This window comes from Quercus robur, chromosome 2 (genome assembly GCF_932294415.1).
Source record: "Quercus robur chromosome 2, dhQueRobu3.1, whole genome shotgun sequence".
NCBI classification, from domain to species: domain Eukaryota; kingdom Viridiplantae; phylum Streptophyta; class Magnoliopsida; order Fagales; family Fagaceae; genus Quercus; species Quercus robur.
In genome coordinates this window covers 16,431,665-16,503,753 of record NC_065535.1, presented here as the reverse complement: position 1 = coordinate 16,503,753, position 72,089 = coordinate 16,431,665, and the positions used below count along the sequence as shown (strand labels likewise).

At 35.9% G+C, this 72,089-nt stretch overlaps 3 protein-coding genes across 3 annotated transcripts; 2 read left to right on the top strand and 1 right to left on the bottom strand.

The window, feature by feature from the left end:
- Positions 1 to 14,551: 14,551 nt before the first annotated feature.
- LOC126712644 (AT-rich interactive domain-containing protein 5-like) lies at positions 14,552 to 29,340 on the top strand. The gene is made up of 14 exons (XM_050412051.1): positions 14,552 to 15,006; positions 15,463 to 16,023; positions 16,144 to 16,277; positions 16,375 to 16,414; positions 21,644 to 21,696; positions 21,873 to 21,918; positions 24,310 to 24,399; positions 25,022 to 25,144; positions 25,276 to 25,327; positions 25,423 to 25,495; positions 26,219 to 26,285; positions 26,394 to 26,444; positions 27,562 to 27,654; positions 29,007 to 29,340. The coding sequence occupies exons 2-14, from the start codon at positions 15,493 to 15,495 to the stop codon at positions 29,109 to 29,111; spliced, it is 1,458 nt and encodes a 485-aa protein (XP_050268008.1). The 5' UTR covers positions 14,552 to 15,006; positions 15,463 to 15,492; the 3' UTR covers positions 29,112 to 29,340.
- A 6,872-nt stretch (positions 29,341 to 36,212) lies between these two features.
- On the top strand, positions 36,213 to 38,324 carry LOC126695539 (uncharacterized). Its single transcript, XM_050392345.1, has 2 exons — positions 36,213 to 36,897; positions 37,474 to 38,324. Exons 1-2 carry the CDS (start codon positions 36,213 to 36,215, stop codon positions 38,322 to 38,324), a joined length of 1,536 nt encoding a protein of 511 aa, XP_050248302.1.
- A 27,877-nt stretch (positions 38,325 to 66,201) lies between these two features.
- Positions 66,202 to 68,372, bottom strand: LOC126712643 (AT-hook motif nuclear-localized protein 27-like). The gene has a single exon (XM_050412050.1). It carries the CDS (start codon positions 67,326 to 67,328, stop codon positions 66,417 to 66,419), a length of 912 nt encoding a protein of 303 aa, XP_050268007.1. The 5' UTR covers positions 67,329 to 68,372; the 3' UTR covers positions 66,202 to 66,416.
- Positions 68,373 to 72,089: the final 3,717 nt, after the last annotated feature.

Sequence of the window (72,089 nt, the reverse complement as noted above, 5' to 3'; positions counted from 1 at the left end):
TTTAAAAAACAAGAATCAAAGGAATGTATAATGAGAATGTCACCAAAGTTGTGGACACTTATTGTTTTTTTTTTATATTAAAAAAAATCCTTTTTTATTTTTTTCAAACTGTCTCAACCCAACTCAGCCAGGAATGATAATTTATGAAAAACCAAAATTACGTCTTTTTTGGCACTTAACAGCAAACCACCTATATTTTTATGGTGACGTTTGTAAACTTTAAATTGTGGATAAAAAAATGTGTAGAAATACGTGTAATATTATTTAAAAACTAAAAACATGTGTTTAAACACATGTACCAAACAGGCCTGCTATTGCTCCATTCACGATCTCTATCCTTGTAACCATCATCGTATCTCCTGCGTCACTTCCTGTCATGCTCCCTATGATTATCATCACCATCATCACTATTGGCTTCTCGATGCTTCTCCCTATCCTGTATCCTCCTTTCTCTTTCTCTTTCCTTCTCTCTCTCCCTTTCACGCTCCCTCCTCTCCCTTTCCCTTTCTCTCTCCCTCTCTTGCTCTTCTCTCTCACGTTCCCTCTTCTACCTTTCCCTTTCTCTTTCCCTCTCTCTTTCTTTCTCTCTTGCCCTCTCCCTCTTCTCTTTCTCCCCCTCCCTTTCTTCCCTATCTCTTTCCCTCCTCTTTTCTCTAGCTCTCTCTCTTTCTTTGTCGTCATCACGACTTCATGTCCTATCCTTATCCTTGTCCTTGTCTCTATGCTTCTCCCTAATTCTATCATGCTTGCCATCAGAATCATTACACTTCTCTCTCTTAGAATGCCGACTATCTCAGTCCTTCTTCTCCCTCTCCTGGACCCTATGCCTCTCCCCATTTCTCTCCTTCTCATCAGATTTACTACTCTTCTCTTTCTCAGAATGCTGGCTATCGCAGTCCTTCTTCTCCCTATCTCACTCCCTATGTCTCTCCCCATTTCTCTCCTTGTCATCAAATTCACTACTCTTCTCTCTCTCTCTGAACGCCGGCTATCACGGTCTTTCTTCACCCTATCTTGGTCCTCGTCCCTGTGTCTCTCCCCATTTCTCTCCTTATCTCTTTCTCTATCACGATCACGGTGGCTCCACTTCAACTCCTTTAAGTCCTCCACCTCACCCCTCTCCGAATCCTTCTTCCTAGATTTATGCTTCCCTTCATCCATCGCTTTCTCCTATGAATTCACAAACCAAACAATACATAACAAATCAATTAAAAAAAAAAAAAAAGATTCGAAACCCTAGTAGATAAGAATTCGTGCAATTCTACAATTCCTCAACTATATGATATGATTGACTAACTTCAAGTTCTTTATTATGTGATGAAAGTACAAGTGATTGAGATTATATGAGACCTGAATTAACAAAGAAAAATAATAGCACGCAAACAATGAAGAAAACGAAAATTGGAAACTGAAAAATTGTATGCTAATCTTTCAAAAGTGGAAAATATAATTACCAGAAAAATTAAGCAGTTCCTAAATTTTGCAAAATATCGCGGAAAACAAATTCGTGGCGAAGATGAATGTTGAATCCAGAGAGAAAAAGGAAGTTTCGAGAGTTGAAACCCTAACCTTTTGTTCTGGTCAAATATATAAAAATTAGCGGCTAGTGTAAGGAGACGCTAACTTCACTATGGGTGTGTTTTAAACTTTTAAGGGCCGAAAATTTTGTAGTTGGAACCGCCTTAGAGTTCTAATCTACTTCCATCGGGTCGGCCTTATATAGTAGGTGGGGGTGTCCATTGATGGGTCATGAATACAGTTTAGGCCTTGGCTTGGACTTTCTTATAGCGGATAATTTATCTTTATTGGGCAGGCCATGAATTTACTAATGAAAAGTAGGAAATCTATTGGAGAGCAAGGGAGTATTGCTCTCTCCTTTTACATGACTAATGAGACCTATTTTTCATGTGAGAGGGGGGAGTAATGCTATCGAACTACCTAATATCTATTCTAAAAATAAATAACTGGTAAAATTTGATCCAATTTGTTAACTCAACTCAAACCTAAAGGAATATATCTTATCTAAATCTGATAATTTTTTACTTGCAGCAAAGATGGCTTGATTCAAACCCAACTTGTTTTTTAACCAAAAAAAAAAAAAAGGATAGGCAAAATAAACTAGCAAATCACTCTAAAATGTTAAACCATGTGAAAGTAACATGATTTCAACCATCTAAAGGTAATGGCTACACTATATCAAATATAAGTCACCAAATTTTTTTTTTCCCCTAGTTTGACCATAAGGCAACAAGATTTAGAAAAATTAAGGTTATGTTTGGTAACAGTTTTTGTTTTCTAATTTCAAAAACTTGTTTTTGGGAATATAAAGAAAAAACAATTTTCTTGTATTTTTGAAATCAAAAACATGTTTGGTTAGTTGAAATTAAAAATAAAAAATAGTTTTTTGAAAAAAAATAGAAAATACTAAAATATGTTGTTACTAGGATTTGAACTCTAATGCTAACTCATTAAATGAGACAAATTCATTAAATTAAATGCGTATTTTCATTAACTTTTGAAAATTAGAAACTGAAAACATCCATTTGCATGTTTTCAATTTCCTTTACAAATTGAGTTTTGAGAACAGTTTTTGTTTTCTGTTCATTTTGAGTTGCTAAACAAGTTTTTTAGTTTCAAAAATAGAAATTTAAAAAAAAAAACAGAAAATAAGAGGAAAAAACAATTACCAAACATACCCTAAGTTTATAATATAAATTTTGAGAGCAACGAGTAGCTTAGATTTAAATAAAATCCCTACATTCTTTGGTGTGATAAAAGACTTAGAGTTCATAATAATCATAGAAATAATCGGCAAGACAATTCAAAAGATAAGAACGACCATTACATTAATCTTTTGTATATTTATCTATTCTTTCTTGATGGAGACTATATTCTTCCTCACTCATCTCATCGGTAGAAACTTTTGATGGATGCTTGTCAATGAGGATGTAGGTGACTTTGAGAAGAATCAAGTAAAAGAGGACCTTTCCTTTCCACCTCTTGAAGTGGGCTCCCTTAAAGCGAAAAGGCTTGTTGAGATCTCCAACAGGTTCATTTGATTTCTCTTGTGTAGGCTCCATGTGTTGAATCTCCTTAAATTTGTTAGTGCAAACACAATAATAATGGAAATAACACAAAGAGAAACTAAATAGTACTTCTGAATATTGTTAATTCAATGAGAAAAATTACACAGCATTATTTCGACTGAGGCGCGACACTCGCTCTCTTTAAGGAGATTCAAGCCTTTGGTTGGCTAAACTTTGTAACCGGTGCAAACCTTCTCTGAGTTGTCTCCCCCAGGATACAACAACCCAACAAGTGTCGTATGACTAGAACAACATCTACACAAAGTATTCAAACCCAAAACTCCACCAGAAAGAACACCATTCCTTGCTAAGAACCTCTTTATTTTTTTAGTGTATTTTTTTCAGTTACTTGGATTAGGTCTGACTGAGTCTATTTATAGACTTAATGGGCCTCACGAAATTACTACCCAAATTAATCTAATTAATTAGGTCCATTATTTTGATGTAGTGGGTGTTACAAGATTAATTGTTGGATATTAATCTGATGGGCTAGAGTTACACAATTAATAGTGAGATAAGAAGTTTCTGAAGAATGAAAAGGCCCAAACGAATAGTCGAAATGTTGAAAAAGCAATATTTGTAAAAGAGACAGGCGGAATCACCATTTGATTGGTAACAAATGTTGAAAAAACAATATTTGTAAAAGAGATAGGCAGAATCACCATTTGATTATCAAGTGGTGGTAATAGCTCACAAGTTTTTATTAAAAGTTTCTTCTACTTTGGCGTCTGGTAGGGAAGAATTCGTCACATGTGTTAACTAATTTAGAGGATCTTCGATATCCCTTAGACCTTACTATTTAGGACCTTGTTACTGGCGCGAATGGCTTAATGGGTGAATGGTCGATAGTTCAACTCGGTGATTAAATGATCCAGACAACTTAGTGTTGCCGGGTTAGGAATGAAGGGCGACTGGGAAGGCGAAGCGAAATCTAAAGTTACATGAAACTCGACGCCTAGCTCTTTTTTATTGAAGTTAGGGGCAAGGGTAAGGGTGAAGGTTTGAAAAGTAATATTAAAAACCAACATATCTTTCATCGTTTTCAGGTGGAACAAAGTTTGTATTTTAAAAAACAAGTATCAAAGGAATGTATAACGAGAATGTCACCAAAGTTGTAGACACTTATTGTTATTTTTTTATATTAAAAAAATCCTTCTTTTTCTTTCTTCTTTTTTTTTTTTTTTTTTTTGGTACTGTCTCAACCCAGCTCAGCCAAGAATGATAATTTATGAAAACCAAAATTACGTTTTTTTGGCACTTAACAGCAAACCACCTATATTTGTATGGTGACGTTTGTAAACTTTAAATTGTGTAAATTTATGATTCAGATCCTCTAGATTTCATAGAGTACTTTACCAAATAGATTTCCTATAGTATTTTACCAAATAGATTTTCTTAATGATTTAATGGTCTAGATTTTGTCATGTCAACATTCTTTAATGATTTAATGGTCTAGATTCTGTCATGTCAGCATTCTCTAATGATTTAATGGTCTAGATTCTGTTATGTCAGCATTCTACTAACAATAATCTTAATTGTTTTGTTTTCAACATTATTTTATTATCTTAAGAATATTATTAATGGAATGCTGACATAGCAAAATTTAGACCATTAAATCATTAAAAAGTGGTTAGGATTTAAGAAAATCTATTGGTAGAGTACCCTAAGAAATCTAGAGGATCTGAATCCGTAAATTTAAGATTATAATTCTTATTTTTATATATTTAATTTCAGTAATAGATAATATGTATAAAAATAAGTCTTTCACTTTTTAATGACTTTTTTATATTGTTTCCATCTAAATAAAGGGTGAGTTTGGTTCAACTTTTTGAAAAAGTGAAGTTTTCAAAAAGTGCAGTATAAAAAAGTGTTTTTTCAAAAAACTGAGTATTTGGTAAAAACTGTTTAAAAGTGCTTTTTGAAAAAGTTGAGTGTTTGGCTAGAACTTATAAAAGTAGCGGTTTGAGTTATAAATTACCAAAAATGACAATGTATATATAAGGGGGTTTATTTCATACTTAAATCAACTATTTAATAATACTTACTCAAAAAAAAAAAAAAACTACTTATTAATAATAATAATAATAACAACAAAAATAATAATTTATTGTTAACTAAAATTTGTTGTAAAAATATTGTTAACTAAAATTTGTTGTAAAAATATTTTTACAATATTTTCACAACAAATTATACATGGTAAGTTGTTACTGATTTTAATTTGAACACACCACTTAAATTATTTTTTTCACTAGTATTAGCTAGTAACAACCCACTACTTAAGATTTATTGTGAAAATATTATAGTAGCATTACTTAGTTTTAATTGTTTATTCTTTCTTTTATTTTTCTCTTTATCTCTTTTTCTTTCATTCACATGTTTATTTATATTTTTTTTCATCTTTTTTTCTCCTCCACACACCGACACACGTATTCTTTACTTCTCCCTATCTTCACTTTTGACTTTTCTTTATACTTTTCTTCTTCACCAGAACACACCAAAAGATCAAAGCTTTCAACATTCGTCCACTCTCATTCCAAAACATACCATTTCTTTTTTCACTTTCTCTACTTTCCTCCACACATTCAGCCACACAGCCCACACCCACGCACTTCTTCATCTTGATCTTCACAAGTAATTTCTCTTAATTTCACCAAAAATCTTCAATACCTCTCTCAAACCACACCCACGCAAAGTGATCAGTGACTACATGATTCTCATCAAGAATCAAGACGCAATTCATTTTGGCAGTACCCACTGTAGCAGAGAGATGAGATCTAGTTCTAAAACTGAGGACTGCAGATAGCATGATCTACCTTTTGAAACACAGTGGGCAATTTGGGAAGAAGACAAAGAAGATTGGTCTGGATTGGTCAAGAGAGGATGGCGTGAGTGAGCTTCAAGGCAAGGGCAATTTGGTAATTGCCCAAGATCGTCCAACGGATATATGACAATGCGCACAAACTTTTTCCAAAATGCACCTCAGAGCTCCTTTTTCACTTTGCGCGTTCTCTTCACAAACTCAAAACGCAACTTTTTCCAAAAAGTTGCGTTTTATACCTAACCAAACGGGCTTTGTGGTTTAGCTTTCTTTAAAATGGGCTTTTTGGGTTGGGAAAGCTGAAACAAACAGGCACAAAATTTGATAAAAGTAGTTATTGAAACAAAACCAAAAAAAAAATGATAGAAGTAGGTTTGAATATCTAACTAAATTAGGTAAGTTTTTTTTCCAAAAAAATACAGTATATAATTTGACTTCTTATTCATTACTACTCATTGTTTTAAATATATATTGTCAAACTTGTCATGTTTTGCATGGGTTACAATTGACACTTACTAACAAAGGTTTGAAAGGCCAAATTTTGTACTATCATTGTGTCTATATATATTTTGCATGGGTTACAATTGACACTTACTAACAAAGGTTTGAAAGGCCAAATTTTGTACTATCATTGTGTCTATATATAGGTGGAAATATTATTTTCGTCCCTACATTTTCAACTCATTCTTACTTTGGTCCTTACTTTTTTATTTTACCATTTTTAGTTCTTAAAATGAAAAACGCGTTCTAATTTAGTCCCTACTATCATCTCACTAACGGAAATTGACTACATGCCAAACGGAGTGTACTGTTGGCACACTAAATGCTAACGTGGCCATTTAAATAATAATAAAAAAATTATTTTGCATTAAAAAAATGCCACATCAGCATTCAAATTAAAAAAATTAATTTATTAATTTTAACTAAATAAAAAAATAGAATTAAAACCCAAAAATAAATATAAACACTAACCCAAATTCAAGAACACAAAATTAAAAACCAAAAATCACAAACCCATAAAATAATAACACAAAATTAAACTTCAGATCCACATTAGATTAAACATGAACACAAAATTTAAAATCCAAAATTTGGATTTCTGGGTTTTGTAAACCCTCTTTCTCCCTCTCTCGAATTTGAGGCTCAGATTTTTATATTTATTTTAATTTCCATTCAATGAGATTCTTGGGTTTTGGCTCTGCGCGTGTGTTTGAGTTTAAGATTGTAAGTTGAGATGTTTTGTTTTTAGGTGCAAAGCTTTTTGGCTATGCGTTTCATTTCTGGGTTTTATTTTGGTTTTTGGCTTTACATGTGTGTGTGTGTATGTGTGTGTTTCTCTTTTAGTTCAGGTCTTAAATCATTTGGCAAAATTTGGGAAGGAGAAAGACATGAAACATGAGCTGGTTGATAATTTGTTGGCCTAAACACAAATGCATTAGAATTCACGCCAACATTCTTGACAAACCCAGATAATATTGATAAATTAAACACGAACACATTAAACATTTGAATAAGAACACAAACCTAGAAAATTTAAAACTCAAAAAATTAACACCAGATCCACATCAACACAAAATTAAACATGAACAAATTAAAAAATCAAACCCCCACACCAGTACACCACCAAAGCATCAAACACAAAAATCAAACCCAGATTTTTGGCCCCCAAACATAAAACTCAAAACCCAAATTTTCTTATACTTTTTGAGAAACCAAACACAAACCTCAAATCCAAACCTCAAAGTTGAAACCAAACCACCTCCAACCTCAGATTCGAAACTATCAAACCCAAACGAAATCAACGTCAGACTTGAAATCGGCTCAATGAGAGTAGCAAACTCCACAAAACCGTTGGATAGATAACGCCCAGCTAAGCAAGAAGTTACCAGAGCTTTTTTTTGGGTTATGGCTACTCTACAGTCTGCATTCCATGGAGGGAAAAAGTTTTTTTTCTTATTTGGAAAAAGGTTTGTTAAATCATTCGAAAGATTTCAAATTTCACCTTCTAGCTAGGTTAGATAGATGATTTTGACTTTCGGCATGGTTCTAGGTCTGAAAGGCACCCAAGCTAACTAGGGTTTAAATGGTATAGGTTGGTTTAGCCGGCTGAAGGGCACCCAAGCTAAGAATAAGTAATGTGCTTCATTAATGAATTGGCTTGTAATCCCAAAAAAAAAAAAAAAAAAAAAAGAAAAAAAAGAAAAAAGAAGGAAATAAGAAAGAAGAATTGGCTTTTAATTTTGTGTTCTTAAATTTGGGTTGGCGTTCTTGTTGTTTTTGTTCAAGATAAACTTAGATCTTAATTCATGTGATTTTTGGTTTTTAATTTTTCTATTTAGTTAAACTTAATAAATAATTTTTTAAAATTTGAATGCTAATGTGGCATTTTTTTAATGCCAAATATTTTTTTTTTATTTTAATAGGCACGTCAGCATTTAGTGTGCCAACAGTACACTCCGTTTGCCATGTAGACAATTTCCGTTAGTGAAATGATTGTAGGAACTAAAATAGAACGTCTTTTTTATTTTAGGGACTAAAAAAGGTAAAATAAAAAAGTAAGGACCAAAGTGGGAATCGGGTGAAAATATAGGGACGAAAATAGTATCTCCGCCCTATATATATATATATATATATATATTGTGGGGAGTGGAACAGTCACCTCTCGGGCCTAAAGCCTAAGAAGCAGTTGGGCCACGAGAAAGAATTGGGTCTGGTCTGTGTATCATGGAAAGAATTAGACCACAAAAAGAGAATAGCTGGATCATCCCAAGTATCAAGAAAAAAATGAGTGACGCAAAAGATTAGTTCCTGTGGAGATGATAAGGTGCCACTTTACCTGTGGTACGGGGCGTGGGTGGTCCACGTGTGATTGCTAGAAGAATCTTGGAACCACGGGAAGGTTTAGGAATATGCAAGAAGGTTGAAGATCTTTACCTTCGCGTCAGTGATGAGGTTCTTACCTCACCTCCGCCGCATCAAATGCAAGTGAGATAGCCTGAACAATAGTAGCAACCCCCAAAAGTCAGAATTCCAGCATAATGGAGAGGAGGAATCTGATAAAGTGGAGAAAAATATCCCTGAGGCTCTGGTAGGCAATAGGACAGCTGTGGTGATAAGAGTAAGGATTGAAGCTATCAAAGGGGGAGGGGAGGTAAAGTAAAGGGGAATCTAAAAAAATCTACCTAGGGAGTGAAATAGAAAGAGAGAGAGAGAGTATCACTAATGGTGTCACCACGGGAACAGGAAAGTCTCTTATATTAACATTTGTAATTATAATTGTTACATGAATGGTCAAAGAAATCCACTGCTTTTGTTTTTCATTGTGAAGTGTTTATTCCTTATTGTTTATCTATATTTAAGTTGTAAGAATTATTATAGTAGGATTCCAAGGTGGGTTCCTTGGGGGCCAAATTTTGTGTCCCTACATATACATATATACATATATATATATATATATATTAAATTATAAAGATGGGTTCAAGTTACGCCTTGTGTAACTCTAAAGAGTTACACATTTTTTAAATCATTGGATTTAAGTAGATCCAACAGTCAAAAAAAGACCCTCATTAATGCTACTATTTTGATTAGGATCTCATTAATTATCCCTCATTTATTATATTTTATATCTATCTCTAAACCCAAAAAAGTGTTATATTTGACTCTCTCTCTCTCTCTCTCTCTCTACATTTCTCTCACTGTCTATCATAGCAAACCTTGAAGCCTGTTCATCCACAGATTCTTCAATACCCTATGAAATTTCAAATAGAGATGTAGAGTTCTTGTCACTCACAGGACCATTAACATAGATTGTAGTCACTCCAAAATTAGCACCAATACTTCCAAAACTCAACTTGGTGCTTTTAGACTTTCCATGGATGCTAAAGTTGATTGTTGCTGCCTGTATTCCTTAAATTGTTAAGTCAATCTGTATGTAATCCAAGGAAGATGTTTTTTATTCTTATTTGGGGCATGTGTACTTTTAAATAAGAGTTTGTTGATTTGGTTATCCAATCAATTAAAAAAAAAAAAAAACAAAAACAAAGAGTTTGTTGATTTTTAAGCTAAGTTATGGTTGTAATAATTATCTGATGTTTTCTGAATATATATATATATATATATATATTTTTTTTTTTGATAATCTGCAATTCATTCACTAAGAAAAGGAAAGAACATTGAGGGCATCCTCCTTACAAACATCAGCAATCAAAGGGGGAAGGTTGCCCGAAGTAAAAAAAAAAGGAAAAACGAGAATTTAAAGCAAACTTAGTTGCAGTATGAGCAGCGATATTACAACTTCTACGAACCCAGCAGAATGAACAAGACAGGAAGGACGAGGATAAATCAAGTATATCAGAGACGATGTGGGAAGTAAACCCAGCTTGATCCTTATCACACAAAATTATGGTATTGATGTATACTTTAGAGTCAGCTTCGAAAATAACGTGGTTCCATCTTTCCCTCTTAGCAAGTTGAACGGTCCACAACAAGGCCAAAGCTTCGGCTTAGAGAGGAGGATGGACAAGGGTTGTTCTAGCCCATACTTTGAGAATAGCTCCATGATTGTCCCTAGCAACGACATCTAAGGTTAATCTTGAGTTGGTGATTGCTGCATCAGTATTGATTTTGACAAAGCCTTGGAGGGGGGGGGGGGGGGGGCAGCCCACCTAGGAGTGGGTGATTCAAGGTTGGGGGATTCGAGTTTTGAGAGGAAGAGAGAGCATTCACTGAACTTGGATATTATGCGTTGCTTGGAGGCCAGAATGTTAATAGGGGCCTTGAGATGAAGTGTTGTATTACGAATTTGCCAAATTTCATCAAGGGTAAGGGCCATGGTGAGGGAGACTAGCCAAGATCATAAGTTGGACAAAGAGATGGAGGTGGGTTGAGAATTATCTGGACAATGTCTGTGTGGAACCTTAATGAGTGCTCATCTGTTTTGAACCCCCAACAGGTTGAAAACCATAATGCTCTTGCAACAGGACACGTAAGGAAAAGGTGGCAGATGGTCTTGGGCGCTTGGTTACAAAGCAGGCAAGTTGGATCATCCACTTCCAATCGAGTTGAGAGGTTCTCTTTGGTAGGGAGAGCATTGTTCCCGACTCTCCAGAGGAACATCTTGATCCTCTCAGGAGCTTTAACCTTCCACAGCAGATTCCAATTCACATTGGGAGGAGTATGGGGGTTTGTGTGGGAAGTTATAGCTTTGTAAGCAGCCTTAACAGAGAAAATACCCTTTGAATCAGGAACCCAAATGAGCTTGTCAAATCTGGGTCTAAAGGGAATAGGGATAGATAGGATGGCTTGAGCATGTGTAGGATCGAAAAGGTCGTGAACCAAAGAAGCTTTCCAACAACGCAGATCAGGGTTGATCAAGTCAGACACCTTGAGAGGCAAGGGGGCAACTGAGCCAAACTTTGGGGATGGGATGAAACCTGGCAGCCAAGGAACCCATGGATCAAGCCATACGTCTACGGATTCTCCATTACCGATGATGTTTTCTAAATATTGTACATGGGTTTTGCTACTTAAAAACTATAGATTTTGTCAATTTCTATGTCTATTGCCTGGTTAATTCTCTTTTGAATGAATTATTGCCATCATAGGCATGTGTTTCTGTCAATCTTTTTGGCTATAAATGAGGAAGTTAGAGCTGATTCAATCTTTCACCTAATTACTTCTTGCTGTATCTACTAACATTTTATGGTCCGCTAGAACTATTTATGTGATATAACACTGATTGTTTTAGTCTGAGTTATTAATGAAATTCTGATGACTTGCTTAATATTTATGAGTAGTTTATGATTTTGTCTTCAACAGTTGGTCCTAATAAGGAATGGAAACCAAAGCCAACAAATATTAATGTTCAAGATTCTGGAACAGTTGCTGCACTTGAGGCTCCCACTATTTTGGTTGAAGCCACTGCCCAGACACAGCATGACACTAGTGTCTGTGATATGGAAGAAGCAACTTCAAAACTGCAGAGGAAGTTGGAGGAGTTACATCTTCCACAACGTCAGCTTGTTATTCTTCCAAACCATATCCATGTCCCCAAGTCTAAAAGAACCAAGTTGAGTTTTGGAAGTTTTGGTGCTAATTTTGGAGTGACTACAAGCTATGTCAGTGGCCCTGTGAGTGACAAGAGCTCTACATCTCTATCTAAAATTTCATAGGGTTTTGAAGAATTTGTGGATGAACAGGCTTCAAGGTTTGTTATGATAGACCGTGAGAGAAACATAGAGAAAGAGTCATAAGTAACACTTTTTTTTGGGTTTAAAGATAGATTTAAAATATAATAAATGAGGGATAATTAATGAGATCCTAATAAAAAATTAGCATTAATGAGGGTCTTTTTTGACCGTTGGATCTACTTAAATCCAATGGTTTAAAAAATGTGTAACTCTTTAGAGTTATACTAGGTGTAACTTGAACTCATCTCTGAATCATATAAGTCATTAAATTATATAAATAAATTAGTATGCGTAGATAACATTTCAGAATGCCACATAGTGGGTTAAAGGAACATTGTGAAAATACTTTATCTATATTTAATATAGAGATGCAGATGAATTAGAATTATACATTTAATTAAAAAATAGTTACAAATTATAAGTCAAATTATAGATTTTTTAGAAAATAAGTTTCCTTTTCATCAAAAATAAAATAAGTTACCTTATTTAGGTGTTTTTTTAGATAAGATTTAACCTAGTTTTATAATAAAAAAAAGGGTAAAATACAGTCAACAATCTTGGGGTTTGGCTATTAAGTCCAAAATATTTCAAAATTGACCAACTTTGTCTATAATCACTGTGAGAGATGAGAAAAATGAGAAATGCTTTAGGGACTAAGTTGATTAGTTTTGAAATATCTTGGATCTGGCTAGCATAAGCTAAACTTCAGACATATCGATTGTATTACCAAAAAAAAAAAAAAAAAAAAAAAAAAAACAGATGACAATATTATAAAATGTCATTAAAAATACACGTTTTAAATTTATATGATAAGGGTTTCACCCAAACCATGTTAGAGAATTTATAAGACTATATACGTGTATTAAATTGCAATGAGTTGATTAAATAATTTAAACATGTTACATGACTATTAAACATGTCATATGGTAAAAGAACACGTGAATAATCTTTCCAATTGCCACATAGTGAGTTTGATGAATATTTTGAAAAACTTTGTCCATATAGATATGGACATACATATGGATTATAAATAGGGTTTGGCTTCTATTTGGTTTAGTGAAGCACTAAACGTGATACAAACACAATATGTCTTTAAAATTAAACATGTGTTAGTCTCGTGGCCTGTCTAATGCCCAGTGAATTAGATCGAGGCTTCATCGTGATAAATATATAGATGAAACATTTAGTTCATTCTAATAATCTTCTCTTCTTGTATTCCTTCATCTAAACACAACGGGTTAAGGTTCTGCTGAGAAATTATTAAATAATTTAAATAAGTTACATAACTGTTAAACATGTCATATGCTAAAAGTATACGTGAATAATCTCTCCAATTGCCACGTAGTGAGTTTGATGAATATTTTGAAATTTTTTGTCCATATAGATATGGACATACATATGGATTATAAATAGGGTTTGGCTTCTATTTGGTTTAGTGAGGCACTAAACGTGATACAAACACAATATGTTTCTAAAATTAAATAGGTGTTAGTCTCATGGCCTATCCAATGCCCAGTGCATTAAATCGAGGCTTCATCGTCATAAATATATAGATGAAACATTTAGTTCATTCTAATAATCTTCTCTTCTTGTATTCCCTCATCTAAACACAATGGGATGGGTTAAGGATTTGCAGGGAAATTATTAAATAATTTAAAGTTACATAATTGTTAAACATGTCATATGCTAAAAGTATACGTGAATAATCTCTCCAATTGGCACATAGTGGGTTGGAGGAATATTTTGAAAAACTTTGTCCATGTAGTCATGGACATACATATAGATTATGAACATGGTTTGACTTCTATTTAGTTTAGTGACGTACTAAATGTCTCTAAACACGATATAAACATGATGCGTCTTTAAAATTGGCTACATGTCAGTCTCATGGCCTATCCAATGTTCCAATGCACAAGATCGAAGCCTCATCATCATAAATATGTAGATAGGACATTTAGTTCATTCCAATCATCTTCTTTTCTCACATTCCTCCATAGAGGCTGGGTTTGGATTGCACTGAAAAGGAAAGTAGATGCGCGTTTGCATTTTTTCTGTAGGTCCCGTGTACTGTTCACAGGACCCGCAAGTACGGATTTTAGCAAATTTTTCTTTAAAATTGAGTCCCACGGCACTATTCACACGTTTAAAAATTATTTTGCTACAAGGTTTTCAATTTTCAGTAATAAGCGGTATCCAAATAAACCTCTAAACACAATAAGTTAAAAGTCCCCTTGAAAATTTATCTTACAAGACAATTTCATAAAAACCCCAATAAAAACTTGTGAATCCTTTATTGTGGATCTCACCGATGACAGGATGGTCTCATGGAGCCGCTCTATACCATGCTCGGTTTGGGTGCATATATGACCTCGCATACAAACACTCCAAATGGGTAATAATACAGTGAGTGTTATGGTAAAAGGGACATTAATATGGTCATTTCGGTCTATAATTAAATAAAGTACAGGTGTTAATCAGTGCGTCGAGTCAAAGGCAATTTTGAGCTCCAAAGGCAGCAGAGACACGCTAAGACCGCCGTGGGTTTCTGCGGCCTCGATTCGTCTTTTTAAATTCTCTCTCTTTCTCTCTCTCTCTCTCTCTCTCTCTCTCTCCACACACCGGCAATTCAAAATCCACCTGTACCGTACATGCCATGAACACGTTACTTTCTATCTATTCTTCTCCTAGATAAGAATTCTCTCACAATTACAAAACCCCACTTTTATTACTGTACTCTCTCTCTCTCTCTCATCTTTCACATTTCACACTCCCCATACCTGCATTTCTCTCTTAACTGCCAAAACCCTAAGACGACGCCGTTTGAACTGGAAGGTGCGCTTGCTTCTTCGTCTTCTTCTTTCTCGAGGAAAAAAGCTTTTCCTCTGATGCGCCCTTAGAATCACTCCCTGCACAGGCAAGCTTTCATTTTCACCCTCGTTTTTCTTTAGAATTTTAATAACCGTTTTTTTTTTTTTTGTTTTCTTCTTATCGCCTTTTTTAAACTCGTTCGAAGCTCTGTTTGGCTATGGAGAAAAAAAAGTGAGGGAAACGAAGTCAAAGCACTCAAAATTTGGCTCTTGTTTCCTTTTTTTTTGTTAAAAGCATTTATCCTTTTCACCTTATTGTATCAGAGACCAAACGGGGAACTAGGGTTTCGATTTTCGGTGGCTTTTTATCAAAAAAGGCGGAACTGTAAAAATACTTTAGTCTTTGTTTTTTATTTATTTGGTGGATCAATGAATGTCGTTTTCTTGATTTATGCGTTTATTTTATTTTGCTAGCAACGGTACAGTAATGTATTTTATTACAGTTAAATTTTAATGTAATATAATATATATATATATATATATATATATATTTTTTTTTTCAGTTTCGTACTGTAGAAACCGTATAAGGGGAAATGGAAGATAACGAAAAGTTGGATCAAAATATGGCCAAAGATTCTGATATCGACCTTGTGGATGCGAATGTTGAAGTTCAACTTCAACAGCAAGAGCCACAGCAAGATGATTCTACTGCCTCTAAGGAAAATCAAAACCCTAGTGAAAATGGGAACTCGGATAAAGTTGTTGGGGCTAATGAGGTGGTGGAGGAGGAGAATAAGAGTGTTGAATTGGGCAGTAGTGGTGATCAAGTTATGGTTGATGCTGCTGCTGACGATGAGGTTATGGCTGAGGATGAGAAAATTGACGGTGATGATGTTAAGGACCTGGTGGAAAATAAAAGCAATGGCGCCGCTGATGTTAAGGAGCCTGTAGAGAATAAAAGCAATGGCGCTGCTGATGTAAAGGAACCAGTAGGGAATAAAAGCAGCAATGGCACTGATGGCCGCATTGAAATTCATCTTGAAGCACCTGCTGCACCTGTTTCTGCTGTGGAATACTCGACCCCTGTGGCACAGAATAAGAATTTATGGTTGAGTGATGTAGAGGTACTCCTCCCAAGTGAAATCCCGATGCCCAAATTCATTTGACTGTTAAATTAACGGATTGGAGTAGTGGTAAATTTTGAGTCTTTGAGCATATTATGTATTTTTGTGCTTGATGTGCAGATGTCTGAGGCCGATGAATGGGGGACGCCACAGGATCAAGCTGCATTCATGAAGGAGCTGGAGCGTTTCCATAGGGAGAATGCTTTGGAATTTAAAGCCCCTAAATTTTATGGAGAGCCACTAAATTGCCTTAAGTAAGTTTCTGATGATGATTGTTTTGAATCTGGGATTTTTGTGTTTGGTGTTACTTTTATTACATACTTGCTGTATGCATGCTTTTTATGGTTGTAGGTTATGGAGAGCTGTTATTAGATTGGGCGGCTACGAGCTGGTATGCACTCATCTTCCTATGTTATTAATTATTTATATATTTCAGGCTCTTGTACAGCTGCTGTTTGTTGTTTTGAGCTTCAGCAGGCAATGGCAAGTGAAATTGCAGTGCTTTCCTAAATAGATGTATTTTGGTTATTTTCAGAAAAACCACTTAATAATGATACCGATTCAAACAGATTAATGCAAGTGACGCCTATATTTAATAATGCATAAACTTAATAATGAAACAGATTGAAACAGATTTAATGCAAATGAGGCATGTATTTAATAATACATAAAAAAATGCATTTGCTATGTACAAATCACTATCAATCTAGGATGTGAAGTAATGATACATTAAATGTTGTTGTTGCTACTTAAGCTGGAGTGCAGTGTGATAGGAATAGATTCAACTGGTTACATAGTTGATATATGGCCTAGCAAGTGCAAAAGAAAAAACGCAGCGTTTTGGGCATTTTGAGCTTATTTTGGTGGGTCCCACAAAAAAAAAAAATCCCCCCCTTTTTCTATAGTAATTTCAACAAATAAGCAATTAGCATCCAAATGCATATTTGAAAAATTAATTGCTTCTAACTCTATGCGTTAGGTAAGTGATAAATGTTAAATCTTAATTGAAAAAATTGACCAAGCATATACAGTCAATGTGGTAACTCTTTAGAGGATTATAAAAATTTGTGTAATTGGCTTGTTAAGAGATATAAAAAGAAGCCAAGGAAAAAAGAGAGTAATTACTCTTCCCTTTTGTCAAAAACTTCAGATTTTATTTCTTCCATTGGGAACCAGATATTGATAGGATTGAATGGATGTTGAATTAATACAAATTTGTTGAAATAATTAGCTTTTCAGTTCATTTGTTTGGAACAAAATTAAATTAAATTAAATTCTGTCCATTTGCATTGTGTGGAACTCAATACGAAATGATCCAATTCAGTCATTATTACCATTTCTTCATATTCCACAAATTTTTAGCAATCATAATCGCTCAAATTTATTCCAATGCTTCAATAGATTGTCATATTATAAAAGCCAGTAGAAGAGACAATCAAAAGCACGTTGCTTTGGCTTGTCCATATCTATTTTTGGTGGACTTTGGTATTCAGATCAAATGGGTGCAATGTTGAATAACTATTTTAGGCTTGTTCTTACTTTCCGTAGATGTTGAGCAATAAGAGCAAGAAGGGATTTTTGAGTGAAAGTGTTTAAGGGGGTTTTTGATGGCAGATGATGAGTCCCTGCAAACTGGGAGGCCAGGGAATATGGTAAGGACTACTATGGATTTATTGCCCACACAGCCTAGCGCCATTGAGTTCTGGTGCAGGTTTGCTGAGTAGGTCTGTTATGCTGCTTGAGTGGTTAGTGGGAGGAATGTTTTTCTATGAGGATAATGATAAAAAAGAGGATAGTGGTAGTTTGGACCTAACTTGGTAACTAGTGCAAATTCAGTTGAATTCTAACGCAATTTGTAGTTTGTGTATCGTATAGTATTTATTATTTAAGATTCAAACAACTGGATTAAATTCTTATTCAAAATATAACTGCTTTATCTTGTGTAGAGAAACAAATACAGAAGTGAAATAGTTATTAGAGATTATCAAATCAAAAGCAGAAAGCAGGAATGTCTACATTTGCTTGATCGGTACTCTTACATTTTGAGGTGTTAGTTTTACCTTTTTTACTTTTGATGGTAACTGGTAATGTTTCCAATGTAGATAAAGTAACTGGTGTCACCTGTTTTGGAATATCACCATGTTTTTGAGAATTCAAACTGATCATATGAATGTGATCATATTGGTGAGAATATCTTGGTTTAAGACATCAGGGGCTATGAGATATTAATGAGGTGGCTTAAGTTTAGTGCAGTATGTATTATCAATTCTTATAACCTTAAACCGTAGATTGTATGCACAAGATATTAGATTGTTAAAACAGATTTATATTTATTCATGCCATCAAAATTAGAAGGATGGTTAAGTGTTTATCCATTGATATATATATATATATATATATTTTATCTACCAAATTCAGCATGGATCTTTCCTAGTAGACCCCCTTTTGCTCACTGTAATTACAACTCTCAAAATTTATGATTCAGAATTTTTGGCTCAAATACCAAATCTCTTTGGGGATTACCTCATTTTTTTTTTTTATGCAAATATTGGATAGCACAGATCTGGTGTTGATTTTTCTTTGATTGTCTTCCATTTTAAATCCTATGTTATCTTTTGTTTTCCCTTAGAACCTTCATAGCTGGAGGAATAGACAAATATATTCATAAGTAGTTAACTGAGAGAAGATTCTGTTTGTAATAGAGTATTTTATAGCCGTTTCAATTTATGTGAGATGTTGTTTTTGAAGGAGACTGACATCTTACCTAGAACTGAACATCCCAAACTGTATTGATTCAAATGTTTGTAAAAGATACTGTTAAAGGAATTTCATTGATTGCAATTCTGGAAAACTTGCACCAGTGACTTGATTTGTGATGAAGTCATTTGCATAACAGACTTTTTTTTTTTTGTTTTAAGTAAATGTTGGATACTTGAAGGAACATAGTTTATATGCAATCTGCATCTTGAAAAGCATTCAAAAGCTATTACTATATTAATAATAATTTTGTTTTTTATTGATAAGTTACACTTGCACCTTGTGGGTCATGAACTTGCAACCTTACCTACCTTGCTCTTACAAGGGAAGAAGATGCCTTTTGAGCATAATTACTATAGTAATTTAATAATTAATGAAGGTTTGCATATGATGAGGCTACAGAGCTATTAACCTACATTTACATCTAAAAGACATTTTCGGTTACATATGGAGGTGCATGTTTATATCTCCAATGGTTTGTGCTAGACTGCTCAACAGATTGACTGGTTTGTGATTAGAAAATCCAAGCGTTTTTCTAATTTAAATGAGGCAAACTTGGGAATGATTTCTTTGGCTTTTGAATGATTTGGATACGTTGGTTTTGTCCTTTTTAAATTGTAGCACCCACTTGTAGTAACAAAAGCTGCTCTTGCAATATATTGCTGGTCTCACTTGTGTGAAACAAGTATGAATTTTTTTTCTCTCTCTCTTTACATTTGCAATATTTAAGAATATATAATTTATATTTGCCTTTTCCTTTTGCTATGTATATTTCATTAACATTGATGATTATGGAATTGAGTCTTAGAGCAACCGCATTAGTAGGTGTAAAGTATCCTTCTATTTTACAATAAAAACCTACTTTTTCTATTTTACGCAATCAATTTGCAAAAACACCCGCATCAGATTATCTATAATACACCATCTTTTATTAAAATAATACTTTTTCACATTTTTTATATTATTTCCCTCGCCCATACACGGCCCCACCACCTTACCACACATCACTTCTCTGAACACTTTCTCTCTTTCTTGTTCTCCTTCTTCTTTCTACTTTCTCCTTTCTTCTTCTCCTTCTTTCTTCTTCTACGATTTTTCTTCTTCAACATCTTCTTTCTTTCTTCTTCTTTTTCTTTTGCTATTCTTTCTTTCTTCTTCTGCTTTTTCATTTTTTTTTAAAAATTCTCTCTTTCTCCCCCTCTCTTTCTCTATCAAATCGGTGCTCTCTTCAAATCTGAAAAAAATCTCTCTACCAAGCCTCCATGGCTCAATACACTCACACTCTCTCTCTCATGGCGGTGGCAAGCTTGGGTTTTGGGTTGATTTGTATTTTGCCAAATGGGTTTTCTGTTGTGTTTTATTTTGAGTTGATTTTGCTTTAAGTTGATTTTAAGTTGGGTTTGTGATGATTTTCATTAATTTTGGGTTGATTGTGTTTGGATTAAATTGACGTTGTAATGGGTTGGTTGTGTGGTGGTGGTGGTGGTTGGTTATTTGTGATGGTGGATGGATGTTGGCAGTCGGCTTCTTCTTCTTCTTGGCATTGAAGAGTGGGTGAGAGAGAGTCTGACAAGGCAAGGGAGAGGAGAGAGAAAAAAAATCATATAGAAAGTTACAGTAACTGTGCATATATGCATGGTTACTGTAGCAATTTTGCATATAAACAGTGTTTTAGACAGACTGATGTGGGTAGTTTTTGAGCAAAAATGTGTAAAATTTGTAACTTTTTCTATTTTGCACTGACTGGTGCGATTGCTCTTATTTTTCGTTTTGTGGAATTTTGAGCTCAAGTTGAAATCCTATTAAGTACAAATTTTGGGGTGTTTGGCAAATCACAAAACTAGTTCAATTTTGATATAAGCAGTGAAGCAAAAATAAAAAAATTTCAATTTTGTCAAGACTTAGCTTAGAACTAATTTTAGTGGGATTGTGTATGTGAAAGTTCCAAACTAACTAAAACTAGTGTGTGTGTGCCCCTTTTAAATATGCATGTGAAAACACCAAAATTTAAAAACTCAATTTTTAGAGGGAATGTGCATTTGAAAAAACCAAATTTAAATCTAGTTTTTCATGGGAATACATCTGGGCTAATTTTGAATTAATTTTTTGAATCTAAAGTGTTCCCAAACTGAAAACTAATTTAAATTGGTTAATTTTTTTTCTTGTTGGCTAGGTTCTATGATATGCCAAACATCCTCTTATGAGATTTGATTGGGTTTTACAAAAATGAGTAATTTTTTTAGTTTGGTCATGTTTAGAGAAGAGCTATTAATGTAGCGTTGAGAAAGAGTGAGTTAATTCAAGTTGAGAGAACAAAAAAAAGGTAGAGGAAGACAGAAAATCACTTTTGTAGTAGTAAAAAGGACATGTCAATTAAGAAAATAACAGAGTATGACTTCGAATAGAATAGAATGGTAGAAAAAGAATACATGTGGTTGACCTTGACTTATTTGTTGAGGATCCATAGCCGACTCCAAAATTTTTGGGACTAAGGCTTGATTGCTGTTGCTATTAGGTAAATTCCTGTTAGCGTACATGCTTATGGGTATCTCTAGTATACATGAATGTTTGTTTTGTTTTATTTTTATGTAATTTGTACAGTGTTACATATCATTAACAAATGATGCATCCCAGTCCTCACCTACGTTCCTTTATTTTAGTTACTGTGGCCTCTAAGAATGTTCAAACTTGGCTGAACCCTGGTTTGAGTTCAAATATTATGAATTTGATGAATGAAATTTGAAGCTTTGATGCAACTCTCATGCTGGACTAATTGTTTTGTGATTAAATGTTTTAATGCTAGAATAATAAGTTATGCTACCATAATTTAACAAAGCTTCTTTCACTTTGTGGGTATCTGTAGGTGACTGCATCCAAGTTGTGGCGGCAAGTAGGAGAGTCTTTCCATCCCCCCAAGTAAGGAACGGCTTGGACAATTGTTTTCTAATAAATCATTTACAAATCGCATGGCTTTCATATATGGAAGTTTAATTGTTTTTCTGTAGCTGTTCTTTATATGTTTGGGTTTGTTAGCTTTACCAAAGTTAATATTTTCCCATAATTCTTTCCATGAACTTATCCCTCTCTTTCAGGACCTGTACAACAGTCTCTTGGACATTCCGCATTTTTTACGAGAAGGTAATGTCTGTTGAGTTAAATTATAATCAATTATGCATCTTTCTTTTGGCAATGCATGACTTGGCGGATAGACCATCATCACAGTGATGACTGCACTTTTGAATTTTTTTTAGGCCAGGGGAAATTTAATATAGGGGTTTGTAATGGTTTAGGTATTTATGTTGGAAATTCTCATTTATGATTTTAGTTTTATTTCTCTCTCTCTCAAACACAGTTTGAAAATGGTGTAGATGTTTGAATAAAGTTGATATTTAATTGAGTATGGAAATCTTGTTGTAGTGAAATGTTGATATAAAGCACGCTGAGCACTAGAAAGCACGGACACGGCAATTTGCTTGTTGTGCCTGTGTTGTACACCTACGGGACACAATGAATGCCTGGGACATGGCTGCATGTGTGTCCTTCCATTTTTATTTTATTTTATTTAAAATAATCGGACATGGCGAGGAGAGGGGGAAAAAAAGGAGTAAAAATCCTAACCTGAAATGCTGGGTTTTGAGAGCATCTCTAACACCCAAAATCAGTTTCCTCTCTCTCGATCTCTCTCCTTCTCTCAGTCTCACTCTCTCACGCCGATCTCCTCCACCTCTTGATTTGTCTCTCCCTCTCAGTCTCTCAGTCTCCTTCTCCCTCTCTATCTCTCTTTCTCCCTTTTTCTCCCTCACAGATAAAGGGTTAGACTAGGGATTTTGGTTTTGGGGTTTCTATTTTGTGTTCTTCTTATGAGAGGTAGGGATGACATTGTTTGGTTATTTTAAATTCTGTTTTTTTATTTTTTATTTTTAATTTTTTAAAATTAAGAAATAAATAATAAGTGGTGAAATTTAGAGGGTAGGTTTTGCATTTTAACCTATTTCTTTTTACTTTCTTTGTTTTGTTTTCCTTTCATGTGATAACATTTAATAGGGTATAAAATTAATTAATCAATATACGTATCCCCACTATACCTGTGTCCTACTTTTTCCAAAGATTTTTGCGTCGCCATACCTTACTTGTGCCTGTATCCGTGCAGGTGCTTCCTAGGTTGAGCATCTAAAGGAAGCCTAGAAGTCCATAAGTTAGCTAGTGTGATCAATCTTGGCTTCTTTTATGTGGCGTTTGTTATGGGGTAATGTTTTAGGATTCTCAGGAATGTTTAAAGATTTCCATGTTTGGTTGCAAATCACACTAGGGAATCAGATACCGGGGGAATTTGGATTCCCCCTTTAACCCCCTTTCAGTAGGAATGTGGATTTCCTTTAAAACAGGTGGGTATCCAGATTCCCAAGCTTAAAGGAAATTGTATTTTTTATAAATTGACAATTTTAACCCTTTCTTCTTATCATTTAAGTAATTAAGATAAAATATAAAGCAAATCATCAATATCTTTTCCTTTGTCTTTATCTCTTCCCGCCAAAACAACATCATCTCTTCCCGCCAAAACAACAGGATAGATAACTCTGTCGATATATTCATCTTTTCTTCTAGACTATAGTTTTAATGAATTTGTCATAATTTATAGTTTATATTTTGTTTTTCATTATTTATTTAGAGGAAGATTATTCTTTTTTTTTTTTAAAGAATTATATTGGATTTACAAATCTAAGAATAGAATGGGTAAAATAAATAATTCAGTTAAGATTCCTAAGAATAAACCAAACATTATAATTTCACATTCCTAGGAATCTTATTAGATTTTCAATTAAACCAAACATAGGAATGGTTATATTCCTAAGCATCTAGATTACAAGGCATCGCATTTCCAAGAATCTGGATGCCAGGAGTAATGTGAATTCCCCGTACCAAATGCCACTTTAGTGGTTGTTTTGTGTCTTAAAGCTTGATATTTATATTAGGCTCTTAAGTTTTCATGTGAAGTTTGTGTGAGCCATGTGACCAATAATAAGTTACGCCACTTTAATTAGTCGTGAATAACCTAGGATAGATTTCAAACCATTAAGTTAAATCTGAATTAGCGGTTGTCATTTCGTCTTTGCTAGGGCAAAATTATGTTATATTATTTAAAGATGTGCTGAAGTTTAAATTGTAGCATTTTGTCAATGAATGAATGAAATTGCAACTAATGTTTGCGATTTTTTCTCTCCCTTTCTTTCAGGGGTTGAATGTGGGTGTTCTTGCTAATTAGTATGAACTAACTCTCATATTTACCTTCTTAAATTTGTTTATTCTCTAAATCATATAGGATTGCATCAAGCTTGAATGGATTAAAAGTTATGTTGTCACAGGGAATTTGGACAGCAATGAAAATGAAACCATTATCATTACAGTCTATTTCTTAGCTCTATATTTTACAAAGTGTGTCTCAGTCATCATATCAAGTTGCTATCTTTGAAACAATTTGCATGATTTGATCCTGTCTTTTTTTTCCCTCATTATTTTCATTTTGTGCAGGCACTTTTGGAATATGAAAAGAATAAGAGGCAAACTGGTGAGCTTCAACTCGCTGGATCCCTCCCTCCATCTGCAAGAGTTGAAAAGGAGGTAGAATATAGTTTCTCTGTATTTTAATTCTTTAGAATTTTGTTTTTGGGTCCCCAGACTCTTAGACGCAAGTCATGCAACTAATGTCTCCCCCCACACACACCCCCACCCCCCCCACAAAAAGAAAGAAAGAAAGAAAGAAGAATCCCTATGTTGAAAAAGAGGATTTATCTCTTTTAGAGCCCATCAGTACTGCAACATGTTATGTTTACTTTGCTAGGTGGTAGATATGGCACTGGCGTGTGCCAGTGTATGGGTTGAGTGCATGTAGCACTAGTTCTTCCCTGTTTATTAGGAAGTCAATAAGCATAAAATGATGATTGCTTACACCAATATAGAATGCGTGGTTTTGAGAAAATTATAAAAGTCCTTGACAAACTTATAGTCCTTAATAAGAAGAGTGAAGGTATTCTACTAGCTAACTTTTATAGTGGGGATCTGACCTAGAACCTATTGAACTAGATTTTTTTTAGTTAAAAAAAAAAGTCAACTAGTTTACTACTTATATTCCTCACTCTTTGTCCCATGCATGTCTATGTATGTATATGTGTTGATTTTCCCACTGGAAATTTTTTATTTAACCAATTCCTCTTTCTTCATAACTTTAACTCTCTTTCTTCAGGGAGGTGGCTACCAACCTCCCGGATCAGGTAGGGCACGACGGGATGCTGCAGCTCGTGCAATGCAAGGTTGGCACTCACAGCGTCTTCTTGGATATGGTGAGGTTGCTGAGCCTATTATTAAGGTCTGTTAAAAACTTTAAAGCCTAGCTTGTTATTATTGTTAAATTTTTTATTTTTTGTACTTGTAGCAAATTTGTGCATTATCCAATGCAGTACAATGGTGGTTTTTTATTTTTTTTATTTCTCTGGACAGGACAAGAACTTAAATTCTACACTAAAGCGTGAAAAGAATCTCAAAAGTATCGGTATGCTCCATAGTCCCTACTAAAACAGATCTTTTTTGTCAACCTTTATTTTATGCTAAACTGTATTCTCCATTTGTATTGCTATTATGAGCCAGGTTCACTCAAACACAAGACATCGACTGGTCTGGAGCATGCTGAGAAAGCTGCAATTGTTGAAGCAGATAAGCAGTTAAGTCTCCGAATTTTTTTCTTTTCCTTCTTCTTTAAAAAGTTGGTTTCCCCTATTTCTAGATTGTATGTAATTTGGACAGTTTATTTGAGGGTGTTGACAGGTGTTTACTGGGTCATTTAATCATTTTGTAATATGATTTCTTTGTAGCAACTGATTTTTCTTCTTATGGTGTCTTGAATCATCTTATGTACTGCCATTACAAAAAAATCATGTATAAGCGTTCATTGCATATCTTTTTTGTTGTTACACATTAAGTTAGAGGTACCTTACTGGTGAAAAAAATTCCTCTATGGAATGTGAATGCTAAGCACTGAATTGATTTGATGCATAAAATCAGTCAAGGATCTTTCTTTGTGTGTATTTTAAGGCCTCAAAAAATAAATTAGAATACAAGGAAAGTAACTTTTGTGTGTTTGGCTCTAAGTCTTTAAGGATGATCTCAGAGCTCTTTTACCTCATATAAAGGCCATAATGTGTTAAATTCATTAAGGTCACTGCCATCCTTGTGTCATGAGAGGGGGTGGGGGGTCAATATGCAACTATGTATGCTACTCAAGGCTCAAGTGAATATGTAACAGCCCCCCCCTCCCTTCCCACCAACAAATAAAAAAAATCCCAACTGTCCTATTTTTCAAAAAAAAGCATACACAATAATGTTTCAGAGTAATCTCCTTTGGTGTAACCTAATTAAATCAAGGCTGATGGTTTTCATTTGGTAGACTGATCACGACAGTTGTTGATGTTGGACCCCCAGCTGATTGGGTGAAGATTAATGTGCGGGAAACTGTAAGTGTGTTTGCTTTATCTTTTGTAATATTAGTGCTACTAAAAATGATAAAATTGCTGGGTATATTATGTTGGGATCCTGACTACTTCCACTGTATCTCTGCTCAGAAAGATTGCTTTGAGGTATATGCACTAGTCCCTGGGCTACTACGTGAGGAGGTACACATTCTTTAGTGATATCCTCTGTCTTATTCTTCTATTTGGTGCTTTATTTATTTATTTATTTATAATATACTTAATTATAATGACAAACGGCCTATTGTTGCCACTGGTATTCACAAAGTTAATTTTATATACGGCAGATACAGATTTTGAAGTTGTTTGGATATTTTGGATGACCCCATTACAATCATACATCAGTAAATAAGACCATTGATATCGACACTGTGATCCATTGTGTTTAGTACTAATCTTATCAGTGTATATTTAAATAAAAAATCATACAACAGTTTTTTTTTTAAATTTTTTTGTGGGGTTGGGGGGATGGATTTTAAGGAATTTTCCATTTATTTTAGAATTTTGTGGGAAGTAATGGACTTACTATGAGAGAATGCCCATTCCATTCCCTTATATGTTCGTTGCCTAAAAGTGGGTGGAATAATCCGTTCTCCTCATCTATTGAGGAGAAATCATGTATTCCCCCCCCCCCCCCCCCCCCCTTTCATTTCTTTAGAACACAAATAAAATATAATGGGCATAATAGTAAAAAAAAAATATTTATTTGATTTTCTTTCTTTCTTTTCTTAACTCCCAAACATACCAGAAAAGAGAAAACAAATCCCCATTCATTTCCATTCCATTTGTTTATGAACTTTCACACATAGTATAAAAATTGGTGGTACCCATCACTTATCACATGTGACCGGATTTGCATGTGCACTTTGTTGATATGATGATATCATTATTAATGGTGTTACTTACTGCCTTTATTTTCAGTCTATGCATCTTCATTTCTAAAGAAAGCAACATGTTAGATTGGTTGCTCTTATATATTTATGGTGATGGGATCACTATATACTTTTCTTTATGAAAATATGTAGATTCAGTTGAATTTTTTTTTTTTGAGGACCAATAGTCTTGCTTTAAATTCTATTGTATAGATCTGGTAGTGCAGCATGATAAATGTCCAAATCTGTTGGTTCATCATTTTCCATACTCCAAATCTATTTTGTTTCTTTCTATTTCAGAATCCTATATTCCTTATTTGTATCATGTTATCACAAGTACTACTTAGTCTCTTGTACTTATGGCCAGTCTTGTTTTTTGGTGCATGCAGGTTCGAGTTCAATCAGATCCAGCAGGACGTTTGGTTATAACTGGTCAACCGGAGCAGCTTGATAATCCTTGGGGCATTACACCCTTTAAAAAGGTATTTCTCTGACATTGACAGAAGAAACTCCACTTATTGTTCTTCCTGCTGTTGCTGACACTGGATGTAGAAAATGTGACATATTTGATAGAATCCGTTTCGGGAATGGAAAATGTAAGAGGAATTTATGCGGCTAGACATGGACCGATTGATTTATTAGACATTATTTTAATTTCTACGATTTAATTTTTATTTGCATTTATGTAATTGGTCGAAGAATTATTTGCTTTCCTACTTGGTTTAGGACTAATTTCCTTTCCTTGCTTGGTTCGAAAGTTGGTATGTAGTTGGGGAATCCTATTTGAAGATCAATGTTGTTTTTTTTAATAATTTAATAGTTGGGGGAGGGGGGATTTGAACCCTAGATGTCTATATTGGAAACACCAAGAAGTGCTATGCCAGTTGAGATTCAGACTCTTGGCATTAAAAGCTAATATTATTATGCTTGATTTGATGAATAAAATTGTGTTGGAATTTCCCAATGTCTTGGTGTTGAATCCAAGCAACCTAGGTGTAGGATCATACATGTGGTCCTCCTAACCAATACAAGTAAACAATTGTGTATTCAGTGACTGTGGACTCGTTGAAATTAGAAGTTGATCAGGAATAGCTTCATTTTACTGGTTGGGAGAACCACGTGAATGTCCTCCCATTTACTTAATAATTTATCAGGTGTTTGACTCTTAGGTTTTTATACCTTTTCTTTTGTTTGGTGTTGACTTCTTGGTGTTATCTTTTTACTTATTTTTTTTTCCTGTTTCTTTCAAAGTTTTGTGCTGTATCCACCTGCTATCCTCTCCATTCTTGTATATTCCTTTTCATTTTTTTATTTTTAGCTATTACTCCTTTTGCATTCTTGTGTGCATTTTTCTTCTTTGGTGTTTTGTTTTTCTTTGGTTCTCAAGACTTGGAGAGGAAATCCAAGATGTGAAAGGGGATCCTCTCCTAAACCACCTCCAAATTACAGCCATCATGCCAAGTTTGTCTAGTTTCCCTCTCTTTGTCTACACCCGACTTTTTGTAGGGCTGATCTTGTCTCCCAATTCCCACCTTGTTTCTCTCTAACCCCTTTCTCCCCCTCCCCAATATATTTATATTTGTTTTTAAATTATAAACAGGTAAAACTCACTCACCAATATGTGGGAAGGTTTATGCATTAAATTTAAAAGAATAATCCTGCCTGTCTTGGGCAAATATGACTAATCAATTAAAACTTTGAGTTTATTTCCAAGCAATTATGAATTTTATTCAGTGTGCATGAGTATTTGATCTAGGTATGTTTAGGACTGATTAATTTATTTCCTTCAGTATTTATATTATTTTAAAACACTTTATTGTGGTGTGGTTTTCAGGTGGTTAGCTTACCTGGGAGAATTGATCCACTTCAGACATCTGCTGTTGTTAGCCTGCATGGCCGACTCTTTGTACGTGTCCCTTTTGAGCAGGGATCAGTTTGAACCAATCCTTAATGGTCGGTTAATCAATTTTCAGGGAAGGAATTTAATTTTAGGATATCGAGGCATGGAGGTTTAGTTTGGAACTAATTTTGGCCTTGTTAGATCTGTTCAAAATACCAAATTATATTAATTCAAGCATTGGCTAATTTAGTTCTCTGTGTGCATTTCTCAGATCAGTTTTAGATGGCCTCATGAACTGATGAAATTGAAGTATGTTTTATTAGTTTCATTTGTGGTTTCCCTGCTGTAGCATTTCATTGAATGGCCGTGACTATGTTAAAAGATTAAATAAATCAGTGTAGAAAGAAGGCGCTAGTTCTTGGAAACATGGAATTTGAGTTGGTTTCTTACACCGTGATGGCCTCCATGCTGATGAAATTTTGCAGTGATTGCCCAATCTCATTTCCTGTGTGTGTGTGTGCGCGGACATGACCGAGGTGGTTATGGCACTGCAACTTTTCTATCCAAAAGAAAGGGGAAAAAGAGAGAAAATTTCCAATCAAATAAATAACAACTAAAGGGTAGGGTATGTTGGACAACATATTAAGATCCTCAATAGTTCTAAATATATTTGGATAGAGTTCCTATGATAATCTTAACAATTTTAAAATTAGTGGATTGAATTTTGTTACATCATCACTAATTTAAATGGATACCAAAAAGTGAGTTATCAATTATTATTATTATTTTTAAAATGCTGATGCAGTAAAATCTAAATAAATAGACAGGACTCTTTTTGAGAGGAAAATAGATAAGACTTTAAGAATCCTATGGTAGAGTAAAAAACTCTACGGGATCTTAATTTGTTGGACAACTAATTATGGAGCTGGAGCTGGCTCCGTTCGCAAGGCAGTTTGAGTAAGAGCCCAGTCCATAACAAGTTAAGGAAATCTTATGGTTGAAGAAAACAATTTTTTGCTATCCCAAAATCAAATCGCTTGCTTTATAAATGCATACATTTTGACAAAGTTAATAGAAAATCTCTATTTTTAGGCTCTTCATAATATGGGCTGGATTGCAATTTTTACCGTTTAAGAACATCCAAACGGCTAAACAGTGTCTGAAAATCTTTGGTAAGGGCACATAAAGCTTATACTTCCCTATCACCACGTAATTTATTAGAGATTTTTAGCCCCATTATTAGAATACTGAAGTAATTTTGAAATTTAGAAGCCAGTGTATGCAACTTGTATGATAATTGTTGTCATACGAAGTTGAGTCCAATATTCTTAATTCACTGTTAATTGCAGGTTGAAAAAAATCCAACCCGTAGCTGATCTATGATTCTCTAAAACCTAACTAAAACTGGTGGGTTGGTTGAAAATCCTGGTCGTTAGGTGGGTTGTGTAGATTGGCAAATTTGTATAATATACATTTCTTTAGACAATGGAAAAATATGAATAAAATAGGGATAAAAAAAAAAATCATTTGTCCTATTTTTTGTGTTTCACTGATTTACTTTATACTCTACCAATTACAACTAGTCATGTATTCATTTGACTTTTTTTGTAAAATAAATAAAATTTAAAATGGAAAAAAAATCAAATACAGGACAAGATATGATTGGTACAGTGTAAAGTAGAACAACACAAAAAATGAGACTAAAGATTTATATTCATAAAATAGAGCATTTATGTCTATCTTTTGTTGAGGTACAAATTTTCGGGTCTTGATTTTATTAGCCCACTCACAAAATATCCACATGAGCCACACATTATTTAAAATCCACATAAATATTTTTCATATATATTACCCAAATTTTCTCCATGTTATTGGATCTTTACAAATACTCCGTATACAAGCCCATAAATTGCCATGGGCCCTCTCACAAATATTACCCATTATCCCACATATCATCCAACTTAAATTCTCCACAAATAGTACTTATCATATCACTACTAAAATTGGGCCGCAAAATTACGTTATCTCCACACAAAGCCCAAAATCATTCGGCTTGTGGGCAAAACCCAAAGAAAGCCCAAACTTCCTAAAGTCCTACTACGATGTGGATAATTCAAAAGTCTCACTATGATGTGGCTAATTCAAAAGTCCCACTATGATGTGGCTAATTCAATGTCCCACTACGATGTGGCAAATTCAAAGCCCGCTATGATGCGACACTATTTACAAAGCCCGTTGCTACACGACACCTCTAAAGCTCGTTGCTACATGGTAATACTTTACAAAATCTCAAAATCATTTTTATAAAGCCTAAATACTAATTTGGCACTATTTTACAAAGCCCAAATACTAATTTGACACTATCGTACAAAGCCTAAATACTAATTTGATACTATTTTATAAAAGTCCAAATATTATTTTGGCAACTCTTTCATAAAGCCCAAGTACTAATTTGGCAATTATCTTTATACTATTTTTATAAAAGTCCAAATGCTAATTTGGCATCCATTTTACAAAGCCCAAAACCATTTTTGCAATTATCTTACAAAGCCCAAAATAACATTTTGGCAAAAACAATTACTTTATACTCAAAACCCAAATGTTAATTTGGCACATATTTACTAAATTCAAATATTATTTTAACATTTGTTAAATCCCTAACTCATGGGAAATACAAATTACTCATCTTTTAAAAGAATATCTCTTTCACAAAATTTTATGGGAATTATGTCTATTATTTCCATAATCAACTAACTATAAAGCCCATGAATATTACCCATGGCAAAACTACTCATCTTGTACTGTTAACTAGGCCCAAGCAAGCTTATCAAACAATGCCCAGCTGGGTCAGGCCAGCCCACACACACATCTCAGCAATTGGAAAACACGTGAACTGGTCAGCCAAATTTCAGCAACAATTGAACAGCTGGAGCCCCTTCCCATCAGGTTCCAACTTGTCTAATCATATCAGAAAACAGACACATGTCCACCAGGGGATGAATCATTTCTCCACAAGCTGAAATCCCATCATTTCTCAAGTGACATAAAGCTGGCGATGTGACAGAAAGCTGGGAAAGCTTCAGCCAGCTGTTACTTCTTTCTCCTTCATCTCATTCAGTCAAGAACTCAAAGCTGCCATGACCAGACCAGTGAAGCTCCTGAAACGACACAAAATCAGCTCATTTTCATACTAAAAATATGTATTCTCTAGTTCATGAACCAAGCACATGAACCCCAAATGGGGAAACTTAGGGAAATGTGGTTTGGAGAGTACCAAGGGGATCCCAGCAGTGTTCCCAGCAAGGGCTCCAAGGTTGACACTTGGCTTGGGGTGGTCCAATCTGCCCTAGGAAACTCTGATTCTAGTTGCAGCATAACCAAGATCATTAGCCTAAAGCATGCTCTAATCCCATCAGCCCAGGCTAATCAACATTCAATGCTAAAGCCAGAAACCCAGCTATTATTACCCAAAATAGCAAGAACCTTCTAAAAGTTGAGCTTACTACTCTTAGTTAAAAATCTTAAGAACGATTCTCTAAGAATTTTCTGGAGATTGAGGAAGATTTAGCAAAGATTATTTGCTAATCACTCCCTGAAAACCCTAATATAAATGGAACTATCCATTAACGCTTTTACAACCAACAACACACTAAGACATACACTAGAAAAGATTCTGCCTTAACCTCTCTGCTAAAGCTTTCTCTAAGCTTTGAAAAAGCCTCTGAGTTCTTAGTTTCAAGCATAGAAACTAAGTTCCCCAGCTCTTAACTCACAAATGCTTTCTCATAGCTCTACTCTTAAACACTTACTTGCCCTAGCAGAACATTCCAACAGTACTACTATATACTCTCACTCATTACTCATACTTCTCACAAATGATTCTCTCTACTCACTACATATATCATATTCATGAGCATGCCACGACATCACAATGATCTTGCTGCGCTAGCTAGGATCTCTCTCTCTCCCTTCATCTCACACTAAGTCTTTTCCATTATTTGTCATTATGGAATCCATTATATTTACCTACTCATTTACTATCAATGGTTATGATGTAACTGTTACTATAGAGTTTTTCCCTCATATTGTTGTATTAGAAGACTTCTCTCCAGAGCTAACGGATGATGACTTCGAAAATATAGATATTTCCCTTAGTCTGTAAAGTAACTAACGGTTGGAGACTTATCTTGTTTTGTTTTACTTTACAGCTGGGCTATTTTCTGCAGGAATACCATATCGCTGGGCCTTTTTCTGCAGAAACATTTTTTTATCGCTGGGCTGTTTTCTGCAGAAATACTTTACTGCTGGGTTATTTCTTATAGTATGTTTTTCAACCGTGCTGATGTGTTCGCTGTAGGGATTGTTCATGGGCCACTCTTGTCAGTTCCAATCTAAGCCCAAGGCATAAAATATAATGGACTTCTTGGATCTTCACCGATAGCCTTTGGGCTGTGCATCAAGCCTATCGTCGAGTTTCGGTTTAGACCCTCCGACCTAACATAAATCTTATTTGTTGGGAAGGAAACTTTTTTGCCCCCGACATTTTGGCGACTCCGCTGGGGAGTCTACTGAAGCCAAGAGTTCACCATGTCTCTTAGGTTGTGGAATAGCCGGCAAGAGGGAACTAGAAACACCAGTCCCCCTGCGGCACAAAGCCATCACAGTCAAGTTCCACAAGGAGAACAAGCTTACCAACATGAGGTTAACCAAGAAGATTTTGACTGTCGATTCTCTTTCCTTTTGGAAACATTACAAGGAATGCAGTAAGCTCAGTTCGAACTTGCTGAATCTTTAAAAGTTTTGAGAGAGACTCAAGGGCCAACGCCCCAGCCATTACATGAAGAACCAGATCCTAGAACACAGCAGGAGAGGGGATCAGCCGCTGGGAATCCTCAGTTTGATGAGCAAAATGCCTCTCTTCCTTAATTTGTTACATTATCTGATCTTACTGCTTTGCTGGAAAGGGAAAGGCTTAGCCAGCCAAAGGAACCAAGACACTTTGTCTGTAGGCCTCCCTACCCAGCTGAGTTACTAAGCAAGCCATACCTGGAGAAATATGAAACTCCCACCTTCTCTCTTTACGATGGGAGGAAAGGAAATGCGATTAAGCATGTCAACAAGTTTCTCGATTCTATGGGTCCTTTTGCTAGAAATGGTGATCCTTGCTTAAGGCAATTCTCAAAATCTCTTATCGATCGTGCTTACACATGGTATTCCACTCTACAGCCAGGTTCCATTGCCACATGGGATGACATGGTTGAAAGTTTCTGTTCAAAGTATTTTCACGGGGAGGAAAAGGTTACCATCCTCACTCTTCACAATACCAAGCAAAAGTCCTCCGAAGGACTCCTTGATTTCATCCGGCGGTTCTGAGATGCTGCTTTTGATTGTTATGGGTAGTTCAAAGAGCAAGAGCTGGTTGAGATTTGCATTGACAACATGTCTCATGAGTACCGAGCTCATTTAGAGAATCTTGATATTATTCAGTTTGCCTAGTTGCTCCAGAAGGCTTGTAAGACAGCCGTATCAGTCAAACATTTCACAGTTGAAAGGTCCAAGCTAGAAAAGAAAAATGCTCCTCAAGCTCTTGCAGTCTCCACCAATGAGCCAATAGTTGGGGAGAAACGGAAAAGGGAAGAGGAGGAAGAGTATCCTCCCATACCATGCACCGATGAAGAAATGAATGCCGTCATTGACAGATGGATGGTTGATAGAGTGCTTAGGCCTTTCAAGCCTATCCGTGAGCCTACTCAGGAAGATATGCAAAAACCTCTTTATTGTCGGTATCATCGATATGTGGGTCATGGAACTAAAGATTGTAGAACAATCCGGAGAACATTTCACAAGAAAATTTCAGATGGCACTTTGAACCTCACTCGTGAACAAGAGGTCCAGCGGAACCCACTGCCTCAGCATCACAGAGGGAAAGCTACAGCTGCCGTACTTTTTCATAATGGGGTTGATGAGAATGAAACTGCCAGCGGTACAAGCATGCTTCCAGCAGCTATCTCTGCTTTTCAAAGAAGCCCTACCTTTTGGACTTTGTTCAATCAGTTAAGGCTCAATGAGGAGTCAAGAAGATCAGCAATCGAAGCTCTTGTATCCATTGCTGCCAGCTCTGGAACACATTGCCTCATGGCTAAAGCTCATGCCAGCCGTGCCTTCCTAGAGACTACTAATGTCATCACCTTCACTGACGAGGATATGGAGGTACAACACCTTGATCATAGTAAACCATTATATATTGCTGCTCAAATTAATGATGTTCACATAAGAAGAGCACTAGTCGACACTGGTGCATCACTTAATCTTATTCCAGCCAGCACATTCAAAGCAACTGGGATCCCACTCGTTAGAATAGCTAAGGCTCCTATTGAGGTTTTTGGTTTTGCTGGAATTCATGAATGCAATATTGGGAGAATACAGTTAGTTCTTAAAGTGGGGCTTATTGTTGCCCTCACCAGATTTCATGTTATCGACTCATCCGTTTCTTTCCATGCTCTACTTGAGAGGCCATGGCTCCACAAACACAAGCTTGTGCCATCTACTTACTACCAATGTGTCAAGGGGAGGTATAATGGTAAGCCCATACGCATCCCTGCTAATCCTACACCATTTGATTTATCTGAAGCACACTACTTTGAGGCTACTTTCTATGATGAGCTCACCCCAAGTGGGGAAGATTCTACTTCAAGGCCCGTTGGGATTCCTTTACCCAGCTGGCAAGACATTGAGAATAATCCTGAAATAGACATGAGGTCTTTCCTTGATCAAAGAAAAAAGAAAAGAGAACGTGGGGAGACCTTCAGCGGTGCCTCACAGCCACGTTGTGTACAAGTCCAGCTGCCGGATGGTCGCTTGGGGTATCGTTTATGACGGTACGCAGGGCCTAGCTGTCTCAAACAGAAGGATCCCAGACTGAATGAAGCAAGCACTACACCAACATGCTATTATACTCAAGAAAAAGAATCACCAGCGATAGAAGATAATTTGCCCAGTGGTCTGGCAGAACTATCTGAAGAGCCCCCAACGGTAACTAATTTCTCACCTGATGTGGAGCTGGAAACCATTAATCTCAGTGATGATCCTAATGTCCAATGACCAACTTCAATAAATGCAACCTTGCCACTGCTGGAAAAGGCTCAGCTCATTTCACTATTAAAAGAGTACATTGATGTCTTCGCTTGGGAGTACCATGAGATGCCCGGTTTGGATCCTAACCTAGTAGCACATGCTCTCAACGTGGAATCAGGGGCAAAGCCAGTAGTACAGCCCATGCAGACCTTCCATCATGATGTTGAAGCTCAGATCATTCAAGAAATCCAAAAACTTCTCACGGTTGGGTTCATCAAGCCTATCATGCACCCAAAGTGGCTTTCAAATATTGTACTGGTCAAGAAAAAGAATGGGCAAATACGATGTTGTGTTGACTTCCGGAATCTTAATAAAGCATGCCCCAAAGATGAATTTCCACTTCCTAACATGGATATGCTTGTTGATTCAGCTGCTGGGCATGCTATGTTTTCATTCATGGATGGCTTTAGCGGCTATAATCAGATCAGAATGTCATCCAAAGATGCAGCCAAAACAGCCTTTCGAACTCCTATTGGTAACTTTTATTACACCGTCATGCCCTTCGGTCTCAAAAATGCCAGAGCCACATATCAAAGGGTTATGACCGCAATCTTTCATGACATGATGCACAAAGAGATTGAGGACTATGTGGATGACATTGTTGTGAAGTCAAAAACCAGAGGAGATCATCTTGCTATCTTACGAAAGGTTTTCGAAAGGTGTCGACTTTACAAGCTTCGCATGAATCCACTTAAATGTGCTTTTAGAGTTACGGCTGGGAAATTTCTAGGATTTCTTGTACATCAAAGAGGTATAGATGTTGATCCTAGCAAAGTGCAAGCCATTACTACTATGAAGCCACCCGCAACACTCACATAGCTCAAAAGTTTCCTTGGTAAACTCTCATACATCCGGCTGTTTATTCCAGGTCTCGTTGCCCTCACAGTTGCCTTTGCACCACTACTGAAGAAAGGAAAACCCTTCCGTTGGAATTCCGAATATTAGCAGGCATTTCTCCAACTGCAGCAACTCATGACAAAATTGCCAACTGTATGTGCGTCCATACTAGGGAAACCACTTAAGCTGTATTTGGCTACCAATAATGAAGCAATAAGGGCACTCATAGCCTAAGACGATCAAGAAGAGATGGAGTGACCGGTTTATTATGTTAGTAAAAAGTTAAAGGATGAAGAAACCCGCTATCTGAGGGCTGAAAGGGCTTGTCTTGCTCTAATATATGCTGCCCAGCGACTGCGCCATTATCTACTAGCTCACACGGTATAGCTCTTAATAAAATCTCATCCAATCCATTCACTCTTAAGGCGACCGGTTCTTTCCGGAAGGCTAGCACAATGGCTCTTGCAATTATTTGAGTTTGAGATCATAGCAATCACCCCAACAGCTGTAAGGGGTCAAGCCATCGCTGATTTGTTGGCAAATTTTCCTGGCGAAGACAGCTGGGACATCACTGATGATGTGCCTGGAGAACTGCCAGCAATTGCACTAGTGGAAACAGTTGGGGCAGCTTGGACTTTACATTTTGATGGATCCTCTACTACTTCTAAAGGAGGGGTTGGAATAGTCTTATCCAAGAGTACCGGAGAAACAATGAGTATGTCATTCAAGCTTGATTTTCCATGCACTAACAATATGGCTGAATATGAAGCATATCTCACGGGCCTAGCGGTAGCTCGTGAAATGGGCATTAAACGTCTTCGAGTAATTGGAGACTCAAATCTGGTTATTTGCCAAGCTAGAGGAGATTTTGCACTCAAGGAACCATCTTTAGCTCTATATAGAGCTATGGCTCAAAGGTTGGAGGACTTTTTTAAAGAATTCAATATTGAACACTCCCTAAGGTCCGACAATTGCTTTGCTGATGCTCTAGCTATATTGGGATCAAAAATCAGATTTGAAGGTGCAACCACAGATGTTACTATTGTGAAAATGCCAATCCCAGTGTTACAAATGCTGAAGGAAGAATTATCTGATCAACCGCTGGGACATACAGAGTGGCGGTCTCCCATTATAGAAGCATTATTATCACCGGATGAGAAGGATCATTTGAAGATACTCAAAGATTATGCTCTAATGGTAGGGGAACTATACAAGAAGCTACCTGGAGGAGTTCTAGCTAGATGCTTGAGCCCTGGCGAGTCCATTAAGCGATTAAATGAAGTTCATGAAGAATCTTATGGTCCCAGCGGTTCTATCAGTCTCTACAGACGCCTCCAGTGATTAGACTATTACTGGCCAGAAATGGGCAAACAAGCTGCCACTATCCAAGAACAATGTATCGATTGCCAAAATGCTCTTGATAAGACGGAATCATGTGCAGCCTTTACCACCAGTGATTGGCGTGTACCCTTCCTTGAGTATCTCATAGAGGGCATCTTGCCCGACAATCATGAAGAGGCCTACCGCTTTAGAAAGTTGGCCACTCGCTATTTTGTAGAATGAGGTATTATTTTCAGGAAAGGGTTCAATGGGGAACCTTTGAGATGCCTAAGGACCCCTGAAGCACAATCGGTTATGCAAGAGGTGCATGCGGGTGAGTGTGGTGACTATCAAGGCAAAATGCGACTTCTCCAGTAGCTGCTCAATCTAGGGTATTTCTGGCCTACAATGAAACAAGATGCAGCTGAATGTGTGAAAACATGCCATACTTGCCAAGTCCATGGGAATCTCATACATACTCACCCCACCAACCTCCAAAACATGATGACTCTTTGGCCATTCCATACTTGGGGGCTCGATTTAATAGGTCCAATCAATCCACCATCCAAGGGTCATATTTGGATACTAGTGGCTACTGAATATTTCACAAAGTGGGTTGAGGCCATCTCCCTAAAGAAGGCTATAGGCCTAGCTGTTGCCAATTTCATCCGAGAACACATAATCTGTAGGTTTGGCATTCCTCATAAGATCATTACTGATAATGGCACTCCTTTTGTCAACAAGGATGTCCCAAAATTACTTGACCATCGCCACATCAAGCATTGCAAGTCCACTCCTTATTATCCACAAGGCAATGGTCAAGCGGAAGCCACCAACTGAGTGCTATTAAGAATTCTCAGCAAGATGGTGCATGAATATGAGGGTGGCTGGACAGAACACCTATTGGAAACCCTGTGGGCATACCGAAGCTTAAGCAAAATAGCCACCAGACTATCACCATTCTCTCTTGTATATGGTACCAAGGCTATATCTCCTGTTGAGTTATTGGTTCCTACTCCAAGGGTTGTTCACGGACAAGAAACAGACATAAATGCTGCCATTTGTGCAGAAATCAGAACTACAGACCTTGAAACCTTGGAAGAGACAAGAAATATTGCCTATAACCGCACCCATCGGTACTAGTAGCAGATGGCCAATGCCTACAACAAGGCCATGAAATCCAGGGTTTTTGTCAAGGGACAAATGGTTTTGAAGGCAGCAGATCACATCAAGAGGAATCTCTCAGCACCCTTTAAGTTTGCCCCAAGTTAGGAAGGGCCCTATCTTATAAGGGAAGCTAGTGCCAGTGGTTATTATCGTCTAGCTACAGCAAATGGTGAAAGTCTCACAGAACCTATCAATGGCAAATGGCTTAAGTTGCACTATGCTCACCTTTCATGTATGTACCAAGTAACTCTCTTTTGCATGATCTTAAACTACTACTATGTGAATAAGAATTAAGCATTGCCTTTTGCCTCAACATGAATTTCTTATACTTGCAAGTACTCTAATACTATTTTCCATACATAAATATGCTTACTCTAAACTGCGAATAAGATTATAGCCCTAACGGCTGGGCATTTTGAACCAAAATAGTCATGAACACAATAAGTATTTTCAAAACTATGTATATGATCTCCATGACTATATTTTAGCTTGAACATACTATTTTTTGATAGATAAAATTACTTTTCACAAAATAAATTCATGTACTTGTTCATAAACAAAGACGCAGCTTGCACAGTTGGGAAAATATTAGACTACCTCATAAAGTTTATATGGCTGGTGCACCTCTACACAAAACACAACCTACATTGTCAAATAAACCTAAAGCACATAACATGTTTCATTACATCATATTTTAAAAACAAACTGTACAAGATACCAAGCTACTAATAATAATGAGAAAGCTAGTCAAATAAGCCATCGCCAAAGGTTTCTGTTGAGGAAGAAGCACCTCCAGCTGACGATGACTGCATCAATGCATCTTTTCGACTCAACAAAAGTGAAAGCTCAGCTCTCTTTGCTGCAATTTCTCTCTCAAGATCAGCTATCTTCATTATAAACTCATCATCTTGAACAATACAAGTCTCAGCAGCAGCCCGAATCTTATCAAGGATGCATTGAACTCCAAACTTCATGAATAACAAGTCCTTAAAGGCATTTTTCCACTCAAGTACTTTCTGCAAGTTTGAACTCTCAAGCTTTATGCGGTGCATGTCTAGCAGCGCTGCAACAAGCAATTGAAGTCCGGATTTCCCCAACAAAACACCTAGCTTGCATCCAGCCATAAAGTGTGGATGTTTCCTTATAATTGCTGCCAGTAGTGGTTGACCTTCTGCAGGAATTTCAGACCGCTGGAACATGACAGTATTACTTGAAAGAGGATGAAAGTCAGTTTCCACTTTTTCATTCTCTTCATCTTCTGCAAATTTCTTCAAGAATTATTCAAGGCTCATTCCTTTGATAGCAGCACCAGAAGACTCAACCCAGAGCTCTACAAAAAGGAGGCATAATTATGTCCCCAGCAGTAATAGAAAAATATTCACACAGCCAAGTGTTATTGAACAAGAAGCTTGCTTTACTATTTACATGAACAACTCAAATACATCATACTGGGAGGTTCTTTGCTTTGGTGAACATCATGAACAGTCGAAGAAACAACATGTCTTTGGCTGGGCACACTAGCAACAACTTCCCCAGCAATAACAGAAAAGTATTCATGCAGCTAAGTGTTATTGAACAAGAAGCTTGCTTTACTATTTACAGAAGCTCTTTCTGCTGAAACCGCAAGTCTAGTATGCCAGAAGCAGCCGAGACCCACGCTGTCTCATGACTGTGGGCTTCAACTTTCAAAATCCACTTTTTTGTCACCCTGGGTGGGCTGACTTTAGGGGCCCCAACTGCTGGGAACAGAGAGGATGAACAGTACCATGGGTCCTACAATGGCAACAAGGACTCCCTTGGCCCAACTTCCATATAATCACCCCCAGCAGTAGCCTCAGTCTCTGGCATAGCCACCCCAGCAATGCTGACATCACTAGAACCCAGCGGTTCCTCTCCTTCAGCCCTTACTCACAGAACCAGAGATGTTGCTTTCCCAGAAATATTTTTCCTCAAAGAAAAGAGAAAAAGAGCGGAAGAATACTCACGGCCACCACAGGAAGCAAGAGAAGTTATAGGTTTTTCTCTTACTTGTCCAAAATCAGCAAAGAAAGAAAGAAAAACTCAGTTTGCCCCTTAACCATGGCCAAAGCTCTCTATCTCTCTCACTTTGGGTCGAAGACAAGAAAAAGGGAAAAGAAAAAGCTCTATTTCTCTCTGTTTTGCCAAAAATCTTAGTCACTCACTCTCTGCCTTGGTTGAAGTTGGTGTTACTCTCTCACCCTTGGTCGAAAATAGGACAAGGAAGAAGAAAAGATGCTCCCTCTACCTTTCTCCCTCTGTTTTTAGGTCCAAGCAAAAAATAAAATAAAAGAAGAAACAGCCAAGGCCAGCTCTTTACTGGTAAGCGTGAAGGATACAGATGACAAGACATGGAGAAGAGACCAGCATTTAATGCCATAAACCTGAGGAGTAATTGAAGACCCACCAAGTGCTGAACGTGGGAAGGTACTAGACGTGGGAAAGCTGCAGAAGCCCACTATTCATAACTGCCACCAAATTTCAAACTCGCACGTGTGACCAAGCAGAAGCTGCTCACACGTGACTCGGGGGGTTAAATGTTGAGGTACAAATTTTCAGGCCTTGATTTTATTAGCCCACTCACAAAATACCCACATGAGCCCACACATTATTTAAAACCCACATAAATTTTTTCCATATATATTACCTAAATTTTCTCCATGTTATTGGATCTTCACAAATACTCCGTATACAAGCCCATAAATTGCCATGGGCCCTCTCACAAATATTACCCATTATATCCCACATATCATCCAACTTAAGTTCTCCACAAATAATGCTCATCATATCACTACCAAAATTGGGCTGCAAAATTACATTATCCCCACACAAAGCCCAACATCATTTGGCTTATGGGCAAAATCCAAAGAAAGCCCAAACTCCCTAAAGTCCCACTACGATGTGGCTAATTCAATGTCCCGCTACGATGCGGCACTATTTACAAAGCCTGTTGCTACACGGCACCTTAAAGCTCGTTGCTACACCGCACCTCTAAAACCCGTTGCTACACAACAATACTTTACAAAATCTCAAAATCATTTTTACAAAGCCCAAATACTAATTTGGCACTATCTTACAAAACCCAAATACTAATTTGACACTATTTTATAAAAGCCCAAATATTATTTTGGCAACTCTTTCATAAAGTCCAAGTACTAATTTGGCAATTATCTTTACACTATTTTTATAAAAGCCCAAATGCTAATTTGGCATCCATTTTACAAAGCCCAAAACCATTTTTGCAATTATCTTACAAAGCCTAAAATAACATTTTGGCAAAAACAATTACTTTATACTCAAAGCCCAAATGTTAATTTGACACATATTTACTAAATTCAAATATTATTTTAACATTTGTTAAATCCCTAACTCATGGGAAATACAAATTACTCATCTCTCAAAAGAATATCTCTTTCACAAAATTTTATGGGAACTATGTCTATTATTTTCATAATCAACTAACTATAAAGCCCATGAATATTACCCATGGCAAAACTACTCATCTTGTACGGTTAACTAGGCCCAAGCAAGCTTATCAAACAATGCCCAGCTGGGTCAGGCCAGCCCACACACAAATCTCAGCAATTGGAAAACACGTGAACTGGTTAGCCAAATTTCAGCAACAATTGAATAGCTGGAGCCCCTTCCTATCAGGTTCCAACTTGTTTAATCATATAAAAAAACAAACACATGTCCACCAGGGGATGAATCATTTCTCCACAAGCTAAAATCCCATCATTTCTCAAGTGACATAAAGCTGGCGATGTGACAGAAAGCTGGGAAAGCTTCAACCAGCTGTTACTTCTTTCTCCTTCAGCTCATTCAGTCAAGAACCCAAAGCTGCCATGACCAGACCAGTGAAGCTCCTGAAACGACACAAAATCAACTCATTTTCATACTAAAAATATGTATTCTCTGGTTCATGAACCAATCACATGAACCCCAAATGAGGAAACTTAGGGAAATGTGGTTTGGAGGGCACCAAGGGGATCCCAGTAGTGTTCCCAGCAAGGGCCCCAAGGTTGACACCTGGCTTGGGATGGTCCAATTTGCCCTAGGGAACTCTGATTCTAGTTGCAACATAACCAAGATCATTAGCCTAAAATATGCTCTAATTCCATAAGCCCAAGCTAATCAGCATTCAATGCTAAAACCAGAAACCCAGCTGTTATTACCCAAAACAGCAAGAACCTTCTAAAGTCGAGCTTACTACTCTTAGCTAAAAATCTTAAGAACGATTCTCTAAGGATTTTCTGGAGATTGAGGAAGATTTAGTAAAGATTATTTGCTAATCACCCCCTGAAAACCCTAATATAAATGGAACTATCCATTAATGCTTCAACAACCAACAACACACTAAGACATATACCAGAAAAGATTCTGCCTTAACCTCTCTGCTTAAGCTTTCTCTGAGTTCTTAGTTTCAAGCATAGAAACTAAGTTCCCCAACTCCTAATTCACAAATACTTTCTTATAGCTCTACTCTTAAACACTTACTTGCCCCAGCAGAACATTCCAGCAGTACTACTGTACACTCTCACTCATTACTCATACTTCTCACAAATGATTCTCTCTACTTACTACATATATCATATTCATGAGCATGCCATGGCACTATAATGATCTTACTGCGCTAGCTGGGATCTCTCTCTCTCCCTTCATCTCACACTAAGTCTTTTCCATTATTTGTCATTATGGAACCCATGATATTTACCTACTCATTTACTATCAATGGTTATGATGTAACTGTTACTATAGAGTTTTTCCCTCATATTGTTGTATTAGAAGACTCCTCTCCAGAGCTAACGGATGATGAGTCCGAAAATATAGATATTTCCCTTAGTCTGTAAAGTAACTAATGGCTGGAGACTTATCTTGTTTTGTTTTACTTTAAGGCTAGGCTATTTTCTGCAAGAATACCTTACCGCTGGGCCTTTTTTGCAAATTTTTTTTTTACCGCTGGGCTATTTTCTGCAGAAATACTTTACTGCTGGGTTATTTCTTACAGTATGTTTTTCAACCATGCTGAAGTGTTCGCTGTAGGGATTGTTCATGGGCCACTCTTGTCAATTCCAATCTAAGCCCAAGGCATAAAATATAGTGGACTTCTTGGATTTTCACCGATAGCCTTTGGGCTGTGCATCAAGCCCATAGTCGAGTTTCGGTTTAGATCCTCCGACCCAACATAAATCTTATTTGTCAGGAAGGAAACTTTTTCGCCCCCAACATCTTTTTAATGGGTATTACTTCAAATAATTCTTGTTCTCTCAAATAGAAAAGGAAAGAGGAAAAATAAACATTAAAAAATATACAATATGCCACATTAAATTACACTATCTGATTCCCAAAAGTCTTTAACATTCCAAATAGGAATTCTAACATCAAAATCATGACATACAAACATAAGAAATAAATTTCAAAAGCCATAAATGGTCTCCAATATCCTTTTATTTATATTTTAATTTTTTTCCTCATATATAAAAATATAATAACATACAATACACACATAAAAAAATTACAACTTTTTTGAAATTTTTCTGTTTTTTTTTTTTTTTTTTTTTTTTTTTTTTTTTTTTTTTTTTACAGTTTTATCTTATTTTTCAGCTTTATAAGTACTGTTTGATATCTTTTTTGAAATTTTAAAAAAAATCTTTTTTGCACCTTAACATTTCCCATATGTATATATATTAGATAGGTTGGAGGGTTGGTAACATCTTAACTTGCTAGTCAAATTGACCCTTGATGTTCTAAACTATCCAATCTGTACCATTTCACATAAAAGACCCGTGCTTGTTGGGTTGGTTGGTGAGTCAAGCAGGTTTTTTTAACAACCTTTTTGTTGTTGTAATCTGAATGGGAGGAATGGATATTGGAATTTCGTAGTCATGAAATGACACATGAAGGGGCGAGGCAATAATTTATTTCAAGTGATTATAAAAAAAAAAAAAAATCATCATGAGTGGTTGTACCAATTAAGAGAACCCTATTAGTGCTTTGGAATGCATAGTTTTTAGAAGATAAAGGTAACCCTATACATTTTTCATGAACCTATTGTCATGGAACCAAATAATTTGATGATTATTGGTAATTATATTGAAATTTATTAGGCACTTGGTTGTTTCAGATTTGATTGTGGGTAAAAAAAACAGGGGATTTTGTTGTAAATGGCTTGATTGATATTTATCTTTGTAGTTATTGTTTAAGAAACAACAATCCTACAAGTCTTTAGTGATAGAGACATTCCCTTTCATTGCTGGAAAGTAAAAGTCTTTTTGACATTTTGTTTCTTCTAGCACTTTGTCCTTTTTGTGTAATCTGGGTGAATTGTTAAACTGGTGATTTTATTATTTATCTTGGATGGGTTCAAATAAATGCCTCCATTTTTTCATTTGTTTACTATTCAATTGCAGAAGAAACTTAAGCTTAAAGTCGGTAATATGCTTTAAAAAAAATTTTATTAATAGTTTTTTTATTAATTATTATTTTTAAACGAAGTTAATTGCTCATACTGAGTAAGATATGCATTCACTTCGATTATGGTTTCCACGATTTAAAGGTAATATCTTTGATTTGGTGGGACTCAAGCTCTTCTTGGCCTTGTCTCTCTTGCAATAAAAAGAATTGCATTTTTCTTGATGTTCACTTTGCTGTAAAGCAAAGAGAGCCAACTTGATGTGGTCCCATTTTGTAACGGAAATTATAATACAGTTAAGGTTGTCATTCTACCGAGAAAAGGAAAACAAGAACACGTAAAAAGCAGCAATAATATATAGAAAAATATGACTGAAACTTAGGAAAAAGAAAGTTTGGTAAAATTCAATAATTAAAATCACTAGGGCATTAGGGTTTGTCCACCAATATTGTTAAGCATATGATAGTGCCTTAAAATGTATACTTGTTAGATATTTATTTGGGCGTTATCTCCTTATTACTACGCTTAATTTGTATAATTAAGCCATGATTTTCATTAGTCCCTATTATTTATCTTTATATAATTTCTTAAATAAGATATCATTCATTGTGTGTAATTTTTACTTTCAGGAAATCATGTGAGAAAGATGAGTTTACAAGAATTTGTGAGAGAATGGAGGCCAAATTAGAATTAAAGTGGAGCTAAAGGACCATGCTTAAATGTCTAAGGAGGTGCAACTGGAGTGCTTGGGTCATCTACCATGTTTGGAAGTTTCAAATAAGGAAAGAAATCAAAGACGTAGAATCTGAAAAGGAAAGACAGATTTGAGCACTGATTAGTATTTTGGGCGTATCTTTCTCCTCAAAAATCCAATTGACACAAGGCCAAATGGGTTGAAACTGTGACTTAAATATCTACAACTTTCCAGTTTTGAGTTTTTCAAAATTCTCAATTTTGAAGGCCAAAATTAATTCACAAGTTACTGCTGTAAACTTGGACAAAAATTAAAATAGTAAAAGTTTTATTTTCTTTGGATACTTTTGACGTTAGGATTTGGAGGGGAGGCTGTGTAGAACGAATTTTGGCAGAGAAAACCTTGTATTTTTCTTTCTCTAATGGCAGCCTAAACTCTTTGCTAGGGCTAGGGGTTATGTTTCTTCTATACGGTATGAATATTCAATGTGATTCTTTTTAAGATTTTAGACAGTAACATATTTGATTGTTGTCGAAAATGCACTTTTAGTCCTTACATTTTGACTTTTTTCCATTTTGGTCCCTACGTTTTATTTTTACCACTTTTAGTCCCTAAACCAATTAGCACGTCTCATTTTAGTCATTTCCGTCAGCCAACTAGCGGAAAAGGCTAACGTGGCTAATGGAGCGAATAAAAAAAATAATATAAAATGCACTGTTGTCTACTGTGGCCATACTTGCTCAGCCACATGTCTTTCCCACCCTAATAAGTGAACACGTGATTGTCACATGACCACATTGGCAACTGATTTGGCGCGTGAATGTTGTGAACCACTCATCTCTTTCCCCAAATCAGTCTTACACCATAGCCAAGCTCAGTGAATCCCTTTCTTACACCTACGACCTGAAATCACCATATCCAAGCTCAGCGAAACTCTACAGCCATCATCAGCCCACAACCTAGAAAATCAATTACCGAAAAAATCAAACCTAGAATAAATTCCCAAACCTCTCCTAAAAAAACCCAAGCCTCTCCTAAAAAAACCATAAGTGCACGCAGAGCCTCGGTCCTTGTATTCAACTTCATCAACCTCTTTGCCGTATTGGCCTCCCAAAGCGCCTCCTCCAAATCTTCCCTCTATTGAATCAACTCGTCCATAACCAACTCGCTCTTCTCGGACTTCTCCAAATTACCAATCCTGCCCCTCCACACCCTCTTCACCACCTCGAAATACTCCCAATGCTTTTCAGGTCTTCCTAGCAAATACTTGACTGTACACTCCACCGCCACCGCACAGTACGCTGCTTTCAACGAGTCTCTGATCTCGACCCCCTCGCTTTGATCCATTTCTTCGATTAGTTCCAATGTCTGGAGCGTCGTTTCGGAAACCGATGCGTTGGCAATTTCAGACTGGATCGTGCGGAGGAGGACGGTCTTCTTGAAGTGAGAGTTGGCACTGGAGACTTCACTATGTGTTTTGGTTGATATTTACTATGTGTTAATATTGTTTGCATTCTGTCACTTTGGTCAAAATGTTTAAACTTTAAACCCTTGTTTTGGGTTTGATTTTTTCGATAATTGATTTTTTGGGTTGTGGGCTGATGATGGTTGTAGAGTTTCGCTGAGTTGTGATATGGTGATTTCAAGTCGTAGGTGTGAGAAAGGGATTCACTGAGCTTGGCTATGGTGTAAGACTAATTTTGGGAAAGAGATGAGTGCTTCACAACATTCACGTGCCAAATCAGTTGCTAATGTGGTCATGTGACAATCACGTGTTCACTTATTAGGGTGGGAAAGACACGTGGCTGAGCAGGTATGGCCATAGTAGACAACAATGCATTTTATATTATTTTTTTATTTGCTCCGTCAGTCACGTCAGCCTTTTCCACTAATTGGCTGACGGAAAGGACTGAAATGAGACACGTTAATTGGTTTAGGGACTAAAAGTGGTAAAAATAAAATGTAGAGACCAAAATGGAAAAAAATCAAATTGTAGGGATTAAAAGTGCATTTACACCTTGATTGTTCAATTAGATTTCTTTTGATGTATTAGTTCTTCCATACTTTCAATAAGTTCAATCACGTTTTTCTTATTGTTTAGAGGAATTTCTAATAGTTTCAAATAGAAATCACGTTTTAAAGGGATTTTTTTTCTTTTCTAAAAACTATTCTAACCGCATTATTAATCTAGGTTATCATGCATTCTTAAATTGTCTCAGTTCAACCGAATCATAAGTTTTTAATTGTATAAGAACAATCAATCATGAAATATATATTTTCTTAAATCACAAAGAATTTCATATTGATATAGAGAAACACTCCGATTCCATAGTATTTACATTATTGATTTAAATTAGTTTTTATTATTATTCTTGTTAACAATTACTAGGAAAAAATTATTCTTCATCTTCACCAAAAGTGTGTTTTTTTTTTTTTTTTTTTTTTTTTTTTTTTTGGTCTTTGAATTTACCCCACTCCTTGTGGTTCGATCTTGGTACTCCAAGAATTATGTTGCTACGATCTACTACACTTGGGAGTGAGCAAGCAGCATACACTACCAATCCAATTTAGTACACAATCGGGTAAGTAAACATATAAACTATCCGATTGGAAGATTTAGAAATAAGCTTTATTAATAGAACTCTCTTTGGTTGATTATATTCATCAATTGCTCCAACAATTTAGTTAGAAAATAATAACTTTGCTAGAAAAACTCAAGAACATCGCACACCCTAGAGGCAATACTATGGCAAAAGTAATATCTAACAAGATTACCACGTTTTACTAGAGAGATTATAAAATCCTATTCTAACCATAAGAAGATTCAAGAATAGACTTATGAAAGAATTAGAAATTAAATATCAATCTAGCAAAACAATTATGAAAAATAGAACAATTAATTTCAATTATTAAAACGTAAAAAACGTGCTTGGATTGAATAGTGGACAACTTATAACATTGGGGATTCACTCTTAACCCTAGCTTAGGTTCTTAAGCTTCCATAGAGAATAATGTTGGAAAATCTGGTTTTGCATCTCATACAAAACACATAGCGGAAGTAATAAACACAAATTTACTTCATTTATGAGAGATAACATGTAACCTTGAATTCTATAACAAAGAATAGAAAGCGTACCTTGATGTAGTAAAAGTCAAAAACAAGACTTGAGAATACCTTTAATCAACATCCCAATTCCATATGGTGCCCAAGAAGTGTGGTCTTTCAATCAGTTTACACGTATGTGATTAAGTGAGAATAAGAGAGTGGCTTATACTCACATACATACCATTTCCATACATATGAAAAATTGTATGTTTCTCTCCTTATGAATATAACTGATTATCTAATTGGGTTAGCCTTTTGGGCCTGCCCAATTGGGCTTTAGTTTGTGGCTTGAGGTGGGACCAAAGGGAATAAATAAGACTTTAACTCCAATGAGTTTTGGGTTTATCTTTCAACTCTTGACAAATCCAAAGTTACCATTAATTATATTTAATACCACTATATAAATATAATTGCACTCTAGACTTTATTAATAAATTGTATCCTAAGACTCTAATGATATCATTTGACCCCTCCATGAAATATCCATAATGAACAAAGTCATAATGAACTGTCACTTTGTAAACAACTATTTTATCCTTGAGTACCTGGTTTAATCCTTTAGTTATTCACATTTATTGAAATCCGATTTCAATAAATATAAACTTTAGTAACTCTTTACTAAAGTGGGCGCCTTGAATAACCAGTTCCCATTAAACTTATCTCAAGGGGATATTTTGTATTTCTATAAAAAGAGATTATAGATTCCATCTTGAGAATATGTGTTCCCTCAACATTACGTATGGTTACCCAACATACTGAAATTTTGACCATGAATATTATATCTCACTCCTGATATATCAAAGTAGCCTATATTTCATGATCGGGTTCACTATCCTCTCAGGATTGAGAGTTTATAAAATTAGAAGTCGTGAGATTAATTATTCAGGTGACAGTTGTTGATTGAATAATTAATCCCACAGCGGTCTAGTTCAATATGTCTTAACACTTAAGACACATTAACATATCAACTAGAAGTCTCCACTTCCATGATCAAGACAAACCATCTTAGTTGATGTGTTATAGTCTTCGCAGACGAAACGTCCAATTTCATCACCGACTACGAACTATATTTTGAGTTTACAAGGAACTTATGATTTATATATTCTGTAACTAAATCACATAAATCACATATAATGCATCTTAAGGACTATGATAATGTTCCATTAGTTCATTTATAAATTGTCTCATATAATTAAACAATTTAATTATTTATGACATGCTAATAAATTGGATTTCAGGGCATAAATCCCAACAAATAAAAACTCTCAAAAATTGATAAAAATAATGTTTTCCAGCAGCCCAAAAACGTGGCTGCCCTTGTATCACTTTAGTATTTATAACATTCAAAACCCTCATGCTTCCTAAAAAGGAAAATATAAAATGTTAATTCATGTTTTTCAACGGTGGGTCAACTTCCAGGTCAATTTCGGCATTGAATACGGCAGATTCCGAAGTTTTGATAAACTACAAAGTTTTAGATATATAAGTCCTATTTCCGTGGCCACAAGAATCAAGTAAATCCGATATCTGAGTAAAAAGATATGGCCAAAATACCAAAATTGGTCAAAATATTTCCATGTCAGGATTTTTTTTTTCCATCTTTGGCTCAAACGAATTTCTCTCTTTCCTTTTATGTTTCCACACATCTTTGACTCATTAAATTCTTCAAAAGCTACTTATTAATTGATTTTCACTCTTGGATTCTCTTGGCTTCATGTCTGCATATTTAGCTCATTAGTTTTAATTTCTTACAAAAGAAAAATATACGTAATAAGTATTGTAGGGCCCAATAGTTTATGGGCCAGGCCCACTTGCTCATGGGGAGCCCGCAGGCCCAAGCTGAAAAAAGTTATGGCCCAAGCTTAAAAGTATAAGGCCGAGGATGGCCCAGATATGCAGCCAAGGACGGTTTAGTCCTCGGCAAGCCTAAAGCTCCCTTGACAAAAGGGATAAAAGAGAGCTATAAGAACAAATCCGTAGAAAGATCTAAAATATCTTGGGAAAGTTACCCTTATTACCCTTCCCAGATAAGACTATACACCTAACAGAACCGGATTCTTAGGCTTTATCTACCATCCCCACCAATTCTGGGATTAGACTGACGGGACAAATGTCAGTCCTGGAAAAGTTAACCCTACACGTGGACGAAGGACAGCAAACGCAGGATAATATAAAAGGAAACATAAGGTAACGAAGTGAAGGGCCCCCATCTGACTTCCTGGAAAAAACTTCAGGGATGAGAATGCCCGGACAATATATGCGCACCACCATAAAAAACCCACCGTCGGGTAACCGGAGAAAAACATTAGTGCCCCTCGGACAGGATCCGAGGAGCCCAATCCCTCAAGTTACAAAGCTGTGGGGCTTGGATATCCAGCCTGAAGCCTTTTCTTATCTGGGTTTCCCTAACGCCCGGTCTGGACCAACGCCTTATGACCAAACGCTAGCCTTTCAAGCCCACTCTCTACAAATCGTATTGTGAGGGATTTTCTACGTGCGAGCCCAACATCATTGTTGGGCCGCTAAAGAATCGTGTCCCTACAATTGGCGCCGTCTGTGGGAAGGCTTGCGCGTTGGCGCAGGTGGCGCATGGGTCAACCCTCTAGCAAGCGGAGATTCGCGAATTTTTCCCCATCTCCGGTGACCTGAAGTTGTTGCTCTGATATAAACTTGCACCAGGGCTTACATCCTGTAGCGCCAACGGCACGGGCATCTCTAGGGGCTTCCGACCCCAAATCAGCTCTCCCCGTTAGGGTCAAGGGGCTGACTTGCGAAAAAAAAAAAAAACCATAAGTTTTGGACAGAACCAAGGCCTTGCATGGTCCTCGGACTCAAGCCTATGGGGAAACCAAGTACACAAAAGAAAAATCATAAGTTTTGGACAGAACCAAGGCCTTGCATGGTCCTCGGACTCAAGCCTATGGGGAAACCAAGTACACAAAAGAAAAACCATAAGTTTTGGACAGAACCAAGGCCTTGCATGGTCCTCGGACTCAAGCCTATGGGGAAACCAAGAACACAAGAAAAACCATAAGTTTTGGACAGAACCAAGGTCTTGCATGGTCCTCGGACTCGAGCCTATGGGGAAACCAAGTACACAAAAGAAAAACCATAAGTTTTGGACAGAACCAAGACCTTGCATGGTCCTCAGACTCAAGCCTATGGGGAAACCAAGTACACAAAAGAAAAAACATAAGTTTTGGACAGAACCAAGGCCTTGCATGGTCCTCGGACTCAAGCCTATGGGGGAAACCAAGTACACAAAAACACAGTCGGAGCTCCCTACTTCCCAGTCGACCGCTCGGATGGATTATTTAGGGATTACCAATCTTGGACGGTATTCACACGTTTATCACAGAATATTCAACTGTTACCCCGGTTAGTTTCCTAAATTTGATTTACCATGAATTATCGATATAATGCCTGGTAGTACTGGTAAATTAGAATTAGTTAGATTATGTTTCAAGGTATCTTGCTCTAAATATTCTTGAAGCAACACACACATGGAGCACACCCATTCACAAAGTAATGTTGCCCAAAGGATCAGTACTCAAAACATGTAAATAAATTTCTATTTTTACTAAAACAAAGAAGTAGTACAGCGTACAATGAAAAGCTGGAATCAGCTTATGTCAGAGCTCACTACATAATTGAGTAGGAAGATGCAGAGAATAAAACAAAGCCGAGGAGTAGTACAGATGAGAGGTTGGCTACTAAAGCTAACCACATAACCAAAAAGAAAGATACAAGAGAATAAGAGAAAGCCGATGAGGTGGGTCAGAGGAGAGGTTGGCTACTGCTCCAAGACCTTGTCCTTCCTCAATGCTTTTACATACCCATGACTCAGGCAGCAAAAGAAACCTAACTTGAGCCTGACACCGCTGAAGGAAAGGTGCAGGGAGTTGGAAGTTGAGGGGCTTTCTCTAAATATTTGCCCGCCACAAGGCAGAGGCGCTGACGGCGGAGAATCTTTCTTCTGACACACCAAAACTCTGGCATGAACAGAACCTGCTTCGAATTTTGACTAAAAGAGGGAGAGACACCCTCTCCCCTCTGTCGAAATGGAGTATTCTCTTGAACTTATGCTTCCTGTGCCCATACCTCGCTATTTTTAGTCTCAGGAGGACACGACGATTCCGTGGCGGAGAGAGTTCCTTCTCCCCAACCCTCGCCTCAAACATGTTATGCTAAGGGAGGACAGCACTGAGTATAGGAGCTGTGATTTGAGAGAAAGCTGAAGGAGTTGTGTGTAGGGAAAGCAACTATCTCTCCCATTTATTTAAGGGAATAAGGTGGTGACAGTTAATTCATGCAGCATCCTAAGGGACGCTATAGACAAAATAGTTCTGGCTCAACTTCCAACATCAACTGCAACCACAAGATTAAAGAATCCTCGTAAAGGCGCACCTCGATCATTGGGACATCAGAGAGTACCGCGTGGTCAAAGGCTGCAGAGATACCTCTTAATTCGTGGGCCTAGTGAATTCGCGGCCCAGGCCCGTTCTGTATGAGGACCCAGGAACTATGGCCCACGCCAAGAAATAGTCATTGCCGAGAACAACCCCTACTCGGCGCCTCGTGAAATACCTGAGGAAGGGGAGAATCTGAACTTACAAAATTTTTGGACAGAACCCAGGACTTGCATGGTCCTCGGACTCAAGCCTATGGGGAAACCAAGTACGCAAAAGAAAAGAAAAACAAAAGTTTTGGACAGAACCCAGGACTTGCATGGTCCTCGGACTCAAGCCTATGGGGAAACCAAGTACGCAAAAGAAAAGAAAAACATAAGTTTTGGACAGAATCTAGGATTTGCATGGTCCTCGGACTCAAGCCTATGGGGAAACCAAGTACGCAAAAGAAAAAACACAAATTTTAGACAGAACCCAGGCGTTGCGAAGTCCTCGGACTCAAGCCTTTTGAGGAAACCAACTACTCGGATGGGGAAGGTTCTCAGCTCAAAATACTGTAAAAGGTTAAGGCCAATGTGTTAAGAAGATGGCGAAACGACCCAATGTTCATTAGCCTAAGGAAACTGATCATTTTGCGGGCGACATGTCCTCGGATGGTTACTTATTACACCGTATCAAACATTCAGTCGTTATCTCGGCTAATTTTAAGGTGAGTCTCGTTCCTCACTGGTCGGCATTACCATGTCGAATAATTTTCTTAAAGTTATGGTGGCATCTTTTTATTAGCAAGTATTTTGGCCTTAGTTGTCATTGATTCAAATGCTATACTATTGTGCCGAGCAGTGCTCGGAAATTTATTAAAACATATAAACAGAACATGTGAAGTAGAATAACAATAATTTTTATTAATATGAAAAATTACTACAACGTACAAAGAAGGGCTTAAACAAGCCTATACAAAAATGAATTGCCAAAGCAACAATAGCATCCGCAATACAGATAAGTAAACAGTCAGATGTCTTTTAAACTCGCCTTCAAAGTCTCTCCAATCTCTGCCTCAGTACTGCTCATATCAGGAGAAGAACCTTTTTTAGAAAAAGATGAAGGAGAAGGAAGAAGAATTGGAACACATGGAAGCACTTCAGCAAGCTCTCGTCATCAAGGAGCGCAAAGGAAGAAGAGGATGGAGGAGATGAATGAAGAAGATGGAGGACATGAGTAGGAAGGAGGAGAAGAAGAGAGAAGAGATGAAAAGAAAGAGAAATGAGTAAAAGAGGGAGAAGGAAAAGCACCAGGATGGATCTGGTGGTGGATAGAAGAAGAAAGAGAGGCAAAGGGGGGCGCCAGTGAACGAAGAGAGGAAGAAGCAGGGGCACTTAGTCCCTGCCCCAGTCCTGACTCCTAACACGCTGGCGCCATGTTAGATATGCTCATGACAGAGCGGATGGTGGTGATGATGGATGTCTTTGACTCGGTCACGCCGAAAGTGAGATGTGACGAGTCCCTGCTTCGGATTTTGGCTAAAAGGAAGGGGAGACAAATCTTGAGTCTCCGCCATCTTTGCCCTGACCGAGCCATCTCGAGCTTTATTAGGACATGGTGTTTTTGGGAATGAAAGGGTTTATTCATGGCTGACTACTGTGGTGAACTTTTTATCGGATAAGGTACAACCAGAGGGAAGGAGTGGACTCTGGGAGGAATATAAAGGATTCAAGTATGATAAAATCAGTTTTTGTCTTCTCTCTTTATATAGGGAAAGAGGACAAGGGTACATAACACGTTCGGATCCCCAGGGAAATCTACAATTAAGAATACGCCGTTTCGTTCTCCCACGCCATCAATAGCCGTTAGATCTGGGAGGTTTCGTAAACGGAAGATATTAAAGACGCGCTTCGGATACCCAAACGGCATAAGGGCAACGTGCACAAATTTAGGGGAACGGCTCGTAGACCGGTACATTCTCTAGGTTGTTGAAGGGTCGCCAACGTCATTCAAGGGCTGAAATAAATGAACCATAATAAGGCTCGGTATCACCAAAACCCACCTTCCCAACCAAGATGTTGGACAGCAGGGTTTTGAGGGGCTATTGTGGGGCCCAATAGTTTATGGGCCAGGCCTACTTGCTCATGGGGAGCCCGCAGGCCCAAGCTGAAAAAAGTTATGGCCCAAGCTTAAAAGTATAAGGCCGAGGATGGCCCAGATATGCAGCCGAGGACGGTTTAGTCCTCGGCAAGCCTAAAGCTCCCTTGACAAAAGGGATAAAAGAGAGCTATAAGAACAAATCCGTAGAAAGATCTAAAATATCTTGGGAAAGTTACCCTTATTACCCTTCCCAGATAAGACTATACACCTAACAGAACCGGATTCTTAGGCTTTATCTACCATCCCCACCAATTCTGGGATTAGACTGACGGGACAAATGTCAGTCCTGGAAAAGTTAACCCTACACGTGGACGAAGGACAGCAAACGCAGGATAATATAAAAGGAAACATAAGGTAACGAAGTGAAGGGCCCCCATCTGACTTCCTGGAAAAAACTTCAGGGATGAGAATGCCCGGACAATATATGCGCACCACCATAAAAAACTCACCGTCGGGTAACCGGAGAAAAACATTAGTGCCCCTCGGACAGGATCCGAGGAGCCCAATCCCTCAAGTTACAAAGCTGTGGGGCTTGGATATCCAGCCTGAAGCCTTTTCTTATCTGGGTTTCCCTAACGCCCGGTCTGGACCAACGCCTTATGACCAAACGCTAGCCTTTCAATCCCACTCTCTACAAATCGTATTGTGAGGGATTTTCTACGTGCGAGCCCAACATCATTGTTGGGCCGCTAAAGAATCGTGTCCCTACAAGTATATTTTAGAGAAACTTGCAAACTCTCATGTATACATGTAAGTATGGAATTAAACACAAAATAGATGTGATAATGCTTACCAAAATTAAGATAATATTGTACTTTTAAAATATTATTACAACCGAAAACTCTTTCTTAAAATTGTTGACGTGTAGGTTTAAAGAAAATAGTTAGAATTCTAGAAAGATGATGTTTGGGTCAAGACTGTTATGTGGAATGCCATCATAATTCATAACATTCATACTATTGGACTCAAGTGTGAAAATACCATTAGAGAATTTGCTTATTTGGTGGAGTTTATAATTTATACCTGCAAAACAATTAGTTTGTTATGTTTAAATTTGGATGGCCTTTTAGGAGTGTGTGATGCTGGCTTGCTTTTTTTTTTTTTTTTTTTGCTTGTAATGCAATGGTGAAGGATTTATTTTTAATCGATCTTTCTATATATAGATCATGGGACTATGAGTATACAAATGCAATTGGAATATGCATATAATAGTGGGGTTGATAGTTTATATTGAATTACTGTTAGTTGAACACATAATAATGTTGTTGTTGTTGTTGTTTTTTTTTTAATATATATATATATATATATATTTTTTTTTAAAAATTTTGTGATGATAGTTTACTTTTTTGGCTTGTTTTGGAACGGTAAAGAACAACAAAGTTAGTGGTGAGCATTGAAACAATAAAGCCTAATTCCATCAAAAAAAAAAAAAAAAAAAAAGCCTAATTCCCACCATGAGCTAAATAAATATATGTTATTTTATTTATTATTCTTAGGTCAGAGAATAGTATTTATTATTATTACTCTCCTATTAAGCCATATCAGCGTAGTATTACGGTTCACTTCAATCCATTCGGTTCATGTTGGTCCACTTCGGTCTACTTCATTTCTATCCATTCAATCCGCTTCACTTCGGATCACTTGGGCCACTTTGATTCATTTTGGTCCGTTTTAGTCCATTTTGCATCAATTCGGTCGTTTTGAACTAATTAGGTCTTAAATTGATTCTTTTTGTAAGTTGCTTTTTCAATTTTGAGCTAAAAAATCTAAACAAAATAGCCATTAGAAATTAGAGATATGAACTCTAAAAAAGTAATAAAAATGATAAATATTTATAAGATTACCTTAAAATTCAAGTTTCAATAATGTAGACATTATACTTGTATTTGGAAAGAAAAAATGCTACAATTCTAAATTTACATAATAATTTAAATTTAATGTAATATGTTACATGTGTTTTATGGAATGAGGGTATACATTTTTTTTAGCATTCTTGGACCTGTTCAAATTAGTGAATTGGTTATGGTATTTTTTAAAAAAAAAATCCTTTCATATATATAAATATAAATATATATATATATATATATATATATCACTATATATTGTTGTTGAATGCAAAATACATTATATGTTTCATTAAAAATATAAAATAAATTTTTAATAACATGTGAACTATTTAACCTACAAATTTTACATTATATTCTTATAAAATAATTATATTACATTTTCTCATGCATAGTACAGGTTTGCAATGAGTAGCAGTAATATTGGCGATGAATTTTATCAATTACTTCACCTCTTTATTCCCTCAAGCCCCTTTCTCTCCGGTAAGCAATGAAGACCTTGAGGCCTTAATTCCTTGTTAGCGGTGGCTGTGATGGGTGATCGTATAACATGTTTCACTCTCACACGTACAATAACCTCACTTAATGGATGGTGTTTCTTTATGGATGAAGTATTTGTTTCAGTAGAGAGAAGCTGGTCTTTGGATAAGGTTGTGGCTTTCGGGTTTGATGTATCTAGTCATACAATTGTGTCTATTTCCAAGGGATACAAATTTCCCAACACATACCCAGGACTCTCATTTGCATCTTGACACATTTTTACAATATATTCTCTTTGCAAACACAAGGTTGCATTTTGTGATTACTACCTAGTGAGACTGCTATCCATGTTTGGGACTAACATGATGGTGAGAAAATAAAAAAGATTGTGTTCAACCTGGGGTGTCCAATACAAGGCTACTGACCTTGATGGAATGCCTACGATATTTTATAAGCATTATTGGGAAATCATTAGCAAAGATATTATCTCAGTTGTCCAAAGCTTCTTCAATAAATGTTTCCCTCTCAAAGAACTAAATCACACCTTCATTATCCTCATCTCCAAGTCTAATCGTCTTGCCACAATTTAAAATTTCAGACCTCATAGCCTATGTAATGTGGCCTAAAAAATCATATCAAAACTATTTGCTGATAGATTTAAGCCTATCCTCTCTAGGATTATCAGCCCATGGCAATTAGCATTCCTTCCAGGCAGGTCAATCCAAGACAACATCCTTGTTGCTCATGAAATCACTCACTATATGAAAGCTACCAAGTAAAAACTTGGTTATATTGCTATTAAAATTGATCTTGAAAAAGTTTTTGATAACATTGACTTACATTTTTTCTCCTCTCCACTCTCAAATGTTTTGGGTTATGTGACAGTTGGATTCACCTTATCAAACTATGCATCACAACTACCTATTCTTTGTTCTTATTAATGGGGTATATTATGGGTTTCTTTAAATCAAAACGGCTTAGGCAAGATGATCGCATCTCTTCTTTCGTCTTCATTCTTGTTATAGATGTCCTTTCTAGGCTTCTCCCTAAGGCTGAGGGAGATGAGGATATCAAAGGTATCCAAGTAGCAACAGGCTGCCCTAGATTTTCTCTTGTCTTGTTTTCGTCGATGATCTTATAATTTTCGTTAAGAGAAAAAGAAGAGGCTATATTTGCTATAATGCATTACTATGATCAATTCCAAGCATGATCAGGCTATCCGTCAACAAAGCTAAATCTTCTATCCTTTTCAACTACACTGGTACCAGCACAAAGAATGTATTTATTAGCATGTCTAGCCTTAACATCCTCCAATGAGGTTCCTCCAATGCCTCTTGTCTTGGTATCTCTCTCATTTTAGGGACATCTAAAAGATCTACTTTCCAAGATCTCATTTCAAAGATGATACCACAGTTGATGGTTGGTGAACAAAAGTCCTTACAGCACTACCAACTTATACCATGTCTACCATATATCTTCCAAAACCCACTTGTATCTTAATGGATAAGCTCCTCAAGGATTTCTTTCGGAATAGGAATCCCAACTCTAGAGGTTGCCATCTTAAATCTTGGAAGGAAATATGTAAACCTAAATCAACTGGTGGTTTTGAACTAAGGAGATTCTCTGAAGCAAATAGGGCTCTGATAGCTAAACTCGGTAGGCAAATTGCCACTGGCAGTAACAAGTTCTGAGTTCAATTGGTGTTTTGGAAATATCTAAAAGGCACCCCATTCCTCTTTGCCTCCTTAAAGCCAAATCCATCCTTCACTTGGAATGGAATAAGATATGGGATCAGGAACCTCAATTAGAATTTGGGATGACTCTTGGGTACTCCACCCCAATGTGATGTGACTCCTTCAAACCTTTTCCAAAACAAGGAGCCCCAAATAATACTTTTAATTGGGTGGCTGATTTGATCAGTAACAGTACCAAGCAATAGGATCCAACTCCCAAGTATGCTTTCTAATTATTTTGATGATGCTACAGTGCTACTGCTACTCACATCAAACATATCCATCTATCACAAGTTAGCATCATGGACAACTTAATTTGGACCCTTCTCTTGTGCCTATTCAGCTATAAATTTGCCTATCTCAAGAATCGAAAATCGAGATTCTCTCCTTATTAGGGAAAACTCTTAGGTACTCTTGAAGTACGGAGAAATAGTATTCACTCCTCTCACATTCATGATGAATTCTATCATAAATTTAATGAATGAACTCCACTATAAATGTGAGAGGAATGAGCACTATTCTCCGTACTCCGAAAATACATAATAATTACTACCTCATCAGGCCTCCTAGATTCCTTAAAGGCTCTTTAGAACAAAAAAGATCCATGTAAGGCTAAGATTTTTGTCTTAGAAAGTTTATTCTGAAATTCTCCCCACTAGGGCATGTCTCTCTTAATTCCAAATTCAACATTCAAAAAACATCATGTCTGGAATAACTCAGTTTGGCCTCTCAACTTTGCCACTCCCTATTTCGAACAATGCAATGTTTTGGGCTCCTCACCATCTTGGTTGGCTCAGATTCGACTTTGATGCCTCAGTCATACATGATATATCCTTTTTGGCCACAATCTACAGGAATCATAAGGGTCAACCACTCAACCTTTCCATGCATGGATCAATGCCAGTGAGGAAACTAGTATAGTTTTACAAGTGGATGTTATCGTTTGTCAAATTTGGAAGGTAATCAAGCTAAACAAAGATATGTTGCAAAACAATGGAGAAATTTAGGGCCTGTTTTGTTATATTATTTGAACAATAGTTTTCATTGTTTAAACAATACAATATGTATTTTCACAACATTTTTTCACCCACACGTATTTCCACAACACTTAAAAAAATGTTACTAAAACAATATTACGAAAAGGGCCATTATTTTGGACATGGGAGGCCTAATTTGCCACATGAAGTTCAACACATCTAATCCACAGCTTAACTTTATTTATTTATTTTTTTTTTGAGAAGGAATACCTCGAACTTCTATTGAAAAAACTTAGTCAATACTAGCTAAAAGTACACATTATTAAGGTATAGTGGAATATCCTCCATCCACAAAGAAAAACCACTAACATGTTTAGCAAGGTTGTGGGCTAAAACTTTACCTAATCTACGAGTATGAGCAAAAATAATGTAACCAAAGGCAGCTATAGAAGACTGGATATCAAAAATCAAATTCATGAATTAACTTCATTGTCTTTATTTGTGTAATATCCAAACTAGGGTCTAATTGTTTGTCTACACTTTCTCATTCTCCAACACCTTGCCTTTCATTTTATTTATTTACTAGCCGATAATCCAATATATTAAAGTTTAACAAAATACAATCTTCTTTATTTTATTTTTCTAAATACTAACTTAATAATATTAATAGACATTTATTAAAGTTATATTTATTAATAGAATTATTTATTTGTAAAAATACTCTAATATGTTATTCTATTCTACATTTTATAAAGAAAAGAACTTAAATCAATATATTAATAGTGATATATTTATACAAAACTTCTACTCAGAGAATCACAATTTTATAAAAAACTTTATAAAATTTTATTTAATAAAACAATATATATTAAAATAATGATGTGAAATTTTTTTTTTAAAAGTTTATGTGTGAAGAAATCAACAAATGAACAAATAGTCAAAATCTTCAAATTATATATATATATATATATTATAAATTTATTTAAAAATATGAATTTAATTGAGAAAATTAAAAAAATGAATTAACAAATAACAAATTCCCAATAATGAGAAAAGACATGGTTGGGGGGACAGAAAATGAAATGAATTACTGTGAGATGGGACAGAAAAAACTAGGGATTACGCCTTTCCCAGGATATGATATCTTCGCTGCATTATTTATTTATTTGCCTGACATCTTTGCAACATGAAGACAGACATTGGTGTGCAAATAGTCCAGTGCATGCACTCTCTCTCTTTCTCTCTCGAGTATGTGTGCTCGGAGTGACAGTTGACACTCAATACAGTGCAAAATGGGTCTCCCAGTACCCCAAAAAAACTAACAAGCTCATGATACCAACACTTTGCTCCACCAACTTTGATAATTCCCCCCTGCATGCTTCTTTTTATTTCTTCCAAGTTGATTACAAATGGAAGAAAAAGAAGAACTGGAAACATATAATTCAGGTAAAAAGGATCTTCCTTTTGAAGATCTTTAGGAAATAGGAATCCATTGATAGCATCATTTTCATCACATTATAACAAAGAAGGCTAATTATTACATACACCAGTGTATAAGGAGTGTGTGCACCATATCAATTGAAATCGTATCTATTTCTAAAAAAAAAAAAAAAAAAATTGAAATCGTATCTTCAAAATATGATTTTAAAATTATAACTAAAATCATGTTTTCAAAATACGATTTCTAAATCTTTGGTAATGATGTTTGCAACTACTTGTGTGCAACAAACATTACCGTATAACAAATGCAGAACACTAATCAACAAAGAAATAAACAAATTGCACAATTTATGTTATACAGGTGACTGTTAACCTGAAAGAATTTATACTTATTGGTACATCAAATTATTGAGGAGTACTATCTTCTCCTTTTAGCATTTTAGTTTATGAAAGAATCCATACATGTTGGTCAATACATCAAATTATTGAGGGATACATATATAGAATAAACTTTCTTTCGAAAAAGGTAGTAATTAACTTATTAACACCTATCCTAGCTAGAGTCAATAACCCAAAATAGGAAAATTGCAAGCGTGTGTATATGATGCTAAATTTTCAATGGTTTATAATAAGGCTGCAATTGATTATCTATATATCACCTTTCATCAAGTTGCAGTATTGGAAAAGGAACAGTCTTTTTGTTGTTAATAATTTGATAGTTAAAAATTTACAATGAAGATGGGGAATTGAACCTTAAATGTCCCCTTTAGAGACTTTAGAAACTATCAACTAATTGAATTATAAGACTTTTTGATTAAAAATAAATAAAAATCTTGTCTGTCCTAATCCTAGATCTTGCTTTAAGAACTTAATTATACATGCTCTACCACTCCCTTTTTTATGATAGGGCTTTCAATGGTAGACAGCTATTGAACTAACCTTATCTTATGAATATAGTTTCTTGGAACTTTATATTTCATGTAATCTTTATCCGTTTCAAGTCCCATCTACTCTCAAATATATAAATATAATATATAGAATACCATCAAATTATTGTGTGTTTCAATTACAGGTAAGATTGTCAAGAGCCTTTTAGCTTAAGTGGCCTAGAGTTCAAATCTCACTTCTCCATTGTAACTATCAAATTTATCAACAAAATTAAATTACAGGGAAGAACATGACCTATAGAAGAAGGCTTCCTAACTTGAGACCAAAGGTAAAAGAAATAGAATACCAGGGGAAAAAAGAAGAAGAAGAAAGAGGATGAAGCATGCATGCATGTAATGCAATGTATCAAGCCAGTTTTGAAATACATAAGACTGCGAAGTAAAGTTTTCAAAAATTGTTCATGCTCTACTATACATAATGAAGAACAGGAAAATATTGCTCTCTTTCACGTTGGACCAATAGTGCGCACTATGTTCAATCTTATCGTCTAACCTATAGTAGTCAAAATCAATTTCTTTTCTTCTGCATGCTCCAATCTGCTACATGCAGCCTTGGTCTCTCTTACATGAATGTTTCGGGAACATGAAGTAATACATCCTATTGCTTTCACTTCAGTCAAAACACTAATTAAAGATAAAAATTAAACGAGTCTCAAGTTCAATGCTCATCATTTTAATCAACTACTTCTGATGAGGCACTCAATTAATGCACAACGTCTCATCAAACAACTGTATCAAGTTTCGCTTAATCCATGCATGCATCTCTTGACTTTCTATCTACATATATCTAAATAACTTCAATAACAGTTGCTATCTATGAGTAGGAGGACCACTTGTGATTCTAGAACAAAGCTAGATATACATACGTTTCCTACCGTTCTTTGTATATATATCATAATACCTAGGTATAAAGTTCTTCAGTAGTACTGGATCTAGCTTGTTTTTGTTGAAAAGAATTATAAGGTCTAAGAAAGTGCCATCCGTTTGGTATTTCAAGTGATAAAATGAATTGACTAAAATGAAGGGAATTAGAGAATTTAATAGGAGGGGATCTTATCCCATTAAGTAATCCGGTTTCCATGGATGCATTCTTTCCCTCTATGCTTGTGTATCGACTATGGCAGACATGAGTTCAGATGACTAAAACATTGTCCAATAAAACGACTATCAGTGTGCTAGGTAAATAAGCAATTTGTAGAGCTGGTAGGAAATTCAGTGTAATTAACTGCGGAAGATCAATACAGACAGGCCTCTTGGAGTTTGGTATTTGCATGATTCAAAAGTAGTTGCTGATTTTGAGGAAATTTAGGACATAAAATCAAGCATTTCAAGAACCAACCAGAAGGAGAACATATTCCCAAGTTTCCAAATCAAAATTTCCCCTTTCCCAAGTTTCAAAGTCACAAAATACAACCAATTCCTGAGATTTTTATCTCTTTTTCTAGGTTCTCTATTTTGACAGAACTTGTTGATAAATGTACTATAAGTTTTATTACATAATGCTTATAAATTAATATGGCAATGTATGTGATTAATTAATTTCAACCACCTATTTGAAATGTGTTTAGGTGATTGGTGATACATCATATATCAGCTTCTTAGCTCTATGTGATAAAAAATTATAATATTCCTAGCATTACTCAAACACTTATCGCAAGCTATAATATTATATTTTTGGTTTTCTTAGAGAACAAGTTCCATTCTTTTAAAATCCAAAAGTGCTAAACAGGTGGTCAAATGTTGTGTGCTCTTAGACACAGAATATTTTAATTCCAAGGCTCTAACACTGTAAAGGTTTATGTTTTATAACTGACAAGATAAACGTTACTGCTGTAACGTTTTGTCAGCCAACTGCAAGTTGGCATGGCAGGAGAGATAGAGGAGTAAAGCAAACAATGAACTTAAAGGTAGAAAAGAGACGGGGAGCACATTGGTTCATGCAACTAGCAAAAACTATCTGCAATATGGACTCAGGATGTTTGGCCAGACAAAAATAAAAGATATATATATACACACACATTATTAAACTATTCAGCTAAAACAAAAAAAGGATACTTTAATTTGTTTATATAATTAAAAAAATATGCACTAGGTAGTAGATTCATACTTCATACCAATGATACCATAAGTTCCCATGTTGTGTAAAATTTGTCAGAAATTCACAATTACTGAAACACATTCTTTAATTCTAATATACAATAAAAATAAAGCATATGATGATGTGCTCCTCATGAAATGGAAACTCATAAATAAGCCCTAGAGATGTTCATCATAGCAGTCATAACCACAATACAACTATCACTAATGCATAAAACTAGCTGCAATAAGTAGAATGACATTCAAGAACCCAAATGGTTTTGTGAAGTCGTACAAATTACTGACCTTTTGAGAAGTCTGCAATCCTTAATTTGCTCCAACCTGGGTTTCTTCCAGTTCCACTGGATAGTACTAAGTCCTTCATTCATAAATTTACCAGTTAATTAAACATTCAAGAAAACCTTTTCTTGTTTCTCTTCCAGTTTGTAAAGATAAGAGGAGGAACAATTTGTTAAAATTATATCACAAACATTTTTATCATACAACCAAAAAAGAAGCTAGCTAGCTACATGATCTCCCTCTCATTAACATCATCATCATCCTCCACCTTCATCAATTATTCAAAAGCTGAGAAAATTAAATTAATCTCGCTGGATCAACCCCTACAATCACTCAAAATCTAATACTACTAGAAACCCACCCAGAAATTAAAAAGGAGGCCTTGCAGCACTCCCAGTACCCCATCCAAATAGATCACCTGAAAATGGAAAATTTCCCATATTATTATTCCCTCCCATACTAAAAAGGCCACCACCGCCGCCGCTACCACTTCCTCCACCACCTTCACCAAGCTGTGCAGCTCCGGCACCACCAGTGACTCCTGAAGACTGTGAAGCACTGGGTTGGACTTGTACAGCACCTTCTTCTGGATCATCCAAAGGTAGTCTTTCAAACACAGCGTTAGCAAATGAAGCAGCCATTAAAACCACAGGACCCGAAGCAACCAAAGGACCAACAACGCTTCCCCCAACCACTTGTCCTTGTCCACCAGACAAAAATATCGATAAACCACCCGCACCAGGCGGAGCAGGAGGCGGCAACACAGTCCCCGACAAGGAAAGAATCTCGAACCGACCGTGCAGTGTCACCACACTACTCCCCGCAGGTTGTTTCAAAGTAACATTCACCACTGTCCCAGTTCCACTCAACACACAAACCCCTCTCCCTCTTCGCCTCGCGTAATTCGACACGCTCTCCACTATGTCCGCAGCGTTCGACACTTCCAGCACGTGCGATCGGAGCGCGTTCGGACTGTCCCGAGTTACGATTATCGGTGGCTTCGGCTTGTTCTTCGATCCAGGTGGTCGGCCACGTGGACGGCGGTTCGAGTTTGTAGTGGCTGCACCGGAGCTTGTGGCTTGTGCATCGGAGTCATGCTTTTGATCTCCTTCGTCTGGAGAGTCCGGAGAATCGGAAGGTTGAGGATTATCAATAGAAAGAGGTCTCTGAGTCTGAGTCTGAGTCTGATTCTGAAGGTGCAGTTCAGGCCCGAGAAGGTGATGAACATAGCGAGCTGAACCGGCTTGACCTGGGTTTTGTTCATTGTTGTAACCCGCCATGGCCACATCTACTCTCTCCCACCACTTATTAGTATTATTTGCCAGCTTTCTCTCTCTCTCTCTGTTCTTTGAGACTTAGACTCGAAGCAAAAGCCAAACCAAACCACCGCCTCAAGTTAACTGTTTTCTCAAGCAAAGACTAGAGGAATCTAGCTGCTAAAGCTTTTATCTTTATCCACAAAAATATATAGCTGCAGAGGTTCTTGAAAAACTCAGATTGAGAACGGGAAAAGTATGAAAGAAGAAGAAAATTCAACAAGTATTTTAGATCCGGGGTCAAGATTTTTTTTGACAAAAGTGATAGAAGGGGTCAAGATTTGAACTTGGGGAGTGATCGGTTACAAATTATGGTAAAACTTAGGAGGGATCTTATTCTGCACAGTTTTCTGTATTGTTCAACAGAAACTAGCAGTTACATAAAGACCCAACAAAAGGCTATATAATTCCCAAGTACTGTTGTGTCAAGTCAAGAGCCTTGTGTTCTTTGGCTTTTTACTGACAATCAAACCAAAGACCATGACCATGACCATTCCAAAGGTAGCTCCAAATTCTTGTGTAGCTGCTTCTGAACCGTAGATGTTGCTGTATCCGAATCAGATCGTACGGATGAAATAATTAAAGATATGGGGTAGTGATATATTATTGGGTAACAAATTAGTACGAGCAAAATATATATGTACTGCTAGTAATCAGCAAAGTATATATGTACTAGCTAGTTTGAAAGCAGAGAAAGGACACTCATCAGTTTATCAATGAGAATCTGAGTGAAGTTTCCCACTGTCGAGCTGTGAAGACAGAGAAGAGAGAAAATAAAAAAAGAAAAAGAAAAGAAAGCAGCAATATGAATTTCTTCTGGAGAAAACCACGCGCTAGCTTTCAGTGATGAAGGAAATTAATGGAGCTATGAAGAGAAAAATATAGTTTTGTGAGAGAGCTTTGGCCTTTGAGAGGAGAAAATGGTGGAAAAGCGTGCGGTAAAAGCGGAATCCAAGCAATTACCAAGACAAATACTTGGTCACATGAGAAGCTTTGTGAAACCCAATTCTCTCTTCTCAATTCTCAATTCTCACTTCTCACCCTCCTCTCTAGCGCGTATATATTTTCTTAATACTTTACTAACTATTTTTTATTAGTTTTTGTTTATGCACCTCATGCACATTTCTCTTTAAAAAAATAAAATAAAATATTTTAATCCTTTTCAAATTTATTTGTAAAAATAAAATTCATTTTTAATGTAAAAAAAAAATCCAATATGAAAAAAAATAATTTTTGTGCATGACCTTCATGTGTCCAATTATAATTTTATATACAAAATCCAATTAGTTGCACGGTAGGTAATCATTTGGGATTAATATTGAAGCTTTGATAGGTTGAAAGAGTCATATATGGTTTATTCAAAATAGTCAAACGTCAATTTTTTTACATTTTATAAAAAAATTTCTCCACGCGCCCCAGAGCAGCGTGATATTACTGCTTATCTTATTCGGCAAAGGTTGCATCAACTAGAAAAAATTAGTGCAACTTGATGGCCTAGAAAACTCTAATTAGGGGAATGCATAAGATGCAAATTACATATTAGAGAGCAAGGCATATGTTCCTCTAACCACGATTAATTAACTAACCTTGCTCTGAAATTGAGTTTAAAAACTTTTCTTTAAAAAATAGTTCTTTCTTTGTGTATATATTGGGTTTTGTGTTCCGATAAGACATCAATGTTTCGAATGGTTTTCTTGTCACGCAATTGAGATACGGAAAAGAATCTCTTCACAAAACCTCTTACTTATTGGTTTTTGAAGTAGGTATTTCCAAAGAAAGAAAAAAAATCAAAAGATCATAATTATTAGAGGAACATAAAGCTTCTTTATTTTTTTTCATTTGGAAGGCAACATAAAACTTCTTTGAGAAAGAAAAATTCCTAAATGAATTAAGTCTTTGAGGAGTTAAATTACTATTAGGGGAGGATAATTGATGGTTTGAGTGTGTTTGGATGAACTTATTTTTATTTTTTTAAAAAAAATAAAATTGATAAAATTAAATAAAACTATCAAAATATAATTATATTTAAAAAAAAAAGTTTTAAAAACCATATAAAAGCTAAAAATAAAAATACACTAACATATTAAACTAAAACAAGCCAATCTTCTTGGTGTCTCTAATGGGAGTCTAGAGTTCAAATTTTCCCTTTTTTTTCAAATTTCAAATTATTGGGGGGAAACAAATCTCTCTCTCTCTCTCTCTCTCTCTCTCTCTCTCTCTCTCTCTCTCTCTCTCTCTCTCTCTCTCTCTCTCTCTCTCTCTCTTCCTTGTAACTAAACTTACCCACCAACAAAGAAACTAATAGTGCTATTAATATCTAATGCAATTTCTTGAGGAGTGAAAATTTTGGGGAGACTCCAATTAAGTAGTAATATATATAACATATATATAGGAATACCACTTAATCCAAAAGTTTAAGAGGCATTCACATTAGTGTGAATCCCTTATTCTATACTCTAGTTTTTATCCATAAATTGGAATTTTATTATATTTTAGAGTGCCCAATGCCATTGCTCTAAGTTTACAAGTTTTGGTTCAATTATGTTATATTAACCACTTCACTTATAAGTCATAGTCATATTTCCAACACTATTAGGGAATTCTATTTGCTTGACTTTGATATAATAGATGTTATAGATACCCTATTAATTTTGATACCTGTTTTACAAAAAAAATGCAGCGAATTAACAAAAATGAGAGACAACCACAAAATAAAAATACCTCTTCTAAACACTAGCCTATAAACATAACAAGAATTACACTACCATCTCATGCATTTTATTTTCTTGAGTTTATTGTATTAGTTACAGATATGGAATTTGAAGTGAACAAAGTAAGTTAAAGATGAATTAAGTTTCTACGATCTATATAAAAAGACCATATAGGGATTATCGCTCTAAAAACAATATTATACATTTGGACACTAAGCCTATCATAGAATTACAACGCAATTACATAATTAAAAAAATTCAAGGTTAGAGGGATAAAATATAAAATTTTAATACTATTTTTATGAAAAATATAAAAAATTGTCAAAAAAGTTTGTTGTTTTTTATTTTTTATTTTTCCATAAAAAGTTTATAAAAATATTTTTTAAACCAATTCTTTTAAGACATCCATTAACTTTTATCTATTATAAATGGCAGGGGAAAAAAGGTGTTCTTTGGTAGTGTCCATTTTTTAAGGTTGCTTGAACCTTCATGCTTCTGGGAAACAAGCAGGTTAATATCTGGAAAACACTTAGGGCACGTTTGATACACTGTAATGATTATTACATGGTAATAAGAATAAATATTACAAAGAATATATTAAATTGAAATGTAATAAGTATTACTATTCATTAGTTTGGTGACTATTTAGGAATAGAATCCTGAATATGCATCCACAATTTAATAGAATATAAAAATAATGTGTAATTAAATCATTTTTAAGTCAAGTTTTCTAAAATAAGTGTATTTTAGGGTGCTCAAAATAGAGCTAATAATTAACAATAAGAAAAATTTATTTTCTTTCATTTTGAAGATGTGGTAACTAATGGCTTTTTAAGAAAATTTTTTAAAAAGTTATTACATAAGGTGAAAGAATAGATATTCAGTACTTTTGATAAGAAATAGTTATTCCTCATTTTGAAGAATAGCTATTCATAAGGAATAATTATTCATTGTAATAAAAATATAACCAAACAACTAAATAGTTATGTCATAGGAATATCTATTACATTACAGTGTCTATTACATTATACCAAACATGCCCTTAAAGTTTCTAGGCTTTCCAACAGACATTTTCTCGCAATTGTAAGCAGGGCTACATTGATTAACAATGATAAAAGTGTGCTAATAATTAAATATCATATTTAATGCGGTTTTCTTTTTTATTTAAGTTCTTGAAGTATTGTAGTTCACGAATGCAATATGGCCTTGTTGATTTCCAAGAAAAGAAATTATGATACCAAAGTAACATTTCAAAAAGGAAATAGCACAAAATGCAAAACTGATAACGCTGCATAACTGCAAACCTTGGACTCGTTGATTGGATGCAAAAACTAATAAATAAATAAATAAATAAAAATTTACTAGCTAAACACTTTTTATTATGAATTTTGTTAAAGTTTAAGAAATACTTATAAAATATTTTTATGGAAAAAATAAAATAACATTTTTTTGATATATTTTTTATAAAAATATAGTTTCAAAATATTTTAAAATTATTTACTAACAAATATTCTAAAAGCATTCATTATACCGCAATTTAACACCCAGTAACACACAGATTAATTTGATTATAATTAAAGACAGGCGAAGAGAAAATCAAAACCAAACCAAGACCATATTGCCTTGGCCGGCCGAATGTTGTGAAATTATCCACCTGCTGAGATTTAATCTAACGGAAATGGTACAAGTTTCGGGAACGTGCATGCATGGAACGGCGTACATGGTAAACGCTTGATGCTAGGCCCAGTTCTGCGCAATGATCCCGTACGTTTAGTAACTGGGACCCAGTGACCCTTCGGGGCTTCAAGTGATCAGAAACATTTTAAAGCTAAATTATGTCCGCCCATGGTAACGAGAAGAGGTATACCCTGCATCCGGTGTGTTTTTTCAAGGCTCTCATAGCACGTGGGTGGGGTTCACTCTTCCACGGATATACATGCTTTTTCTACACCTAAATTCATAACTTAGTGAAATATGTTAATTTGTGATTGAATTACATGAGTTCCTTTACATG

What these genes read in the sequence shown, in the direction of transcription:
- LOC126712644 (XM_050412051.1), top strand. Translation starts at nt 15,493, where the DNA reads ATGGAAGATAACGAAAAGTTGGATCAAAATATGGCCAAAGATTCTGAT. An exon ending in TTGCTGAGCCTATTATTAAG is followed by an intron (nt 25,145 to 25,275) that starts GTCTGTTAAAAA and finishes TTCTCTGGACAG; the next exon opens with GACAAGAACTTAAATTCTAC. An exon ending in GCATTACACCCTTTAAAAAG is followed by an intron (nt 27,655 to 29,006) that starts GTATTTCTCTGA and finishes TGTGGTTTTCAG; the next exon opens with GTGGTTAGCTTACCTGGGAG.
- LOC126695539 (XM_050392345.1), top strand. Translation starts at nt 36,213, where the DNA reads ATGCCCGGTTTGGATCCTAACCTAGTAGCACATGCTCTCAACGTGGAA. An exon ending in ATTTCTTGTACATCAAAGAG is followed by an intron (nt 36,898 to 37,473) that starts GTATAGATGTTG and finishes TTGAGATCATAG; the next exon opens with CAATCACCCCAACAGCTGTA.
- LOC126712643 (XM_050412050.1), bottom strand. Translation starts at nt 67,328, where the DNA reads ATGGCGGGTTACAACAATGAACAAAACCCAGGTCAAGCCGGTTCAGCT.